General features: G+C 43.4%; 1 protein-coding gene across 1 annotated transcript; it reads right to left on the bottom strand.

Moving 5' to 3' along the window:
* Positions 1-1,534: 1,534 nt before the first annotated feature.
* Positions 1,535-45,382, bottom strand: LOC135524909 (lutropin-choriogonadotropic hormone receptor-like). Its single transcript, XM_064952753.1, has 14 exons — positions 45,177-45,382; positions 44,130-44,201; positions 29,842-29,916; positions 29,274-29,348; positions 29,001-29,081; positions 23,512-23,589; positions 23,134-23,202; positions 21,967-22,041; positions 13,573-13,761; positions 5,715-5,780; positions 5,334-5,558; positions 4,902-5,013; positions 3,834-4,091; positions 1,535-2,095 (listed from the first exon to the last, which is right to left on the bottom strand). The coding sequence occupies exons 1-14, from the start codon at positions 45,380-45,382 to the stop codon at positions 1,535-1,537; spliced, it is 2,142 nt and encodes a 713-aa protein (XP_064808825.1).
* Positions 45,383-60,948: the final 15,566 nt, after the last annotated feature.

Here is a 60,948-nt window from a genome sequence, read left to right as displayed (position 1 = left end):
TAAACAGAATATAACCCTATTTGGTAAGACTAGAGTCTATATTATGGCAAGAACAGCTCAAACAAGCAAAGAGAAATGACAGTCCATCATTACTTGAAGACATGAAGGTCAGCCAATATAGAACAGTTCAAGAACTTTGAAAGTTTCTTCAGAGGATAAGAGGATAAGTTCATTAGAGTTACCAGCCTCAGAAATTGCAGCCCAATTAAATGCTTCAGAGTTCAAGTAACAGACACATGTCAACATCAACTGTTCAGAGGAGACTGTGTGAATCAGGCCTTCATGGTCGAATTGCTGAAAAGAAACCACTACTAAAGGACACCAAAAAGAAGAAGAGAATTGCTTGGGCCAAGAAACACGAGCAATGGACATTAGACCGGTGGAAATCTGTCCTTTGGTCTGATCAGTCCAAATTTTAGATTTTTAGTTCCATCCAAAATCAAATCAAATCAAATCAAATTTATTTATATAGCCCTTCGTACATCAGCTGATATCTCAAAGTGCTGTACAGAAACCCAGCCTAAAACCCCAAACAGCAAGCAATGCAGGTGTAGAAGCACGGTGGCTAGGAAAAACTCCCTAGAAAAGCCAAAACCTAGGAAGAAACCTAGAGAGGAACCAGGCTATGTGGGGTGGCCAGTCCTCTTCTGGCTGTGCCGGGTAGAGATTATAACAGAACATGGCCAAGATGTTCAAATGTTCATAAATGACCAGCATGGTCGAATAATAATAAGGCAGAACAGTTGAAACTGGAGCAGCAGCACGGCCAGGTGGACTGGGGACAGCAAGTGTCTTTGTGAGACGCAGAGTAGGTGAAAGGATTATCTCTGCATGTGTGGTTCCCACCGTGAAGCAGTGCGGAGGGGGTGTGATGGTGTGGAGGTGCTTTGCTGCTGACACTGTCAGTGATTTATTTAGAATTCAAGGCACACTTAACCAGCATAGTTACCACAGCATTCTGCAGCGATACGCCATCCCATCTGGTTTGCACTTAGTGGGACTATCATTTGTTTTCAACAAGACAATGATCCAAAACACACCTCCAGGCAGTGTAAGGGCTATTTTACCAAGAAGGAGAGTGATGGAGTGCTGTATCAGATGACTTGACCTCAACCCAATTGAGAAGGTTGGGGATAAGTTGGACCGCAAAAGGAAAAGTAGCCAACAAATGCTCTGCATATATGGGAACTCCTTCAAGACTGTTGGAAAAGCATTCCGGGTTACTACCTCATGAAGCTGGTTAAGAGAATGCCAAGAGTGTGCAAAGCTGTCATCAAGGCAAAGGGCGGCTACTTTGAAGAAAAACATTTTTTGGGGTTACTAAGTGTTATTTAATTGTTTTGATGTCTTCACTATTATTCTACAATGTGGAAAATAGAAAAAATAAAGAAAAACCCTTCAATGAGTAGGTTTGTCCAAACTTTTGACTGGTTCTGGATATATATATTTTTTACAGACAATTGTTTTCGTTGTCATTCAGCCATTGGCTTAAAATGTGATTTTACCCACAGTTCCGATTTACTGAGACTCGTCATTATGCTCTGCCTCCCTCGCAGAGAAAGCATCCTTGCATCTTGATGTGGTAGGTGTAGAACCTGAAAGACTGATGTTTTCTGGGGGACGTAGTACTACCCTTAGGTGGTATAGTGTTTGCTTCCAGGTTCTGTGCCCTGTAGAACTCAGCTCTGGCATGGCAAAAACTACAGCGACTCAACAACAAACGTATATCCTTCTGAAACGATCGAGTAAAGATGGTGTAGAGGAAGGGGTTACAGAGGGAGTTGATTGGGTAGAAGAGGACGAGCAGGATCTTGGAGTGGGAGACGGTGATGAGGGGCATGCGGAGAGCCGCCGAGATGCCGAAGAAGGAGATGGGTGCCATGCAGATGAAGTCGGTGAAGATTAGAACGGCCATGCGCTTGGCAATCTTGGAGTCACCGTGGCGGATTGCTAGGTCGGGGTTGTGGATGGACAGGTAGATGCGTACGTAGCAGCAGCAGATGATGAAGAAGGCAGTGACGTTGAGGAGGAGGAGGGCTACAACATACACCTGGGAGGCTAGGGACTCGATGTCCATGGGCAGGCAGATTGACACCTGGAGGATAAAATATCAAAGAAAGTCAATCAATCAGGTAAATGTGTAAAGCCCGTTTTACATCAGCAATTGTCATGAAGTTATTTTACTGCAGAAATAAAAAGTCTGTGAATGTTCAAAACAATATATATATATATATACAGTGGGGCAAAAAAGTATTTAGTCAGCCACCAATTGTGCAAGTTCTCCCACTTAAAAAGATGAGAGGCCTGTAATTGTCATCATAGGTACACTTCAACTATGATAGACAAAATGAGAAAAAAAATCCAGAAAATCACATTGTAGGATTTTTAATGAATTTATTTGCAAATGATGATGGAAAATAAGTATTTGGTCAATAACAAAAGTTTATCTCAATACTTTGTTATATACCCTTTGTTGGCAATGACAGAAGTCAAACATTTTCTGTAAGTCTTCACAAGGTTTTCACACACTGTTGCTGGTATTTTGGCCCATTCCTCCATGCAGATCTCCTCTAGAGCAGTGATGTTTTGGGGCTGTTGCTGGGCAACATTGGACTTTCAACTCCCTCCAAAGATTTTCTATGGGGTTGAGATCTGGAGACTGGCTAGGCCACTCCAGGACCTTGAAATGAGTCTTACGAAGCCACTCCTTCGTTGCCCGGGCGGTGTGTTTGGGATCATTGTCATGCTGAAAGACCCAGACACATTTCATCTTCAATGCCCTTGCTGATGGAAGGAGGTTTTCACTCAAAATCTCACGATACATGGCACCATTCATTCTTTCCTTTACACGGATCAGTCGTCCTGGTCCCTTTGCAGAAAAACAGCCCCAAAGCATGATATTTCCACCCCCATGCTTCACAGTAGGTATGGTGTTATTTGTATGCTCAGCATTCTTTGTCCTCCAAACACGACGAGTTGAGTTTTTACCAAAAAGTTCTATTTTGGTTTCATCTGACCATATGACATTCTCCCAATCTTCTTCTGGATCAACCAAATGCTCTCTAGCAAACTTCAGACGGGCCTGGACATGTACTGTCTTAAGCAGGGGGACACGTCTGGCACTGCAGGATTTGAGTCCCTGGCGGCGTAGTGTGTTACTGATGGTAGGCTTTGTTACTTTGGTCCCAGCTCTCTGCAGGTCATTCACTTGGTCCCCCCGTGTGGTTCTGGGATTTTTGCTCACCGTTCTTGTGATCATTTTGACACCACGGGGTGAGATCTTGGGAGATTATCAGTGGTCTTGTATGTCCTCCATTTCCTAATAATTGCCCCCACAGTTGATTTCTTCAAACCAAGCTGCTTACCTATTGCAGATTCAGTCTTCCCAGCCTGGTGCAGGTCTACAATTTTGTTTCTGGTGTCCTTTGACAGCTCTTTGGTCTTGGCCATAGTGGAGTTTGGAGTGTGACTGTTTGAGGTTGTAGACAGGTGTATTTTATACTGATAACAAGTTCAAACAGGTGCCATTAATACAGGTAACAAGTGGAGGACAGAGGAGCCTTTTAAAGAAGAAGTTACAGGTCTGTGAGAGCCAGACATCTAGCTTGTTTGTAGGTGACCAAATACTTATTTTCCACCATAATTTGCTAATAAATTCATTAAAAATCCTACAATGTGATTTTCTGGATTTTTTTTCTCATTTTGTCTGTCATAGTTGAAGTGTACCTATGATGAAAATGACAGGCCTCTCATCTTTTTAAGTGGGAGAACATGCACAATTGGTGGCTGACTAAATACCTTTTTGCCCCACTGTATTTTCAAATTCTGCTGACCCTAGTGTAGCTGCTGACTCCGAGGACAGGAAGCAGAGCGGCCAATAGGGAGAAGCCCCACCCCCCAGCCATCATGGCTACCACATGCCTCAGCCGCAGCCTTTTGTTCTTGTGCATGGCGTTGGTGATGGTGTGCCACCGCTCTAACGTTATAATGGTCAGCGTGTAGACCGACAGCTCGCTGGCGAACACCGTCAGGAACCCCGCCACGCCACAGCCCGCACCCGTCTGCCAGAACGTGGCGTGGTTGTAGTATTCCTACAATACAATACAACTTTATTATTGGATATGGACTAGAACTCCTACAATACAACTTTATTATTGGATATGGACTAGAACTCCTACAATACAACTTTCTTATTGGATATGGACTAGAACTCCTACAATACAACTTTATTATTGGATATGGACTAGAACTCCTACAATACAACTTTATTATTGGATATGGACTAGAACTCTTACAATACAACTTTATTATTGGATATGGACTAGAACTCCTACAATACAACTTTATTATTGGATATGGACTAGAACTCCTACAATACAACTTTCTTATTGGATATGGACTAGAACTCCTACAATACAACTTTATTATTGGATATGGACTAGACTCCTACAATACAACTCCTTATTATTATTGGATATGGACAAGAACTCCTACAATACAACTTTATTATTGGATATGGACTAGAACTCCTACAATACAACTTTATTATTGGATATGGACTAGAACTCCTACAATACAACTTTATTATTGGATATGGACTAGAACTCCTACAATAAAATACAATACAACTTTAGTGTCCAAATAGGAAAGAGTCATTACAGAAATATAAACATTGAAAAACAAGCATTACAGGGTCAGCCTCAGTGCAGCCCCCCTGGAGAAGTTGAGGGGTTAACTTCTGCCTTGTTCAAGGGTTCAATGGTAGGTGGTTGGTAGTAATGTACTGAACTGGAAAGAGCAGCCCTACAGAAACCAGTTCAGTCCCCACCGTTTCATAGCCCAACTTGAGACTTAAACCAGTGACCTTCTGATATACTTCTCTAAGCCTTTGGGCTATGTACCTTGTGTGAGTGGTAGTCCATGGCTGCAATGAGGAGGAGGTAGACCCCCATGCAGAGGTCTGCGAAGGCCAGGTTACACATCAGGAACCGAGAGACATTGAGCTTCTGGTGGCTGGTGAGCAGAATGATAAAAAATATAATCAATTACTTGAATATAAGTTGCAATTAAAGCATTGTTTTAATTACATTTTTCTTATTCAAGCAACATTTCTAAGTAGACCACACATGGTCAGTTTACGCAAGAGGATAAGAGTTGAGCACATTCTTTCCTATAGAATTAAATTGATTACAAACCATTCATTCCAATTCAATTGGTTTGGAATCTATCCCTGACAAAGATGGTTGGCATTATCAGCACACTTGTCCAGAGACGTGCAGGTCTATGACATTGACCACTCTAGTTAATCCTAAATCTCTTTTCTCTCCCTTTACCTGATGATCAGTACGACCAGGACGGCCATGTTCCCGGCCACAGCAAATACAGTGATGAGCCAGGTGACTGAACGGAGGAAGGAGTATCCCAGCAGATCCTCACAGGGGTTGAAGGCGTCGGACTCCGGGGTGCACTGGAAGGGTCCAGGACACAGGCTCAGCTGCAGGTCTGGGTATTGGAGGTTGATGTCGTACAGGTCTGTCACATTGTCTGCCGAGTGGTCCCTGTAGAAAAGGGGAAGACAACATGGATTTGCTCAACGTTAGGTGTAGGAGGTAGAGACCGCCCCCCAAAAAAGAAAATGGGCAATCAAGGGAAAAACATTTTGAAAGCCTGATAACAGAACTTTCCCCTGATACATGGTGGAAATATTGTCTTACATGATTTCATCATCGTCATCGCACAGCCTTCTGAGGTTCGGAGAGAGTGCAAGGACAACTTTTTCCCTTTGGATGGATAAAGAGAAAAGGTTAGAGTAGACCCTTGAGTGTCAACCTTTTTGTGTACATGTGATGAGCACCTATGTGTATTTGTATTTATTAAGGATCCGCATTAGCTACTGCCACAGCAGGAGCTACTCTTCCTGGGGTCCAGCAACATTAAGGCAGCTATATACAATTTAAAATATTACATGACATTACATTTCCTAACACCCAATACATTTAGTGTGTTCCCTCAGGCCACTACTCCACTATGTGGCGTAGGAATCAGAATTAGTTGGGTAACATACAGTGGGGAAAAAAAATATTTAGTCAGCCACCAATTGTGCAAGTTCTCCCACTTAAAAAGATGAGAGGCCTGTAATTTTCACCATAGGTACACTTCAACTATGACAGACAAAATGAGGAAGAAAATCCATAAAATCACATTGTAGGATTTTTAATGAATTTATTTGCAAATTATGGTGGAAAATAAGTATTTGGTCACCTACAAACAAGCAAGATTTCTGGCTCTCACAGACCTGTAACTTCTTCTTTAAGAAGCTCCTCTGTCCTCCACTCGTTACCTGTATTAATGACACCTGTTTGAACTTGTTTTCAGTATAAAAGACACCTGTCCACAACCTCAAACAGTCACACTCCAAACTCCACTATGGCCAAGACCAAAAAGCTGTCAAAAGACACCAGAAACAAAATTGTAGACCTGCACCAGGCTGGGAAGACTGAATCTGCAATAGGTAAGCAGCTTGGTTTGAAGAAATCAACTGTGGGAGCAATTATTAGGAAATGGAAGACATACAAGACCGCTGATAATCTCCCTCGATCTGGGGCTCTATGCAAGATCTCACCCCGTGGTGTCAAAATGATTACAAGAACGGTGAGCAAAAATCCTAGAACCACACGGGGGGACCTAGTGAATGACCTGCAGAGAGCTGGGACCAAAGTAACAAAGCCTACCATCAGTAACACACTACGCCGCCAGGGACCCAAATCCTGCAGTGCCAGACGTGTCCCCCAGTACATGTCCAGGCCCGTCTGAAGTTTGCAAGAGAGCATTTGGATGATCCAGAAGAAGATTGGGAGAATGTCATATGGTCAGATGAAACCAAAATATAACTTTTTGGTAAAAACTCAACTCGTCGTGTTTGGAGGACAAAGAATGCTGAGTTGCATCCAAATAACACCATACCTACTGTGAAGCATGGGGGTGGAAACATCATGCTTTGGGGCTGTTTTTCTGCAAAGGGACCAGGACGACTGATCCGTGTAAAGGAAAGAATGAAGGGGGCCATGAATTGTGAGATTTTGAGTGAAAACCTCCTTCCATCAGCAAGGGCATGAAAGATGAAACGTGGCTGGGTCTTTCAGCATGACAATGATCCCAAACACACCGCCCGGGCAACGAAGGAGTGGCTTCGTAAGAAGCATTTCAAGGTCCTGGAGTGGCCTAGCCAGTCTCCAGATCTCAACCCCATAGAACATCTTTGGAGGTAGTTGAAAGCCCGTGTTGCCCAGCATCAACCCCAAAACACCACCGCTCTAGAGGAGATCTGCATGGAGGAATGGGCCAAAATACCAGCAACAGTGTGTGAAAACCTTGTGAAGACTTACAGAAAACGTTTGACCTCTGTCATTGCCAACAAAGGGTATATAACAAAGTATTGAGAAACTTTTGTTATTGACCAAATACTTATTTTCCACCATCATTTGCAAATAAATTCATTAAAAATCCTACTGTCACGCCTTGGTCATTGTATTTTGTGTTTTCGTTATATATTTGGTCAGGCCAGGGTGTGACATGGGTTTATATATTGTATTTTCGTATTGGGGTTTGTAGTATTTGGGATTGCGGCTGAGAAGGGGTGTTGTTTAGGTTTGGCTGCCTGAGGCGGTTCTCAATCAGAGTCAGGTGATTCTCGTTGTCTCTGATTGGGAACCGTATTTAGGTAGCCTGGGTTTCACTTTGTATTTCGTGGGTGATTGTTCCTGTCTCTGTGTTAGTGTTCACCAGACAGGCTGTATAGGTTTTTCACGTTCCGTTTGTTGTTTTTGTATTTATAAGTTATTTCATGTATCGTCATTTGTTTCATTAAAGACATGAGTAACCAACACGCTGAATTTCGGTCCGACTTTCTTGCGACAAACGAAGAACGCCGTTACAGAATCACCCACCACACACGGAGCGAGCAGCGTGTTAACAGGCAGCTGGAGCAGCGAAGGGAGGACGTTATGGACAGCAGAGTCTTGGAGTATACGACGTGGGAAGAAATAGACAGGTGGGCGGCCGACCCAGAGAGAGTGCCGGAGCCCGCCTGGGATTCGCTGGAGCAGTGCGAAGAGGGCTATAGGAGAATGGTGTCGAAAAGAAAGACACGGCGGCGCAGATCGAAACCCGAAAATCAGCCCCAAACTTTTTTGGGGGAGGGCTCAGAGGGAGAGTGGCTGAGTCAGGAGACAGACCTGAGCCAACTCTCCCTGTTTATCGTGAGGAGCCAAGGAGGAGACAAGAACCGGTGTTGGAGGTGAGCGAAGCAGAGACTGTAAAGGAGTTAATGGGGAAATTGGAGGAGAGGGTAATGAGGGAGTTGCTAGTTTGGTGCTTTAGGTACAAGATTCGTCCGACGGAGCGTGTCGGGGATTTAATGGCACCTGGGTCAGCGCTCCATACTAGTCCTGAGGTGCGTGTTAGTCGGCTGGTGAAAAATGTGCCAGCCTCACGCACTAGGCCTCCTGTGTACCTACCTAGCCTTGCACGTTCTGTGCCAGTCCTGCTCTCAGGCTCTCCAGTACACCTTCACGGTTCAGTCCATCCTGTGACACCTTCACACACCAGTCCTCCGGTAGCAGCTCCCCGCAGCAGGTTTCCTGTGCATGTCCTCAATCCTGTGGCACCAGTGCCATCACCACGCACCAGGCCTTCAGTGCGCCTCGCCTGTTCAGCGCAGCCAGCGCTTTTCTCCTCTCCTGCACTGCTGGAGTCTCCCGCCTGTTTAGCGCAGCCAGAGCCTTTCTCCTCTACTGCGCTGCCGGAGTCTCCCGCCTGCCCAGCGCCGCCAGCGTCGCCAGTCTGCCCAGCGTCGCCAGTCTGCCCAGCGTCGCCAGTCTGCTCAGCGTCGCCAGTCTGCTCAGCGCTGCCAGTCTGCATAGAGCAGCCAGAGCTGCCAGTCTGCATGGAGCATCCAGAGCTGCCAGTCTGCATGGAGCATCCAGAGCTGCCAGTCTGCATGGAGCATCCAGAGCTGCCAGTCTGCATGGAGCATCCAGAGCTGCCAGTCTGCATGGAGCAGCTAGAGCTGTCAGTCTGCATGGAGCAGCCAGAGCTGCCAGTCTGCAAGGAGCTGCCAGTCTGCATGGAGCAGCCAGAGCTGCCAGTCTGCATGGAGCAGCTAGAGCTGCCAGTCTGCATGGAGCTGCCAGTCTGCATGGAGCTGCCAGTCTGCAAGGAGCTGCCAGTCTGCAAGGAGCTGCCAATCTACATGGAGCAGCTAGAGCTGCCAGTCTGCATGGAGCAGCCAGAGCTGCCAGTCTGCAAGGAGTTGCCAGTCTGCAAGGAGCTGCCAGTCGGCAAGGAGCTGCCAAAGCTGTTAGTCTGCATGGAACAGTCAGAGCTGTCAGTCTACAAGAAGCACCCATAGCTGTCAATCTGCATGGAGCAGCCAGAGCCGCCAGTCAGCATGGAGCAGCCAGAGCCGTCAGTCAGCATGAAGCAGCCAGAGCCGTCAGTCTGCCAGGATCCGCCAGTCAGCCAGACTCTTCCAGATCTGCCAGTCAACCAGACTCTTCCAGATCCGCCAGTCAGCCAGACTCTTCCAGATCCGCCAGTCAGCCAGACTCTTCCAGATCTGCTATTCAGCCAGACTCTTCCAGATCTGCCAGTCAGCCAGACTCTTCCAGACCTGCCATTCAGCCAGACTCTTCCAGAGCTGCTATTCAGCCAGACTCTTCCAGATCTGCTATTCAGCCAGACTCTTCCAGATCTGCTATTCAGCCAGACTCTTCCAGATCTGCTATTCAGCCAGACTCTTCCAGATCTGCCAGTCAACCAGACTCTTCCAGATCTGCCAGTCAGCCAGACTCTTCCAGATCTGCCAGTCAGCCAGACTCTTCCAGATCTGCCAGTCAGCCAGACTCTTCCAGATCTGCCAGTCAGCCAGACTCTTCCAGATCTGCCAGTCAGCCAGGCTCTTCCAGATCTGCCAGTCAGCCAGGCTCTTCCAGATCTGCCAGTCGGCCAGGCTCTTCCAGATCTGCCAGTCAGCCAGGCTCTTCCAGATCTGCCAGTCAGCCAGGCTCTTCCAGATCTGCCAGTCAGCCAGACTCTTCCAGTCAGCCAGACTCTTCCGGATCTGCCAGTCAGCCAGACTCTTCCGGATCTGCCAGTCAGCCAGACTCTTCCGGATCTGCCAGTCAACCAGACTCTTCCAGATCTGCTATTCAGCCAGACTCTTCCAGATCTGCCAGTCAACCAGACTCTTCCAGATCTGCTAGTCAACCAGACTCTTCCAGATCCGCCAGTCAGTCAGGATCTGCCGGATTCAACTGCCTGGCTGGGCTTCATCTCAGTACTGGGCTTCCTCTCAGTACTGGGCTTTCTCTCAGTACTGGGCTTCCTCTCAGTCCCAGGCTGCCCCTCAGTCCCGAGCTGCCCCTCAGTCCCGAGCTGCCCCTCAGTCCCGAGCTGCCCCTCAGTCCCGAGCTTCCCCTCAGTCCCGAGCAGCCTCAGTCCCGAGCTGCCCCTCAGTCACGAGCTGCTCCTCAGTTCAGTGGGGTTCTTAGTGAGGACTATTAGGCCATGGTCGGCGGCGAGGGTGGATCATCCCAGGACGCGAAGGGGAGGAACTATGACATTTATGGAGTGGGGTCCACGTCCCGAGCCGGAACCGCCACCATGGACAGACGCCCACCCGGACCCGCCCTATAGTTTTGAGGTGCGTCCGGGAGTCCGCACCTTAGGGGGGGTTCTGTCACGCCTTGGTCATTGTATTTTGTGTTTTCGTTATATATTTCGTCAGGCCAGGGTGTGACATGGGTTTATATATTGTATTTTCGTATTGGGGTTTGTAGTATTTGGGATTGCGGCTGAGTAGGGGTGTTGTTTAGGTTTGGCTGCCTGAGGCGGTTCTCAATCAGAGTCAGGTGATTCTCGTTGTCTCTGATTGGGAACCGTATTTAGGTAGCCTGGGTTTCACTTTGTATTTCGTGGGTGATTGTTCCTGTCTCTGTGTTAGTGTTCACCAGACAGGCTGTATAGGTTTTTCACGTTCCGTTTGTTGTTTTTGTATTTATAAGTTATTTCATGTATCGTCATTTGTTTCATTAAAGACATGAGTAACAACACGCTGCATTTCGGTCCGACTTTCTTGCGACAAACGAAGAACGCCGTTACACCTACAATGTGATTTTCTGGATTTTCTTTTCTCATTTTCTCCGTCATAGTTGAAGTGTACCTATGATAAATTACAGGCCTCATCTTTTTGGGAGAACGTGGGAGAACTTGCACAATTGGTGGCTGACTAAATACTTTTTTGCCTCACTGTAGATAAATAAGATGTTTTATTCATCTAATATGCTTATGTGAGATACTTGTCATTAGAATGTATCCTTTTGGACTATAGTGTTGGCAGTTGCACTTTTTTCTAAGCTGGGGCTCAGTCATTTGGGGCCCAGAGAGGGGAGAGGTCAGGCTTTTCTTTTTCATGTCTCTGGTGCTATGCAGAATATCAGAAAGGGAAGAGGACAGGATGGAACCTTGCCTTCACATGTGAATGTATCTGTTAAACCACGTGAAGGGATGGCGTGATTAAGGGGGGGACAAATTAATTAAGTCACTCCCCTCAGTGAGCTTGTCCAGGAGTGGGGAGAAGATGGGAGTATATAGAGTTGACAATTGAGTTATGGCTTGGATGAGTTAATGTTTTGGTACTATGAAGTACCAGGAACGAGATTAGAACCTCATTTTAGAGACCAAACTGAGAGATAATTTATAGCGAATGCAATCTGGCTAAGGGATACTCCTTTCTCAAGTAAAAGGCCCTTCGTGAAGAGTTCCTAAGATCTGTGGTTCTTCATGTACAGTGAAGGAAAAAAGTATTTGATCCCCTGCTGATTTTGTACGTTTGCCCACTGACAAAGAAATGATCAGTCTATAATTTTAATGGTAGGTTTATTTCAACAGTGAGAGACAGAATTACAACTCAAAAATGTTATAAAATGATTTGCATTTTAATGAGAGAAATACGTATTTGACCCCTCTGCAAAACATGACTTAGTACTTGATGGCAAAACCCTTGTTGGCAATCAGAGGTCAGACGTTTCTTATAGTTGGCCACCAGGTTTGCACACATCTCAGGAGGCATTTTGTCCCACTCCTCTTTGCAGATCTTCTCCAAGTCATTAAGGTTTCGAGGCTGACGTCTGGAGGCCACTCCAGGACCTTAATTTTCATCTTCTTGAGCCACTCCTTTGTTGCCTTGGTCGTGTGTTTTGGGTCACCCAACTTATTGTGGGAAGCTTGTGGAAGGCTACCCAAAACGTTTTACCCAAGTTAAACCATTTAAAGGCAATGCTACCAAATACTAATTGAGTGTATGTAAACTTCTGACACACTGGGAATGTGACGAAATAAATAATTCTTTCTACTATTATACTGACATTTCACATTCTCAAAAATAATGTGGTGATCCTAACTGGCCTAAGACAGGGAATGTTTACTAGGATTAAATGTCAGGAATAGTGAAAAACTGAGTTTAAATGTATTTGGCTAAGGTGTACGTAAACTTCCGACTTCCCTGTAAATACATTTCAACATCCATGTGTACGTGCGTGTCTTATCATGTGTATGTGTGTCTGAGCCTGTGTGTGTCTCTTCAGTCCCCGCTGTTCCATAATATGTTAAAAAAAATCTGATTCTACTGCTTGCATTAGTTAGCTAATGTGGAACAGAGTTCCATGTAACTATGGCTCTATGTAGTACAATGCACCTCCCATAGTCTGTTCTTGACTTGGGGATTGTGTAGAGGCCTTTGGTGGCATGTCTTGTGGGGTATGCATGGGTGTCTGAGCTGTGTGCTAGTAGTTTAGACAGACACCTCGGTGCATTCAGCATGTCAACACTTCTTACAATAACTGTGTGGCGATATCCTGCACGGAGCCTTCACCATGCGCTGCCACTTTAAGAGCGCATCAGTAGTAAGGAAGGAGGAAATAAAGACAGCTCGTTCAGCTCTTTGGGGAGGGGCTCTTGGGTGGCGCGACAGTTTGATTGTGTGTGCAGTGCTGCAGAAGTTTTGTTTTCAGCGTGTGTAGTTTATAAAGTATTTAACTCGATCATCGGCGTGATCGCTACAACTGGTAGTGATAAACTCAATCCATTCTCCACTTTGAGCCATGAGAGATTTACATGTTTATTATTCATGCTAGCTCTCCGTGTACATTTAAGGGCCAGCCGTGCTGCCCAGTTCTGAACCAATTGTAATTTTTTCCAGGTCTCTCTTTGTGGCACCTGACCATACGACTGAAGAGTAGTGCAGGTGCGACAAAACTAGGGCCTGTGGGACCTGCCTTGTTGATGGTGTTGTTAAAAAGGCTTTATTATGGACAGACTTCTCCTTGTCTTAGCTACTGGTGTATCAACATGTTTTGACCATGACAGTTTACACTCCAAGCAGTTTGGTCACCCCAACTTGCTAAATTTTCACATTATTTATTACAATATTTAGTTGAGGTTTAGGGTTTAGTGAATGATTTGTCCCAAATACAATGCTTTTAGTTTTAGAAATATTTATGGATGTGTACCTACTTGTCTTTGCGTCGCCAGGTGTGAAAGGCACAGCAGTGGCTGGGGTAAGTAATCTCTGCCACCTCCAGCTCTAGGAGGCTTTCTAGAGGAGGTAGAGTCTTCAGGTAGGGGGTAGAACGGGCAATCAGGACCTTTAAATGTTCCAAGCCTCGACGGGGGAGTGTGTCGAGAGCTGTGGAGGAGACGTCACTGGGAAACACACACAAGATACAGGAAACACCCAAGTCAAATGTTGACACCGTTTTTCCTACCTGTTACAATATAACTTTATTGTCCATAGTTACAGCGAACAATGAAAAATTATCTTCTGCTCTCTTCATTTCTCAACCCCTCCCACACATCACACAGACACACAGTTGAGAGTAGCAGAGGGTAAAGCTGCAGTGCAGCACCCCTGGATGGAGAGCATGTTGTGTGGTTAAAGGCCTTGCTCAAAAGCCCAATGGTTGGGGATTATTATTAGGATATGAACCCAGCAGCTCTCCAGTTGCCAGATCAATTTCTCCCTTTTTTTCCAAGCGCCTAGCCCGGGAATCCAGAAGGCGACCTTTCGGCTACAGGCCCAACTCCTTAGCCGCTCGGGCTACCTACCCCCAAGACCTAACCCTAAACTTTCACCGTAACAAATTTTTACACTCTTTTGTTTTTAACAATGTCAAGCAGGGTGCAAACAAACAATACAACAAGACAAGACAACATACCATTACAATCTAACAAATACAGAAGGGGACCTGGCCGCCAAATTGTGTATATACACTGAACAAAAATATAAAACGCAACATGCAACAATTGTAACAAGAGTTACAGTTCATATAAGAAAATCTGTCAATTGAAATAAATTCATTAGGCCCAAACCTATGAATTTCACATGACTGGGAATACAGATATGCATCTGTTGGTCACAGTGAGCATTTGCCCACTGAATTCGGTTACGACGCAGAACTGCAGTCAGGTCAAGATCCCGGTGAGGATGATGAGCATCCCTGAGATGGTTTCTGATTGTTTGTGCAGACATTCTTTGGTTCTGCAAACCACAGTTTCATCAGCTGTCCAGATGGCTGGTCTCAGACAATCCCCACAGGAGAAGAAGCAGGATGTGGAGGTCCTGGGCTGGCGTGGTTACACTTGGTCTGCAGTTGTGAGGCCGGTTGGACGTACTGCCAAACGATGTTAGAGGCGGCTTATGGTAGAGAAATTAACATTCAATTCTCTGGCAACAGCTCTGGTGGACATTCCTGCAGTCAGTATGCCAATTGCACACTTCCTCAACTTGAGACATCTGTGGAATGGTGTTGTGTGCCAAAACTGCACATTTTAGTGGCCTTTTAGTGACCCCATCACAAAGTGCACCTGTGTAATGATCATGCTGTTGAATCAGCTTCTTGATATGCCACACCTGTCAGGTGGATGGATTATCTTGTCAAAGAAGAAATGCTCACTAGCAGGGATGCAAACAAATTTGTGTCAAAGTTTTTTGTGCATATGGAAAATATTCAGGGATCATTTATTTCAGCTCATGAAACATGGGACCAACACTTTACATGTTGCATTTATATATGTGTTCAGTATATCTTCAATATTAAAGCTGATCTGTTCAGGAGTTTGAGTGGTTACATTACCCCAGCGCCATCCCTCAGCTGTGTTCCCTTTGTTATCATTCAAATCAAATCAAAGTTTATTTGTCATGTGCGCCGAATACATTCGGTGTAGACCTTACAGTGAAATGCTTACTTACAGGCTCTAACCAATAGTGCAAAAAAAGGTATTAGGTGAACAATAGGTAGGTAAAAAAATAAAACAACAGTAAAAAGACAGGTTATGTACAGTAGCGAGGCTATAAAAGTAGCGAGGCTACATACCGACACCGGTTAGTCAGGCTGATTGAGGTAGTATGTACATGTAGATATGGTTAAAGTGACTATGCAAATATGATGAACAGAGAGTAGCAGTAGCGTAAAAGAGGGGTTGGCGGGTGGTGGGTGGGACACAATGCAGACAGCCCGGTTAGCCAATGTGCGGGAGCACTAGTTGGTCGGCCCAATTGAGGTAGTATGTACATGAATGTATAGTTAAAGTGACTATGCATATATGACAAACAGAGAGTAGCAGCAACGTATAAAGAGGGGTTGGGTGGGGCACACAATGCAAATAGTCCGGGTAGCCATTTGATTACCTGTTCAGGTATCTTATGGCTTGGGGGTAAAACTGTTGAGAAGCCTTTTTGTCCTAGACTTGGCACTCCGGTACGGCTTGCCATGCGGTAGTAGAGAGAACAGTCTGTGGCTGGGGTCTTTGACAATTTGAAGGGCATTCCTCTGACACCGCCTGGTGTAGAGGTCCTGGACAGCAAGCAGCTTAGCACCAGTGATGTACTGGGCTGTACGCACTACCCTCTGTAGTGCCTTGCGGTCAGAGGCCGAGCAAATGCCGTACCAGGCAGTGATGCAACAAGTCAGGATGCTCTTGATGTTGCAGCTGTAGAACCTTTTGAGGATCTTAGGACCCATGCCAACTATTTTTAGTTTCCGGAGGGGGAATAGGCTTTGTCGTGCCCTTTTCACGACTGTCTTGGTGCGTTTGGACCATTCTAGTTTGTTGTTGATGTGGACACCAAGGAACTTGAAGCCCTCAACCTGCTCCATTACAGACCCATCGATGAGAATGGGGGTGTGCACAGACCTCCTTGTCCTGTAGTCCACAATCATCTCCTTAATCTTGGTTACGTTGAGGGATAGGTTGTTATTCTGGCATCACCCGGCCAGGTCTCTGACCTCCTCCCTATAGGCTGTCTCGTTGTTGTCGGTGATCAGGCCTACCACTGTTGTGTCGTCTGCAAACTTAATGATGGTGTTGGAGTCGTGCCTGGCCATGCAGTCGTGGGTGAACAGCAAGTACAATAGGGGACTGAGCACGCACCCCTGGGGGGCTCCAGTTTGAGGAACAGCATGGCAGATGTGTTGCTACCTACCCTCAACACCTGGGGGCGACCCGCCAGGAAGTCCAGGATCCAGTTGCAGAGGGAGGTGTTTAGTCCCATCCTTAGCTTAGTGATGAGCTTTGAGGGTACTATGGTGTTGAACGCTGAGCTGTATACAATGAATAGCATTCTCACATAAGTGTTCCTTTTGTCCAGGTGGGAAAGAGTAGTGTGGAGTTCAATAGAAATTGCATCATCTGTGGATCTGTTTGGGCGGTATGCAAATTGGAGTGGGTCTAGGGTTTCTGGGATAATGGTGTTGATGTGAGCCACTACACCAAAGCACTTTCAAAGCACTTCATGGCTACGGACAGGAGTGCTACTGGTCTGTAGTCATTTAGGCAGGTTGCCTTTGTGCTCTTGGGCACAAGGACTATGGGGGTCTGCTTGAAACATGTTGGTATTACAGACTCAATCAGGGACACATTGAAAATGTCAGTGAAGACACCTGCCAGTTGGTCAGCACATGCCCGGAGCACACGTCCTGGTAATCCGTCTGGCCCCACAGCCTTGTGTATGTTGACCTGTTTAAAGGTCTTACTCGTCAGCTACGGAGAGCGTGATCACACAGTCATCCGGAACAGCTGATGCTCTCATGCATACCTCAGTGTTGCTTGCCTCGAAGCGAGCATAGAAGTGATTTAGCTCGTCTGGTAGGCGCGTGTCACTGGGCAGCTTGCGGCTGTGCTTCCCTTTGTAGTCTGTAATAGTTTGCAAGCCGTGCCACATAAGACGAGCGTCGGAGCTGGTGTGGTATGATTCAATCTTAGCCCTGTATTGATCCTTTCCCTGTTTGATGGTTCGTCGCAGGGCATAGCAGGATTTCTTGTAAGCTTCCGGGTTAGAGTCACTTTGAAAGAGGCAGCTCAACCCTTTAGCTCAGTGCGAATGTTTCCTGCAATTCATGGTTTTTGGTTGGGGTATGTACGTGCAGTCACTGTGGGGACGATGTCCTCGATGCACTTATTGATAAAGCCAGTGTGTGGAGTACAGGAGATCTAGAATTTTTTCCCCCTGGTTGCACATTTAACATGTTGATAGAAATTTGGTCGAACTGATTTACGTTTCCCTGCATTAACTTCTTCGATAAAGGGGGCGCTCTTTTCATTTTTGGATAAAAAAACATTCCCATTTTAAACAAGATATTTTGTCACGAAAAGATGCTTGACTATGCATATAATTGACAGCTTTGGAAAGAAAACACTCTGGCGTTGTCAAAACTGCAAAGATATTGTCTGTGAGTGCCACAGAACTAATGCTACAGGTGAAACCAAGATGAAATTTCATACAGGAAATGCCCCAGATTTTGAATGCACTGTTCCAATGTCTCCTTATATGGCTGTGAATGCGCCAGGAATGAGCCTACACTTTCTGTCATTTCCCCAAGGTGTCAGCAGCATTGTGACGTATTTGTAGGCATATCATTGGAAGATTGACCATAAGAGACTACATTTACCAGGTGTCCGCTTGGTGTCCTCCGTTGAAATTATTGCGCAATCTCCAGCTGCGTCCACTTTTCCATTTGGTTCAGAGGAGAAAGGCAACTGCCACGAATGATTTATCATCAAATAGATATGTGAAAAACACCTTGTGGATTGATTCTAAACAACGTTTGCCATGTTGCTGTCGATATTATGGAGTTAATTTGGAAAAAAGTTTGCCGTTGTAATGACTGAATTTTCGCTTTTTTTTCTTAGCCAAACGTGATGAACAAAACGGAGCGATTTCTCCTACACAAATAATTTTTGGGGAAAAACTGAACATTTGCTATCTAACTGAGTCTCCTCATTGAAAACATCCGAAGTTCTTCAAAGGTAAATGATTTTATTTGAATGCTTTTCTTGTTTTTGTGAAAATGTTGCCTGCTGAATGCTAGGCTTAATGCTATGCTAGCTATCAATACTTGCTATGCTAGCTATCAAATGCTTGTGTAGCTATGGTTGAAAAGCATATTTTGAAAATCTGAGATGACAGTGTTGTTAACAAAAGGCTAAGCTTGTGAGCCAATATATTTATTTCATTTCATTTGCGATTTTCATGAATAGTTAACGTTGCGTTATGCTAATGAGCTTGAGGCTATGATTATGCTCCCGGATACGGGATTGCTCGACGCTAGAGGTTAAAGTCTCCGGTCACTAGGAGCACCGCCTCTGGGTGAGTGGTTTCCTGTTTGCTTATTTCCTTATACAGCTGACTGAGTGCGGGATTAATGCCAACCTCTGTCTAATGTGGTAAATAAACTGTCATGAAAAGTATAAATGAAAACTCTCTAGGCAAGTAGTTTGGCCTGCAATCACAATATACTCTACTTCAGGGGTGCAAAATCTAGAGAGTTCCTTAGATTTCGTGCACCAACTGTTGTTTACAAATATGCACAGACGTCTTACTGGAGTGTGCTGTTCTATCTTGCCGGTGCAGCGTATATCCCGCTAGTTGTCATTCAGCCACGACTCTGTGAAACATAGGATATTACAGTTTTTGATGTCCCGTTGGTAGGATATTCGTGATCGTACCCCCGTCTTGTTTATTGTCCAATGAATGCACGTTGGCGAGTAGTATCAACAGTAATGGAGGCTTTCCCACTCGCCTTTCCCGGGTCCTGACCAGGCATCCGGCTCTTTGTCCTCTGTACCTGTGTCGCTTCCTCTTGCAAATAACAGGGATGTTGGCCCTGTAGGGTGTTTGGAGAATGTCCTGTGCGTCTTTCTTGTTGAAGAAAAGCTCTTTGTCTAACCCGAGGTGAGTGATCTCTGTCCTGATATCAGAAGCTCTTTGTCTAACCCGAGGTGAGTGATCTCTGTCCTGATATCAGAAGCTCTTTGTCTAACCCGAGGTGAGTGATCGCTGTCCTGATATCAGAAGCTCTTTGTCTAACCCGAGGTGAGTGATCTCTGTCCTGATATCAGAAGCTCTTTGTCTAACCCGAGGTGAGTGATCTCTGTCCTGATATCAGAAGCTCTTTGTCTAACCCGAGGTGAGTGATCTCTGTCCTGATATCAGAAGCTCTTTGTCTAACCCGAGGTGAGTGATCTCTGTCCTGATATCAGAAGCTCTTTGTCTAACCCGAGGTGAGTGATCTCTGTCCTGATATCAGAAGCTCTTTGTCTAACCCGAGGTGAGTGATCTCTGTCCTGATATCAGAAGCTCTTTGTCTAACCCGAGGTGAGTGATCTCTGTCCTGATATCAGAAGCTCTTTGTCTAACCCGAGGTGAGTGATCGCTGTCCTGATATCAGAAGCTCTTTGTCTAACCCGAGGTGAGTGATCGCTGTCCTGATATCAGAAGCTCTTTGTCTAACCCGAGGTGAGTGATCGCTGTCCTGATATCAGAAGCTCTTTGTCTAACCCGAGGTGAGTGATCTCTGTCCTGATATCAGAAGCTCTTTGTCTAACCCGAGGTGAGTGATCTCTGTCCTGATATCAGAAGCTCTTTGTCTAACCCGAGGTGAGTGATCTCTGTCCTGATATCAGAAGCTCTTTGTCTAACCCGAGGTGAGTGATCTCTGTCCTGATATCAGAAGCTCTTTGTCTAACCCGAGGTGAGTGATCTCTGTCCTGATATCAGAAGCTCTTTGTCTAATCCTAGGTGAGTGATCTCTGTCCTGATATCAGAAGCTCTTTGTCTAACCCGAGGTGAGTGATCTCTGTCCTGATATCAGAAGCTCTTTGTCTAACCCGAGGTGAGTGATCTCTGTCCTGATATCAGAAGCTCTTTGTCTAACCCGAGGTGAGTGATCTCTGTCCTGATATCAGAAGCTCTTTGTCTAACCCGAGGTGAGTGATCGCTGTCCTGATATCAGAAGCTCTTTGTCTAACCCGAGGTGAGTGATCTCTGTCCTGATATCAGAAGCTCTTTGTCTAACCCGAGGTGAGTGATCTCTGTCCTGATATCAGAAGCTATTTTTTGCCGTAAGATACGGTTGCAGAAATATTATGTACAAAATAAGTTACAAATAACGTGTGGAAAAACACATAATAGCACAATTGGTTGGGCGCCTGTAAAACTGCTGCCATTTCTTCCGGTGCAATTTTGCGAACTGCAGATTGGCCTTTTCTGGGATCTTTTATTTCATGAAACATGGGAACAACATTTTACGTGTTGCGTTTATATTTTTGGTCAGTATAGATTACAGCATGCCTTTGTCAACAAGCATCAAACATGTTGTATTTAACTTTTTAATGAATAATAATTAAGAAACCTCTCCAATCAGGATTAGACCCACCCGTTGTATAACACACCATAAACCACAAGGTCTCTATGATAACAGGTCTCAGTAGTCAGATTTAGTGTCCATTTAATCTTTACATGTACTGTATAACTAATGTGTATCTTTGACATTTCCAGTTATAGATAGGAAAATACTGGGGCTCCATAGAGGTCAGTGTGGCAGGAAGAATCCCACCGGGCACACAAATAAAATACAGTTTTATTTGTCACATGCTTCGTAAACAACAGGTGTGGACTAACAGTGAAATGCTTACTTACGTGCCATTCCCAACAATGCAGAGTGAAAGAAGATAGAAAAAAGAACACAATAATAATAAAAGTAATAATACTGTAGATACACAATGAGTTGGCTATACGATAACTTGGCTATATGCAAAGGGTACCAGTACAAAGGGTACCAGTACAAATGGTACCAGTGAGTCAAAAAAGGTTTGCTCAAAAAGGGTCAATGCAGAAAGTCCAGGTAGGTTATTTGGTTTTAACTATTTAACTAACTATTTAGCAGTCTCATGGCTTGGGGGTAGAAGCTGTTCAGGGTCCTGTTGGTTCCAGACTAGGTGCATCGGTACCGCTTGCTGTGCGGTAGCAGAGAGAACAGTCTATGACTTGGGTGGCTGGAGTCTGACAATTTTTAGGGCCTTCCTCTGACACCTCCTGGTATCGAGGTCCTGAATTGTAGGGAGCTCGGCCCCAGTGATGTACTACAATGTACACACTACCCTCTAGCACCTTGCAGTTTGATGCCAAGTAGTTGCCATACCAAGCGGTGATACAGCCAGTCAAGATGCTCTCAACGGTGCAGCTTCAAAACTTTTCGTGGATCTGAGGACACATGCCAAATCTTCTCAGCATCTTTAGGGGGAAGAGGCAGTGTCATGCCCTCTTCATGACTGTGTTGGTGTGTGTGGACAATGATAGATCCTTAGTGATGTGGACATTGAGGTATTTGAAGCTCTTGACCCGCTCCACTACAGCCCCGTTGATGTGAATGGGGCCGTGCTCGGCTCTCCGTTTCCTGTAGTCCATGATCAGCTCCTGGTTGAATCACGTTGTTTCCACGTCATTTCAATGAAACTATGTGGAACCAACGTGGGAATAAACGTTGAATTGACATCTGTGCACAGTGGGATGATTATATTATAGGAATGGACTGTATTGAAGGTGAATGTTACCTAAGAGTATTCACTTACAGCACAGTTGGCCCTGATGCTCCCTCAAAGGCATCTTCATGAATGCTCCTCAGATACCTGTTGTCTTTCAGAATCCTACACGAGAAAACCATCACATGATACACATAGTATTAAATCATATTTGTCTGTATCACAATGAAAGTTATATACTTGCAATAAATGAGTGGAATATGGGTGTTTTACTTTTGTATTCTGATGTTTGACCTTTTTGATTTCTCTTCTCTAAAACCTAGTAGTTTTTCTAGGGATGCCCAACAGATCCCTACGTTGCTGTTTGACATAGAGAGTCATGTCCTCATTTGACAATAAAATAGATGGTGAACATTTCTAACCATTATGTCAATGAGACCGGATGAAACACAAACACTGAAACGTAAAACTCCTGGGCACTCACAGACCATATGAAAAAATTGCCAGGAGCCCCCTGAGGGTACAGTGAGCAATTTGGGGATTGTCTGGCTTTCACCTTGAATAGTTTGCATGGTGTGCAGTAAGTTATATGGGCAACATTGTAATGTATAATTTGGTGGTTGGGGTTTCTTGAGGAAAATTATATGTTGGACAAAACCCTTTCCCAATTAGTCACAGTACTACACACAGAGAGGTCTTTCTTCCACGATGCATGGGTAGGGATTGGTTTTTGACTAATTTTCAGAGAATGTAATTTAGAGACAATCCCTAGCTCCCAGTGGGTGGGCTGATGACCGAAATCAATAGATTAGGGCCTAATGAATTTATTTCAATTGACTGATTTCCTTCTATGAACTGTAACTCAGTAAAATCTTCAAAATTTTTGCATGTTGCGTTTCTATTTGTGTTCAGTATATGAATGTTTAGACTCATTGAAAGCGATTCTGGCGAGATCAAGATGTTGCATCCCGCCGCCACAGCGTGGCACAGGGTAAAGTAAACAACATGGCACCCACTCAATGTTGTGTCTTCCAAGATGTTATTTTACTGGCACATCTAGTTTCTTTGATTAACCAAGCCTTTGACACATCTCTGAAATAACAGCAACCAAGGCTTAGCAAAAATCACAAGAGCAGTTCCTGTTTAGATGTTGTGTGAGTGCTTGCACGTGTTTGTGTGTTCAGGCACTTCATTGTAAGAACTGAAACTAAGCAGGAAGCGGAAGAAAAGGTTAATTGTTTGAGAGGAATTACGTACAGTTTATCCAGCTTTGTTCCGTTGAAAGCGTGCGACTTGATTTCCTTGAATCCATTTTTTATAATTTTCCTGAAAGAAACATTTTCACACATTTAATTTCAATTGGTTGTTATCAGCTTGACCGATTTACAATTGCTTACATACAGCAGTAATGGATTGAAATACATAATTCACAAGTGCTGTCCTAAACCCTGGATTTGATGAAAATTATCATGGTTACCGCAATCAATTAGATGAGATTTAATTAAATCAGCAGTGAAACAATTCTTACATTAAACACCCAGATGAGATCTTTTTCTTATCACTGATCTGAACACGTGGTGAGACATGGCTCCAAGTATGGCTCCAAATAAGTAATAGTATTGGACTCATACTCACATGTATACACTCTCCTCTGTGATCCCTTGAAAGGCATTGGCAGGTATACTGTGGAGCTGCATGTTGTCTCCCAGCTCACTGCACACAGAAGAGAGAAGAGGAGAGCAGAGGATAGGAGAGAAGAGGAGAACAGATGATAGGAGAGAAGAGGAGAACATAGGATAGGAGAGCAGAGGATAGGAGAGAAGATGATAGGAGAGAAGAGGAGAGAAGAGGATAGGATAAGACAGAAGAGGAGAGAAGCGGATAGGAGAGAAGAGGATAGGACAGAAGAGGAGAGAAGTGGATAGGAGAGAAGAGGATAGGAGAGAAAAGAAGCGGATAGGAGTGGAGAGGAGAGGAGAGAAAAGAAGAGAAGGTTTAGGTTTAAGGTTTAATTTATTTGCACCAAAGAAAATAAGTGATAAACAACAATACAGATGAAAACAAATACATAAAGATAAACAATGTGCAGGTTGGAAGCCCAAGGGATTACATAACAACCACACCACAAAAAAACAATACACAATACATAAGTAAAAAAATAAAGCTTTGTTAAAACAGGTAACAAAACCCAATAATCATAAATGTACAAATGAACCAATCTGCAATCACAAAAAAACTAAAACAGTATATGCTTTGTTTAAATGTGTGTGCATGTGTAGATAGATGTGAGAGTTGGGCTATATGGAGGAGATTACTGAGTAGTTTGGTTCATCAGGCTGACCCCCAGTCTTCGCTTGAAGTTATTGAGGAATGATGAGGTTTTGGCAATGTGAAGATAAGAATTCCAGAGTATGGTACCTCTGTATCTGATAGAGAATTGACTATGTGAGATGCAGTAGTGGGAAGGGTGAAGGTTATCACAGTGTCTTGTGTTATATAGATGGATTTCAGAATTAACCTGGAAGAATCCATTGAAGGGTTTCGGTAAATGGTCTGGGTGGTATGAGTATTTGTAAAAATTGGCGTACATTAATGTAGACAAGATATTGACTTTCTTAAACAAAGATGCAGATAGAGCCAGGTAATTAGAGGAGGTGGAGGTGGCTAGTCTTGAAAATGTATTTTGTATGATGAGTAATTTGTCCTGGCAATATTACAGTGAATGAGCTATTGGTAAATTGGTAAATAAAGCTATAATAAAGAGTTAGGAAGCAAGCCTGATGAACCAAACAACTAACCAGCAGATTTCATCACTTTGCACTTGGCAGACTTGTTCCATTTCATTCCCACCAATCGAGATTCAGGCTCCTATTTTTTTTTTTTTTTTTTTTTAATTATTATTTATTTTTTTACCCCTTTTTCTCCCCAATTTTGTGGTATCCAATTGTTAGTAGCTACTATCTTGTCTCATCGCTACAACTCCCGTACGGGCTCGGGAGAGACGAAGGTAGAAAGGCATGCGTCCTCTGATACACAACCCAACCGCACTGCTTCTTAACACAGCGTGCATCCAACCCGGAAGCCAGCTGCACCAATGTGTCGGAGGAAACAGTGTACATTTTTTTCAACCTTGGCTAGCGCGCACTGCGCCCGGCCCGCCACAGGAGTCACTGGTGCGCGATGAGACAAGGATATCCCTACCGGCCAAACCCTCCCTAACCCAGACGACGCTAGGCCAATTGTGCATCGCCCCACGGACCTCCATTCATTTGTTTATCTGGAACCGCTCAGAAAAGGTGTCCATGGCTGAGTTGGCTTCATTAATTGGTGAATCAAAATGCTTGTGTGATAAAATCTAATTGCTATCATCAGCAAAGAGAATGGGTATAAGACACAGCAACAAGTCATTGATATACTGTAGATTAGGAATAACAAAGGTCCAATTATCAAAACCTGCGGAACGCCACAGGATATCTTGGCCCTTGTAGATGCACAGCCGTTTGCATAAGCAAATTGTTCTCTATCATGAGCTATATAACCAATTATATGTATAATCATGAAAACTGTATTAATGCAGTTTAGAAAGTAATATTTCATGGTCAACCGTGTCAAACGCTCTGGAGCGGGAGCAGATGTGACAGTAGCCCCTCTAGGGGCGCCACCTGGCGTCCCACCTGGGCGAACCGGCCGAGATATGGGCGCTGGGCAACCTGTTTGGGGTGTGGGAGCCCAACGAACCCGGCAGGAGCGTGAGAGCCATGCGAGCCGGCTGAGGCATGGAAAGCCCTACGATCCGGCTGAGGCAAGACGTCTGTCGATCCCACTGCAGAGAGAGCCCAAAGATCCGGTGGAGTGTGACATGGGATGGGAAGCCACCGAGCCAACCGAGGCTAGGACACCTCTCGAGCCAGGCAGGGAGTGAAAGCCCGATGGGCTGGCTTAGGCACCCCCAGTTCCATCGGCGGCGGAATCCACCCTGACATCACCAACAAAACAAAAAACAAACAAAACTCCTGGACGGTTGGGCGAACAAGAACTGATGATCCGGCTGAGGCCCGACGTGGGATGGGCGCCATCCGTGACAATTGAGGCAAGGAAAACTCTCGAGCCAGCTAGGGCATGGAAGCCCAACGAGCTGGCTAGGCTAAACCCCGGTTCCATCGGTGGCGACCCAGAGCCACCATACCAACTGGAACGCCAGCACTCCCCGATGCTTTGTGTGTTGGCTGCTGCAATCTGTCACATGAGTTGACACTGGAGAGACGAAGCAGGTATGTGGAGTATCACATTTAATAGATAACGGACATGGACCGAGACAGGAACAGCGTCCGCAAACTAATAACACAAACAAAAGACAATCAATGCAGCAGCGGGGAATAGAGCAGGGAACAGAGCAGGGAACAGAGCAGGGAACAGAGCAGGGAACAGAGCAGGGAACAGAGCAGGGGAACTGACAAATATAGGGGAGGTAATGAACAGGTGATTAGTGAGTCCAATATCGCTGATGCGCGTGACGAGGGAAGGTTGGTGTGTGTAATGGATGATAGGAGTGCGTGATACAGGGCAGCCTGGCATCCTCAAACATATTCCACATTAAATGCTACTAATCGTTCACATCTGTTAATTTCCAGCTACCAATGAGAAGTGGACATTTTAAAAGTGGTCAGAAATGTCAGTTTAAAGCATACCTGCATTAGCCACATTATTTAAAGAATTTGTTAAAATATCATCAGTAAGGGTGGCAGATGATCTGGTCAGATAGCTGGAGTATAAAGTATTTCAAATGTCAGATGATAGTGAGTGGTTCTCACTAAATACATTTATGTTGGAATCACCCAATAGAAAACACATTTGTATCTCCATGAATAATCAAATCCAAGGTTGATCCAAAGATATTAATGAAACTACCAATTTCAGAATCGTGTGGCCGATAGATACATCCAATACCACATTTTTATCAACCAAAAAATTAACAGGAGGGAATTTCTATGAAAAGCGATTCAACATCAATGTCATCAGATGCAAGTGCAAGGACAACAATATAAATAAATCAAAATGTTCATGAACAAAAATGGACACCCCCCCCACTCTTGAGGTTCTACAATGGTGAACAGCATTATAAGGAGACATGTCATAATGAGGAGAGCAGGGATAGGAGAGAAGAGGAAAGGAGAGGAGAAGAGACGAGTGAAGAGAGAAGAGCGGAAAAACGCAAAGAGAAGAGAATAGATACTAAATATCATTCCCTGGCCACAGGATGTCATCACAAAGACCAGGGTCAGTTCCTTTTCAGTGAAAATAATTAGAATAGTAGAGTCACATACAACTGGGGTTGAGTGTATATGATCTTAAAATGGGTATAGCAATATTGTCATTGTATATTTAAGCAATAAGCCCCGAGGAGGTGTGGTATATGGCGTGGTATACGGCCTGATATACCATGGCTGTCAGCCAATCAGCATTCAGGGCTTGAACATTAAGAACATACAGCTGGCGGGTTATACACTCTATCAGCAAGACAGAACAGCAGCCTCTGGTAAAACACGGGGCGGGGGCCTATGCATTTATGTAATCAACATATTTCATGGGGGCCTATGCATTTATGTAATCAACAGTTGGTGCGCGATATCTAAGTAAGTCTCAAAGTTTTTCTCACGCTCAATGCTCTGTATTCTGCTATAAGCAAACAGGAAAACGCTCATCCAGAGGCGGCGCTCCTAGTGGCCGGTGGCTTCAATGCAGGGAAATTTGAATCAGTTTTACCGAATTTCCATCAGCATGTTAAGTGTGCAACCTGAGGGGAAAAAAATCTAAACACTTTTACTCCACACACTGAGACGCGTACAAAGCTCTCCCTCGCCCTCCATTTGGCAAATCTGACCATAACGCTATCATCCTGATTACAAGCTAAAATTAAAGCAGGAAGCACCAGTGACTGGTGAGGGTAGGTAGCAACTGCCACGCTGGTCCTCAACACGGGGGCCCCTCAGGGGTGACTGCTCAGTCCCCTCCTGTACTCCCTGTTCACTCATGACTGCACGGCCAGCCACAACTCAAACACCATCATTAAATTTGCTGATGACACAACAGTGGTAGGCCTGATCACTGACAACGATGAGACAGCCTATAGGGAGGACATCAGAGACCTGGCCTTGTGATGCAAGGACAACAACCTCTCCCTCAAAGTGATCAAGACAAAGGATATGATTGTGGACCATAGGAAAAGGAGGACCGAGCACGCCCCCATTCTCATCGACGGGACTGTAGTGGAGCAGGTTGAGAGCTTCCTTGGCATCCACATCATGAACAAACTAACATAGTCTAAGCACACCAAAACAGTTGTGAAGAGCGCACGACAAAACCTATTCCCCTTCAGGAGACTGAAAAGATCTGGCATGTGTCCTCAGATCCTCAAAAGGTTTGACAGCATCCTGACGGGTTGCATCACTGCCTGGTATGGCAACTGCTCGGCCTCCGACCGCAAGGCTCTATAAAGGGTAGTGCGTACGGCCCAGTACAGTACATCACCGTGGCCAAGCTTCCTGCCATCCAGGACCTCTATACCAGGCGGTGTCAAATGAAGGCCCTAAAAATGGTCAAAGACTCCAGCCACCCTTGTCATAGACTGTTCTCTCTGCTACCGCACGGCAAGCAGTACTGGAGCGTCAAGTCTAGGTCCAAGAGGCTTTTAAACAGCTTCTAGCCCCAAGCCATAAGACTCCTGAACAGCTAATCAAATGGCTAACCAGACTATTTGCACCCCCGATACACTGCTGCTACTCTCTGTTATCATCTATGGATAGCCACTTTAATAACCCTACCTGCATTTACATAATTACCTCAACTACCTCGACACCGGCGCCCCCGCACATTGACACATTGACTCTGTACCGGTACCCCCTGTATATAGCACCCGCTATTGTAATTTACTACTGCTCTTTAATGATTTGTTTTTCTTACTTTTTTAAAGGTATTTTCTTAAAACTGCGTTGTTGGTTAAGGGCTTGTAAGTAAGTATTTTCACTGTAATTGTATGTGACAAATAACATTTGATTTGATTTGAACCACACAGTTTATAATATTATGTCATCGAGTTTTAGGTTGGTCAAGTTCTGGATACGTACAGGAAGAAGTACTCTAGTATGACCAGGGAGGAGATGGTGGAGAAGTCTGGAAAGTGTATTATTCCTGTGTTACAGATACTCCTGGAAGAGGGAGAAGAGGAGAAGAGGGGGAAAGATGTTTTTTAAAAAGTAGGTGAAAATGTGTGTTACAAAGCTGTGACATCATTTCATCAAGTAAACAAAATGCCAAAATGGAATATTGACAAACTGAGTTGTTGTAGCTGGAATCACAGTAGTATAGTAACTAACAATAATATCGCCATAAAAGCTTACAGGTATCTCAGCTTGGGCAGATCAGTGAAGGCCCCCTTCTCTATACTGATCAGATTTCTGATGTTCTGTATCTGTCTAAGGAATAAAAGAAAGCATCACAATAAACATTTATTTAGAAAACTTTAACACTGATTTCCAACATCCCAATCAAGTAACATATTTTTACTCATGATAAATGATAAGTGCACTTGTGAATCATACGTGTACATTTTTTTGTTACAGTAATATTCTGTCCAGGAATGAAGATGATTAAGTAAATAAGTAATATTCTGCATGAATTGTTGTTCAATCCAGACAAATGGATTTAGAAAAAAGTTCAAAGACCCACAACAAAATCCTCAAATAAACCACAGTCTATTACAGTAACTTAATAGGGTAGGAGACACAAACTAAGAAAATGTAAACAGTCAAATACAAAACCTTCAATGGAACAAAACATTATCTCACCAATTAAAACCTTCAGAACTGGGAGAGGAAAATTCTGTAATATGGTGTGTGTGTGTGTGTGTGTGCGTGTGTGTGTGCGTGTGCGCGTGTGTGTGTGTGTGTGTGTGTGTGTGACACTTACATCTCAGTCAGGCTGTGGAGAGAGAGGAATGCATGGTTTCTTATGTACCTGGTGCAGTCACTCTGAGATATCTCACTGTAGCAGAAAAAACGACAGCATAATGTAAATTCACATTCTAAAGGACTATTCTCCTTAATAATAAAATAGAGACAGAATATGCAGAGAGTAAAATGCAAATGGATCGCAAAGTGAAATGAGAAGTATTCTGATAAGGCCAAAGGGGATAGGATCAGAGAGGCTCTAGTGACATGCCCTTGACAGTTTCCTGTCTTCATGATGATGCCCTACTACCCTCCAACCCATCCCCCATCCCAAACCAACCTTCCACACCCTCTCAACCCCTTTCTTCTATTGTTAATTATACTTTTTTTATAGACTTCAATACGTTTTACCCTTCCAGTCCACCGTACCACCCACTGATATGTAATTAACCAACACTTTTCTTTAGATAGCCTTTTAGATTCCATCTTAAACCAGATAATTAAACCTAGCGACCCACTCTGCTTATATTTTCCCTCAGCCCCGTGTGAGTGTATGTGTTTGTGTGTGTGTGTACCTCTCTTCTTAAGTTGTTGCATAACATCTTAATTACTGTTACTTTTGTGAAACGATTAAAAAGCCATTTCATTTCAGAGCATCCTCACACATGGAGGAGAGGCTGGGCCATGATTTCCAGCCAATGTGAGTCATCTGTGACAAGACAATACCATCTGAACACCACCACTGCAAATTAGCCAGTGTGACCTAGGACTGGATTAAATCAGATTGACATCGGCATATTGGTTGTTTTGGTGGTGTCGGAGGTGGAACTGAGTTCGAGCTGTCATATCCACAAGTGGCTCGTTGCAACCTACTATGATCCGACAAATCCCATGCAGCTGTGTTAGAAATTCATGCAGCTGTGTTACAAGTTCAAACACTCAAATTAGACTGGTAGGCTATAAATCACACATCCAAATGAACATGAAAATTTGCAATGGCTTAACATCAATGGTTTGACATTTTAGAGTCATTATTTGTCACATAGATGCAGCCGACACTTTCTAGCATCGTTTTGAACTTCTAACACAGTAGGGATAATAAGAAAGTGAGTGGTTTGTGACACAAGAGCAGCAGCTTACCGATGTGTCAGTTTTAACCACGGTAACACCTCAAACGACGTCAAAACATCTGTGGTGTTGGCCAATGCTGGTTAACACTGGTAAACACTCGATGTGATTGAATCTATGCCCTAGTGTTGATTTTTCAGTGTGACATTTCTAGAGTTGCAAAGTCTTGATTCAGGAGTTGATTTAACACTGCATCAGATAACATTGTCCCACTCAAGTGTAAATGTGGAACAATGTGCATAACACTGAAACATGAATGGGGTCAGTCAGGACAGAAACATTTATTGTGTCACCACAAACTTGATAGACATTAGTTACACAGGGGTCATGTATGCTATTTGTTAGGAGGAGATTGAAGTGACAGAGACGTCACAACATAATGGAAACAGAAAACAAAGCCTCCATCGATGCACTACTGCTTGGATTTTAAAAATGATCATAACATGATGAGAACCAGACCTGGCCCACTTCTGGACCGCAATTCCAAGTGGTAACTGGGCTACATAGTAAATGGTAACCTTGCAGATGTGGTGGATACATGTGGTGTCTGGACTGTCCTTAACTTTCTGACCTCATAAGCATGGGGTGAACCTCTCTTGGATCAGTGTATTATGATATTGTTAGCTAGCTATAACACACAATATTTGGTTCAATGCTTAACTGATTAATGGTGTTAAGAATTAACAAAAATTCAGGAGAGAGGACCACACTTGAATGTAACACTTAGCTAGTTGCCAATTTAACAAGCACCAGCTGCTAACCATTGACAATCAGCCTCCACTACTGTTGGCAACACTTAACAAGGTGCCTTGAATGTAGCACCTCAAACAAGCTCTCGCTGCTACTAACTGATAACCAGTCTCCACCTGTTCTCACTCTTCTTAATCACCAATACCACCCTGTTTAAACCTGACCAAACAGTCATTCCTCCTCTTCGTTTTGTGTTGCATGCTCTCTGTGCTGCATTTCAAGACACTGAGTTACCCGCCTCCAAATCATTGCCACCTTCTATCTCATATTACTTACATTCCTTCAAGGATCTCCTTAGGGGATTGCCATCCTTACAGAAGCCCAACTACCACGGCCTGATGGTGATGTCTACCTGAAACTCTTGGCCAAAACCTACAGAGTAAATCCCTAAGGATCCTTCATCTGCAGTCCATGGCTTCATCCAGTCTATTCTCATTCCACTCCTGAATCCTTATTCTTACATCCATTCCATTTCTGCAATAAATATTCTAAACCCATTTCAATTGCTGGTCCTTAAACTCATATAAAGAGATAATGATAGCTAAGGGGGCTGCAATAAACCTCAACCAAAATCTCAATCGGACACTAATTGAGTTATCAGTAAAAACACCGCTGCATCCTGATCAGATCAGGGGAAGCTTGTTCCCCTGGCCATAGGAGTTGGCAAGTCAGTACAAACAGATCTGGAACCAGGCTACAGTAAGCCATCCCCCCTGATGGAATACCATAATATGGGTCTTGCCAATTGACTTGTGAGTGGTGAGGGGTCCTTGACTCAAATGCCAAGCTGGGGTAAAGCTGTCAGCCCAGATGAGGGATTCACCCAGCTATACATGCAATGCATTAGTTAGATGGGATCTGGATGTACAGTTGTGGCCAAAAGTTTGAGAATTACACAAATATTAATTTCCACAAAGTTTGCTGCTTCAGTGTCTTTAGGTATTTTTGTCAGATGTTAATATGGAATACTGAAGTATAATTACAAGCATTTCATAAGTGTCAAAGGCTTTTATTGACAATTACATGTAGTTGATGCAAAGATTCAATATTTGTAGTGTTGACCCTTCTTTTTCAAGACCTCTGCAATCTGCCCTGGCATGCTGTCAATTAACTTCTGGGCCACATCCTGACTGATGGCAGCCCATTCTTGCATAATCAATGCTTGGAGTTTGTCAGAATTTGTGGGTTTTTGTTTGTCCACCCGCCTCTTGAGGATTGACCACAAATTCACAATGGGATAAAGGTCTGGGGAGTTTCCTGGCCATGGACCCAAAATATCGATGTTTTGTTCCCCGAGCCACTTAGTTATCATTTTTGAATTATGGCAAGGTGCTCTGTCATGCTGGAAAATACATTGTCACCCCCAAAAAATTGTAGACCTCCACAATTCTGGTTCATCCTTGGGAGCAATTTCCAAATGCCTGAAGGTACCGCGTTCATCTGTACAAACAATAGTACGCAAGTATAACCACCATGGGACCTCGCAGCCGTCATACCGCTGAGGAAGGAAACGCGTTCTGTCTCCTAGAGATGAACCCAAAACTGCAATAAAAAAGCCAGACTACAGTTTGCAACTGCACATGAGGACAAAGATCGTACTTTTTGGAGAAATGTCCTCTGGTCTGATGAAACAAAAATAGAACTGTTTGGCCATAATGACCATTGATATGTTTGGAGGAAAAAGGGTGAGGCTTGCAAACCGAAGAACACCATCCCTGTGTTGTAGGGGTGCTTTGCTGCAGGTGGGACTGGTGCATTTCACAAAATAGATGGCATCATGAGGGAGGAAAATTATGGATATATTGAAGCAACATCTCAAGACATCAGTCAGGAAGTTAAAGCTTGGTCGCAAATGGGTCTTCCAAATGGACAATGACCCTAAGTATACTTCCAAAGTTGTGGCAAAATGGCTTATGGACAGCAACGTCAAGGTAATGGAAAGCCCTGTCCTCAATCCCATATAAAATTTGTGGGCAGAACTGAAAAAGCATGTGCGAGCAAGGAGGCCTACAAACCTGACTCAGTTACACCATCTCTGTCAGGAGGGATGGGCCAAAATTCACCCAACTTTTTGTGGGAAGCTTGTGGAAGGCTACCCGAAACATTTGACCCAAGTTAAACTATTTAAAGGCAATGCTACCAAATATTAATTTAGTGTATGTAAACTTCTGACCCACTGGGAATGTGATGAAAGAAATAAAAGCTGAAATAAACCATTCTCTCTACTATTCTTCTGACATTTCACATTGTTAAAATAATGTGGTGATCCTAACTGGCCTAAAACAGGGAATTTTTACTCGGATTAAATGTCAGGAATTGTGAAAAGTTTAAATGTATTTGGCTAAGATGTAGACTTCCGACTTCAACTGCAGCTTAACATGAGTTGACAAGTACTAAGTGTTCTTTGTGGTGAGGATACTTGGGATTCAGCCTCACCTGGCCTCAACCTCTTGGTTGACAGCAAACGGACCTTCCTGCCACACCATCAGGTCAGTAAGAGTAACAGAGATGAGCCAAAGTAAGTTACTGTGTATTTTACAATAACTACTTGCAGCAAGCTGACCATAAATTTTAATAAAATAAGCATGAACTAGGCTGGGCGATATGGCCAGAATATCAAATCACAATATTTTTCAAGATGTTGATGGTATTTAATGTTTTGGAATAATTAAAGTTCTAAATATGCTTTATGAGTAGTTCATGACCCTAGAGTGGCAACACAAATTATAAGTGATTTCAATGGGGCATTCTACATTCTGATTGTTTTATACTGTTCAATCCAACTTCAACCCCAAAAATGTTTCAGCATTTTCCAAAATATTCTGCATTTCCTGCACTCATGTTACAATTTCCACACTTTGTCACGTAGGGCTGCATGATATGAACCAACAATCTAGGCCTAATTATTTGGTGAACTGTTGGAATCATAGAAATATAATGATTATTCAAATTCTACATTTGGATAGCAGGAAGCACTTTAAATACATCGTTTTTTTTGGGAACTCAGTCTGGGTCTCAACTTTTGCAAGGTAGAATTGTCGAATACACAAGATGCAATATCGAAATGTGGTTGTGCACCAACAGTTTTTCTCTTGTTATGTCAGTCACTAATAGTCACTCAATTATCCCACGTCAGCGAAAATGTTTTAGATTGGTAAATTAGTGTAGCATCCAGCTATCTAAATTTACAGTAATCAAGGTCAGATGATTTCCCTACAAAACCATCAACTCCTATTAAACCATCAACTCCTATTAAACCATCAACTCCCTACTACATCATCAACTCCCAATTACACCATCAACTCCTTACTACATCATCAACTCCATATTAAACCATCAAATGCCTACTAAACCATCAACTCCTACTAAACCATCAACTCCCTACTAAACCATCAACTCCCTACTACATCATCAACTCCCTGCTACACCATCAACTCCCTACTAAACCATCAACTCCCTACTACATCATCAACTCCCTGCTACACCATCAACTCCCTACTAAACCATCAACTCCCTACTAAACCATCTACTCCCTACTAAACCATCGACTCCCTATTAAACCATCGACTCCCTGCTACACCATCAACTCCCTACTACACCATCAACTCCCTGCTACACCATCAACTCCCTATTAAACCATCAACTCCCTGCTACACCATCAACTCCCTGCTACACCATCAACTCCCTGCTACACCATCGACTCCCTACTACACCATCGACTCCCTACTACACCATCGACTCCCTATTAAACCATCAACTCCCTGCTACACCATCAACTCCCTGCTACACCATCAACTCCCTGCTACACCATCAACTCACTGCTACACCATCAACTCCCTATTAAACCATCAACTCCCTGCTACACCATCAACTCCCTGCTACACCATCAACTCCCTGCTACACCATCGACTCCCTGCTACACCATCGACTCCCTACTACACCATCGACTCCCTACTACACCATCGACTCCCTATTAAACCATCAACTCCCTGCTACACCATCAACAATAAGCACCCATCTGGTTCCACCCACCTTGTGTAAGAAAGATGGCTTAGTAAAACACGTTTGCGGCTTTTGTTCAGTATGCTAACACAGTCTTGTGTCTCACAAGAAACCAGGGTTTGATACCCAATCAGTCACATTGAGACTTTATTATGTGTCTATGAGACTGAAAAACAAAAATGATTAATGAAATTCATAATGAAAACTGTGATGCTATTTCTATCCACACAATGCCTATCAACTCCCTATTACACAATCGACTCCTATTAAAACCATCAACTCCCTATTACACCATCAACTCCCTACTAAACCATCAACTCCCTACTACACCATCAACTCCCTACTAAACCATCAACTCCCTACTAAACTATCAACTCCCTATTAAACCATCAACTCCCGACTACATCATCAACTCCCTACTAAACCATCAACTCCCTACTAAACCATCAACTCCCTACTAAACCATCAACTCCCTACTAAACCATCAACTCCCTATTAAACCATCAACTCCCGACTACATCATCAACTCCCTACTAAACCATCAACTCCCTACTAAACCATCAACTCCCTACTAAACCATCAACTCCCTACTACACCATCAACTCCCTACTAAACCATCAACTCCCTACTAAACCATCAACTCCCTATTAAACCATCAACTCCCGACTACATCATCAACTCCCTACTAAACCATCAACTCCCTACTAAACCATCAACTCCCTACTAAACCATCAACTCCCTACTAAACCATCAACTCCCTACTAAACCATCAACTCCCTACTAAACCATCAACTCCCTACTAAACCATCAACTCCCTACTAAACCATCAACTCCCTACTAAACCATCAACTCCCTACTAAACCATCAACTCCCTACTACACCATCAACTCCCTACTAAACCATCAACTCCCTACTAAACTATCAACTCCCTATTAAACCATCAACTCCCGACTACATCATCAACTCCCTACTAAACCATCAACTCCCTACTAAACCATCAACTCCCTACTAAACCATCAACTCCCTACTAAACCATCAACTCCCTATTAAACCATCAACTCCCGACTACATCATCAACTCCCTACTAAACCATCAACTCCCTACTAAACCATCAACTCCCTACTAAACCATCAACTCCCTACTACACCATCAACTCCCTACTAAACCATCAACTCCCTACTAAACCATCAACTCCCTATTAAACCATCAACTCCCGACTACATCATCAACTCCCTACTAAACCATCAACTCCCTACTAAACCATCAACTCCCTACTAAACCATCAACTCCCTACTAAACCATCAACTCCCTATTACACCATCGACTCCCTATTAAACCATCAACTCCCTACTAAACCATCAACTCCCTACTAAACCATCAACTCCCTACTAAACCATCAACTCCCTACTAAACCATCAACTCCCTACTAAACCATCAACTCCCTACTAAACCATCAACTCCCTAATAAACCATCAACTCCCTAATAAACCATCAACCCCCTACTACACCATCAGCTCCCTACTACACCATCAACTCCCTACTAAACCATCAACTCCCTACTACACCATCAACTCCCTACTACACCATCAACTCCCTACTAAACCATCAACTCCCGACTACATCATCAACTCCCTATTACACCATCAGCTCCCTACTACACCATCAACTCCCTACTACACCATCAACTTCCTAATAAACCATCAACCCCCTAATAAACCATCAACCCCCTACTACACCATCAGCTCCCTACTACACCATCAACTCCCTACTAAACCATCAACTCCCTACTAAACCATCAACTCCCTACTAAACCATCAACTCCCTACTACACCATCAACTCCCTACTAAACCATCAACTCCCTACTAAACCATCAACTCCCTACTACACCATCAACTCCCTACTACACCATCAACTCCCTACTAAACCATCAACTCCCTACTAAACCATCAACTCCCTATTAAACCATCAACTCCCGACTACATCATCAACTCCCTACTAAACCATCAACTCCCTACTAAACCATCAACTCCCTATTAAACCATCAACTCCCTACTAAACCATCAACTCCCTACTAAACCATCAACTCCCTACTAAACCATCAACTCCCTACTAAACCATCAACTCCCTACTAAACCATCGACTCCCTACTAAACCATCGACTCCCTACTAAACCATCAACTCCCTACTAAACCATCGACTCCCTATTACACCATCGACTCCCTATTACACCATCGACTCCCTATTACACCATCGACTCCCTATTACACCATCGACTCCCTATTACACCATCGACTCCCTATTACACCATCAACTCCCTATTAAACCATCGACTCCCTATTACACCATCAACTCCCTGCTACACCATCAACTCCCTGCTACACCATCGACTCCCTACTACACCATCAACTCCCTGCTACACCATCAACTCCCTACTAAACCATCGACTCCCTATTAAACCATCGACTCCCTGCTACACCATCAACTCCCTGCTACACCATCAACTCCCTGCTACACCATCAACTCCCTATTAAACCATCGACTCCCTGCTACACCATCAACTCCCTGCTACACCATCAACTCCCTACTAAACAATAAGCACCCACTTTTCCCATCTGGTTCCACCCACCTTGTGTAAGAAAGATGGCTAATGAAAAATGATTAATGAAATTCATAATGAAAACTGTGATGCTATTTCTATCCACACAATGCCTAATTGTTGTGCCCTGAACTTAGAGAGCCTTTTTATGTCTCTATTTGGTTTGGTCAGGGTGTGATTTGAGTGGGCATTCTATGTTCAGATTTCTACGTTTTGTTTTTCTATGTTTTGGCCGGGTATGGTTCTCAATCAGGGACAGCTGCCTATCGTTGTCTCTGATTGGGAATCATACTCAGGCAGCCTTTTCCCTTTTGTTATTGTGGGAAGTTATCTTTGTTAGTGGCACTATAGCCCTTGTAAGTGTCACGGTCGTTTCTTTGTTTCTTGTTTTGTTGGCGACATTTATATAAATAAACGCAATTGTACGCTCACAACGCTGCGCTTTGGTCCACTTCTTCAGACGATCGTGACAGTTATATTCAGACCAAGACCCTCTATGCTGTTCACTGTGTGTGTTTGTATGTACAAATAGTATCTTTGGGCTGCATTGTGTGCGTCCCAAGTGGCGCTCTATTCCCTAATTATGACCGATGAAGTCTACTTTATCTAACTACACTGAACATAAATATAAATGCAACATGCAACAATTTCAAAGATTTTACTGAGATACAGTTCATATAAGGAAACCAGTCAATTGAAATAAAGGAATTAGGCCCTAACCTATGGATTTCACATGACTGGGAATACAGATATACATCTGTTGGTCACAGATACCTTAAAGGTAGGGGTTTGAATCAGAAAACCAGTCAGTATCTGGTGTGACCACCATTTGCCTTATGTGGCGCGACACATCTCCTTCGCATTGAGTTGATCAGGCTGTTGATTGTGGCCTGTGAAATGTTGTCCCACTCCACTTCAATGGCTGTGCGAAGTTGCGGGAACTGGAACAAGCTGTTGTACACGTCAATCCAGAGCATCCCAAACATACTCAATGGGTGACATGTCTGGTGATTATGCAGGCCATGGAAGAACTGGGAAAGTTTCAGCTTCCTGGAATTGTGCACAGATCCTTGCGACATGAGGCTGTGTATTATCATACTGAAACATGGGGTGATGGAGGCGAATGAATGGCATGACAATAGGCCTCAGGATGTCATCACGGTATCTCTGTGCATTCAAATTGCCTTTTATAAAACGCATTTGTGTTCATTATCCGTAGCTTATTCCTGCGCATTACGGAGGTAAAGAAGCCGGATGTGACGGTCCTGGGCTGGCGTGGTTACACGTGATCTGAGGTTGTGAGGCCGGTTTGACGTACTGCCAAATTCTCTAAAACAACGTTGGAGGTGGCTTATGGTAGAGAAATTAACATTCAATTCTCTGGCAACAGCTATGGTGGACATTCCTGCAGTCAGCATACCAACTGCACACTCCCTCAAAACTTGAGACATCTGTTTAATTGTGTTGTGTGACAAAACATTTGAGTGGCCTTTTGTAGTCCCCAGCTCAAGGTACAGCTGTGTAATGATCATGTTGTTTAATCAGCTTCTTGATATGCCACACCTGTCATGAAACATGGGACCAACACTTTACATTGCGCTTATATTTTTGTTCAGTATAGACAAAACAGACACATTTTATACGGAGATAGTGTGGTGCCTTATCTTTGAAAATTTATGCAATATCAGATTATTTTAACCTCTTACATCTATGGGGGCGCTATTTCATTTTTGGATGAAAAACGTTCCCGTTTTAAACAAGATATTTTGTCACAAAAAGATGCTCGACTATGCATATAATTGATACCATTCGAAAGAAAACACTCTGACGTGTCCAGAAATACCAAGATATTCTCTGTGCGTGCCCTAGAACGTGAGCTTCAGGCAAAACCAAGATGAGATGGCATCCAGGAAATGAGCAGGATTTTTGAGGCTCTGTTTTCCATTGTCTCCTTATATGGCTGTGAATGCGAGAGGAATGAGCCTGCCCTTTCTGTCGTTTCCCCAAGGTGTCTGCAGCATTGTGACGTATTTGTAGGCAGATCATTGGAAGATTGACCATAAGAGACCACATTTACCAGGTGTCCGCCCGGTGTCCTGCGCCGAAATTGGTGCGCAAAAGTCACCTGCCAGTATTTTTTCCATGCGATACAGAGAGGAAAGCAAGCTTCCACAAACTGCATATCAATGAAGAGATATGTGAAAAAACACCTTGAGGATTGATTCCAAACAACGTTGCCATGTTTCGGTCGATATTATGTAGTTAATCCGGAAAAAGTTTTACGTTGTAGGTGACTGAATTTTCGGTTCGTTTCGGTAGCCAGACGCAATGTAGAAAACGGAACGATTTCTCCTACACACAGACGCTTTCAGGAAAAACTGCGCATTTGGTATGTAACTGAGAGTCTCCTCATTGAAAACATCAGAAGCTCTTCAAAGGTAAATGATTTTATTTATTTGGTTATCTGGTTTTTGTGAAAATGTTGCGTGCTAAATGCTACTCAGAATGCTATGCTAGCTTTGCATACTCTTACACAAATTAGTCAATTTCTATGGTTCAAAAGCATATTTTGAAAATCTGAGATGACAGTGTTGTTAAGAAAAGGCTAAGCTTAAGAGCAGACGCATAATTTTCATTTTATTTGCGATTTTCAGAAATCGTTAACGTTGCGTTATGCTAATGAGCCTGAGGCTTTAGTCACAAACCCGGATCCGGGATGGGGAGTTTCAAGAAGTTAAACAGCAACCCCCACTATCTACAGTTTTTTTTTGTCTTCAGAAATAGACCGTGGAAGAACATCAGCCATGAGTAGACCTAAGTATAGCCTTGCACGAGCCTTGGCTCATAGTTTAAAGTTTTATTAGTTGTATGTGGGGATAGACATGGCATACACCGCCCAATGAAATGCTTACGTGCAGGTTCCTTATCGACAATACACCAACAATAAGAAATAATACAAGATAAGAATACTCATAGGAGCAGGAGACTATTTCCTGTTTTTGTAGCATGAGGCAGCTTGATGTACAAGTAATCCCTCAGAACAGGTTGCTCGTCTATCACAGGGCCTTACCCCCACTTCATCTCCTAAATGCTGAGTGTCAAGCAGAGACGCATCGGGTCCCATTTTCAGTCTTTGGTATGACTCGGCTGGGGAACAAACTCCCAACCTTCCGGCTGTCATAACTCTCCTGTGACGATCTGAAGGATCAGGTTACAAGGGGGTCCGATCTACAGCGTGCTCTCTCTCAGAGGGGGAGAGTGGGAAGTAGACTGTTTTATGGTCAGTCATAAAATGCCCCTATGCTCTGTAGTGTTCGAGGTTGGAATGTAAACTGTGGAATACAGAGACACCCTTGGACATCAAACGTTTGAATAATTAAACAATGTTTCTATTTTGAATGAGAATGATCCATGGACACTTAAAGGACAGTCATGTCGAGTGTGTTTCATTTGGTGATCTCGTGAAGGACAAGAAACATACATAACTGTATCTCTGTTAGGTTTACATCTAAATATTGTGAAACATATGTGATTAAACATTAAACTATTTGTGAAAAGATGTAATGTGATGTTAACCTTCTAAATGAGAGTATGGATTTTGTAACTAGTCAGTGGCCACACCCCCGTGAGCCCAGACATCACATTAGGCGTCATAGAACTACCGCTTCTTCCAGAGTATAAAACCTAGTTCCTATGAAATGTACATTAGACCAGAAAATATGGAGCAAAGCTAAATGTTGAAACGCTATAGACCACGCAAACCACGGTGTAAGCTAAGGTCGCAAATGGTTGAATTTACAAGACCAAAACGTGCTGGGTGACGCTGGACGCTGGTGTGTGAAGCAGTTTAAACTACAACTCTACCAAAGGACAAGACCAGAGGATGTGGAGATCATTCCCATGTTGAAATGGTGAAGAAATCTAGAAAAGTAAGAATAATTATTCAGACTGCAGCTGTTTAAATCATTTAGTCTGGTAAACGCATCCTATTCTAATAAGATTTCCGAATGGTTCTCTGAAGTATCCATTATAACAACTACGACAGACTGTGACTTCCGGGGAACGCAACCAGAGACTTTTCTGTTGACTCTCTCCAGCAGATGGACCGGCAACCACAGAGAGAGACAGCAAGACATACACTCGTAAATATGTCAATTGCAATTTCTTTTCAAATGAGCGGTCGTTCATGCAAAGTATTAGCACTTTCTATGAGTGTAGTTATCAGCTATGAGTTTCCGCTATTGAGCGGTCCCTACCCCCTTTCCTTTGTCTACCAAGCCATCATAACAGTTTCGTCCTCAATGGACTTTCTTTGTATCATGTATGAACTAATTGTGTGTGTTTTCATGTATTTCGGTGATTTGATTAGTTAGTTAGTAAATAAATAAATAAATAAGCCAATTTGTATATCACTGATTCATAATTTATGCTAGGGTTCGTGCAGACATCCAAGGGTTTGCGATGTTCAGTAATGAGAACTGATGAGGTACAAATCATTAATAAGTGACTGTTTTGATAACATATGAAAATATCTGAAGAGGTGATTCGGGAAATAGAGACTATATAAACTTTTTCCCGTGGTGCCCCGACTTCCTAGTTAATTAAAGTTTACATGATTAGTTTAATAACGTAATAATAATTGTACATAGAGAATTGATTTGATAAAATAAGTCTTCACATTTAATGGTAGTCACAGACACAACACAGTGGACACTCTAACCATAAGGTCAGTGAGTTGGTTCATCAACCACGCTTATCATTATTTCACAAATAGTAACCAACAATTTGTTCATATGAATTGACATGCTTTTGATCTCCTAAATAGTGGGTGAAAGGTAATACATCATAAATAAATGTAGGTCAAACTACTTCCTCTAAAAGGATGTGTGTATGTAGGCAACTCATCTGTAGTGTCTTAGCTCTTATTACTTATTTATATAATAAGAAAGACTCCGAATACAAGGAAATGAACTGGAGCCTCACATTTCCTAAAATGAGTTAGTACCAGAATAACAGAACAACACCGTGCATGATCAAGGGTGCTCCATTCTTAAAGGAGACATCAGTAATTAACAGAACATAACATCATCCAACGATACCCATCCAAAGTGGACATCTCCTTTCCTCTTCTTAAAGTCCCCAGACAGTCTTTCACTGCATGTCTATTGAATCACAGTGTGTGTTTATTTAATGAAAATAACTCCAAATATATTTTTTATATTTCCCTGAGCCTCCTTTTGCCATTGAAATGCTCAGTCTGACAGTGTGGGTGTGTTGATAAAAATGTAAATATTTAAATACACAGCCCTGGTGGATAAAATCATTTCTAGACTCTAGAGCCTACTCGCTTCCAAAAGTCATTGGTCAGACTAATTAGGTCTGATTGCGATGTCATGCTTTGGGCCAAAAACACCATCCCACCTGAACAAGCTGAAATTCCAGTACGCCCCCTCACACAAAAAACCCCACCTCTTACACTAAAAGGCCATTATCTGAGTGTTACTTTGACCTCATAATGTGGAAATATTATAAAAATGACGACTGTACTGCCACTTTAACATCCATTTAGATACATGTTTCATACAATATAATGTTAGATTATCACACCTTTCATAAAAGCTACCAGCAGTATGTCTTCCACAAAACAAATCCGTTTATATCTGGGCACTAGTCAAGTTTTAAACAGCCTCATGAAGCTTTGCAGATCTATAACATTGAAAAGGTAAACCCAGAGTTAAACTGAAAATGTGTAATAGGGCTAAAGGAATACTGACAATGCTATATGTCACAGGTGAAAAGGGCTTAATAAATGCATTTAATTGAAACTTACATTCTGGACACGTTGATCAGTCCTCTGAAGGCATTGCTTGGAACTTCATTCAACGGCAGATGAGTTAGTCTTCTAAAGATTATACACAAGGAAAAACTTGTTTTAAAAACATGTAGTCTAAGGTAATGCTGGCAACCAGATCACAGAGCATTTCATATGATTCTGTATGTAAATCTGTGACAGTCCATTTATTATGATATGTTATGTTTCGTATGGTATGTATAAATTTGTATGTGTCCATCACCCATTTTGTATGATATGTTTTACATTACAAAGCGGAAAATTCATTTGCAAAGCGGACAATATGTTACAAATTTGTAAAACGTGATATGTTATGAATTCTAGGTGGCTAACAAGTATTAGGGTTAAGTTTAGGAGTTACGTTAAAAGTTTAAGGTTATAGTTAATTAAGGTTAGGGGAAGGGTTACCTAAAAGGGTTAAGGTTAGGGTTTGGGGGAAAGTTTAGCTAACATGCTAAGTAGTTGAAAAGCAGCTAAAAATTAGTAAGTAGTTCAAAAGTAGATAATAAGCTAAAATACAAAAGTTGTCTGTAATGAGATTTAAACTCGCAACCTATGGGTTGCTAGATGTTCGTGTTAGACATACATTTTTGCCTTATGTAAGCATCTGTACTATGTAACCATACCAAAGATAACATATCATACCAATTTGATTGGATTTACATTTACTATGTTATGTCTAGTCTATGAGACCAGGCTGAGTATTAGGCTCCTATGGTGGCCTGAATTTGAATAAACTGAAGTGAAGAGGGTAAAGCACAATCTGTAGCTAGGCACTGTACTACAGACAGTACTGTCCTGATAAAAGGCCATCATTGTATCTACTGTAAATTGGATTGTGTTTCCTAATTGACTGGTTGAATTCAAAGGTTAAATAAATAATCAAATAATAAATAATCAAATAATAAATAATCAACGACAAAAGTGTCGGGCAATTAAAACAAAAACATGGGTAGATGTTGACGCTATAATGTAATATATGCACAATCCCTCCACCAAAACGGAATGACATTTTAGGGTACTTACAAGTTTCGAATAAACGCTGGAGCGGCTTTGGACCCCAGTTGCGTTTCCCTCGTGCAACTGAGTTTCTCTCCCGTGTCTTTGTAACATGTATCGCTCTTCAATGAACATTTACAAATGGACGGACAAGTGAAAGTCCAGCAGGAGCGCAAATTCAGAACACCCGACAGCGCGAGAAGAACCCACACCGTCCGCCTTGCTGGTGCCATCCTGTAGGCTACCTGGGCATTGATCAACCGCTTCCCCAATCGTCACTTTCTAAAGAGAACTCAAATAAAACCGACCTCAGGTAGACGAACCTAGGTAGCCAACATAACAAAGCACATTGAAGCCGAGGAGAAGAGAGAACCATTATCATTTCCACCTGCCCTGCGCTAATGCAAAGTCCTGTATTTTCCTGGGGTGCTTCACTCAGCAAGTCAGCAATCAACAAGGTTACAGTTGGAGCCCAGCCCTGACAGGATCACAACATAACCGCTCTACTCTCTCCACATTAAAAAGACAAATTATACAAGACAAAAATGCTGGGTTAAAAACAACTCAATTTGGGTAAATGTTTGGTTATTTGGGTTATTTTGACCCAGCTAGATCACAAACAGATTGTTTTCCTTAAATTGGGTTGTTGATGCTGGGTTATTGAGCTATGATCCAGTGGGTCAGAGCAGAAGACTGGAGGCGTGGCTTAGTAGGGGGGTGGCTTTTAGATAATATTTTTTCGGGTCACTTTTGAGAGTAAATGTAATTCCGGTTAATCTGTTCTGTTGCATTGTCAATGCATGTTATGGTTGAGCACTGACACTTTTGTAGCTTAAATAGGCCTTACACAACAGTATGAGTTCCTTAAGAGCCTATGCACATCCCAATGTAGGGATAGTTACTACTTTCTTATAATATTTAAATATATATTTTATATTAAAATATGTCATTTCAAAAATATTGAATGAAAATTGAAATTTGTAGAGTACACACTTAAAATGATGAACATGAGTGACATTTACTCTCATGGGTGGCCAAAAAAGAGCTGAAAGTCAGGCCCCTACTAAGCCACGCCTCCAGTCTTCTGATCTGACCCAGTGGATCATGACTCAATAACCCAAGTAAGTGACCCAACTGGCTCGGTCAAAAATAACCAAACGTGTGTTCTGTCCACTATTTACCCAGCACTGGGTTGTTTTTAAAGCAGTATTTGTTTTGTGTAGGCAGCAATGTAGGTTAGGCTGCACGTCACTCAGTTTATTTTGTAATAGCCTGGTTAAATGTCATTTAGTGGTTCCTATAGGCCACTGCTTTGTGCAGTTTTGAGTTGTTTCCTTAGCTACTACTTTGTAATACACATTAAGTTAATTTATTCTTCAAAAGTATGCTTTTTAAGCCTATTCGACATGGTGTACCCCCCAATCCCAATTCATGGCACTGGCCTACAATAAATAAAATAATGTGAACATGAATGACATTTTACGAGGGGTGCAGGAAACCTTGGAGAGGCAGCTATATAACCCTCACTGGTGAATGGATTTAGCCTTCAGTCCTGTCAAGCAGGACTTCTTCCTTAATTGGTCATCTCTGGTCACCTCCTCTGCAATAGTGAGTGGATTGTTGAGCATTGACTATCTAGACCCAGCATGTTTTAAGCATTTCATTGTACGGTGTACACCATGTGTATCCTGTGCATATGGCAAATACACTTGACTTGATATGGAGTGGCGGGAAGAGACACACTTAGTAAAAAAATAGTATTCTTAATTTACACGGATAATTAAGAGAGCAGTTTTATTGTGCAATACAACAGTTTACTGGTTTGGAACAGATGTGCAAGCCAGATATATAAATGACAAAACAAAGATTTAATAAGGCAAACATTCACAGGTTAAACCAAGCTTAAGGGCACTTGTTATATAAATAATAGTATATATAAATAACATTTATATTATCTTATTTATCTTCACACACATTACCATATTAACTTAAACAATCATTTTTTTTACAGAAGGAAAAATAAGGAAGTAGTGAGAAATAGAAATGAGAGAATAAACAGAATGAGCTGCAGGAAAGAGGGATGGTGCCATCGTGAACATCTTTAGTGGCTTGTGAAAGTCCTTTGGCATTTTTCCTATTTTGCCTTACAACCTGGAATTAAAATTGATTTTTGGGAGGTTTGTATCATTTGATTTACACAACATGCCTACCACTTTGAAGATGCAATATATATATATATATATATATATATATATATATATATATTTTGTGAAATAAACAAGAAATAAGACAAAAAACTGATAACTTGAGCGTGCATAACTATTCACATCTCCAAAGTCAATACACCCCCAAAGTCAATACTTTAGAGCCACCCTTTAAAGCAATTACAGCTGCAAGTCTCTTGGGGTATGTTTCTATAAGCTTGGCATATCTAGCCACTGGGATTTTTGCCCATTCTTCAAGGCAAAACTGCTCCAGCTCTTTCAAGTTGGATGGGTTCCGCTGGTGTACAGCAATCTTTAAATCATACCACAGATTCTCAATTAGATTGAGGTCTGGGCTTTGACCAGGCCAAACCAAGACATTTAAATGTTTCCCCTTAAACCACTCAAGTTTTGCTTTAGCAGTATGCTTAGGGTCATTGTCCTGCTGGAATGTGAACCTCCATCCCAGTCTCAAATCTCTGGAAGACTGAAACAGGTTTCCCTCAAGAATTTCCCAGTATTTAGCACCATCCATAATTCCTTCTATTTTGAACAGTTTCCCAGTCCCTGCCGATGAAAAACATCCCCACAGCATGATGCTGCCACCACCATGCTTCACTGTGAGGATGGTGTTCTCGGGGTGATGAGAGGTGTTGGGTTTGTGCCAGACATAGCGTTTTCCTTGATGGCCAAAAAGCTCAAATTTAGTCTCATCTGACCAGAGTACCTTCTTCCATATGTTTGGGGAGTCTCCCACATGCCTTTTAGTGAACACCAAATGTGTTTGCTCATTTTTTTCTTTAAGCAATGGCTTTTTTTCTGGCCACTCTTCCATAAAGCCCAGCTCTGTGGAGTGTACGGCTTAAAGTGGTCCTATGGACAGATACTCCAATCTCTGCTGTGGAGCTTTGCAGCTACTTCAGGGTTATCTTTGGTCTCTTTGTTGCCTCTCTGATTAATGCCCTCCTTGCCTGGTCCGTGAGTTTTGGTGGGCGGCCCTCTCTTGGCAGGTTTGTTGTGGTGCCATTCCATTTTTTTAATAATTAATTTAATTGTGCTCTGTGGCATGATAAAAGTTTCAAATATTTTTGTATAACCCAGAAGCTTACAAGAAATTCTGCTATGCCCTGCGACGAACCATCAAACAGGCAAAGCGTCAATACAGGGCTAAGATTGAATCATACTACACCTCCTCCGACGCTCATCTTATGTGGCAGGAATTCTAAACTATTACAGACTACAAATGGACAGCCACGAGCTGCCCAGTGACACGAGCCTACCAGATTCCTGTGCCCAAGAACAGATTCCAGATTCCTGTGCCCAAGAACACAAAGGCAACCTGCCTAAATGTCTACAGACCCGTAGCAGTCACGTCCGTAGCCATGAAGTGCTTTGAAAGGCTGGTAATGGCTCACAACCCACACCATTATCCCAGAAACCCTAGACCCACTCCAATTCGCATACCGCCCAAACAAATCCGCAGTTCTCACATAAGTGTTCCTTTTGTCCAGGTGGGAAAGGGCGGTGTGGAGTGCTATTCATTGACTACAGCTTAGCATTCAACACCATAGTGCCCTCAAAGCTCATCACTAAGCTAAGATTCCTGGGACTAAACACCTCCCTCTTCAACTGGATCCTGGACTTCCTGACGGGCGCCCCCAGGTGGTGAGGGTAGGTAGCAACACATTTGCCACGCTGATCCTCAACACTGGAGCCCTCCAGGGATGCGTGCTCAGTCCCCTCTTGTACTCCCTGTTCACCCACAACTGCATGGCCAGGCACGACTCCAACACCATCATTAAGTTTGCAGATGACACAACAGTGATAGGCCTGATCACTGATAACGGCGAGTCAGCCTATAGGGAGGAGGTCAGAGACCTGGGCGGGTGGTGCCAGAGTAACAACCTATCCCTCAACGTAACCAAGACTAAAGAGATAATTGTGGACTACAGGAAAAGGAGGACCGACTACGCCCCCATCCTCATTGACGGGGCTTTGGTGGAGCAGGTTGAGAGCTCCTTGGTGTCCACATCAACAACAAACTAGAATGGTCCAAACACACCAAGACAGTTGTGAAGAGGACACGACAAAGTCTATTCCCCCTCAGGAAACTAAAAGATCCTCAAAAGGTTCTACAGCTGCAACATCGAGAGCATCCTAACTGGTTGCATCACTGCCTGGTATGGCAATTGCTTTGCCCCCGCCTCCGACAGCAAGGCACTACAGAGGGTAGTGCGTACGGCCCAGTACAACACTGGGGCTAAGCCGCCTGCTATCCAGGACCTCTACACCAGGCGGTGTCAGAGGAAGGCCCTAAAAATGTCACTTTAACCACTTTAACCATTGTCACTTTAACCATATCTACATGTACACACTACCTCAATCAGCCTGGTGTCTGTATGTAGCCTCACTACTTTTATAGCCTCCCTACTGTTTTTCAGTCTTTTTACTGTTATTTATATTGTTCACCTAATACCATTTTTTGCACTATTGGTTAGAGCCTGTAAGTAAGCGCACGTGACAAATAAACTTTGATTTGATTTGATCTGTACTTCTCCACAACTTTGTCCCTGACCTGTAAGGAGAGCTCCTTGGTCTTCATGGTGCTGCTTGCTTGGTGGTGCCTCTTGCTTAGTGGTGTTGCAGACTCTGGGGCCTTTCAGAACAGGTGTATTTCTACTGAGATCATGTGACAGATCATGTGACACTTAGATTGCAAACAGGTGGACTTTATTTAACTAATTATGTGACTTCTGAAGGTAATTGGTTGCACAAGATCTTATTTAGGGGCTTAATAGCAAAGGGGGTGAACACATATGCATGCACCACTTTTCTGTTTTTTATTTTTTAGAATTTTATTAAACTATTTTTTTTCTTCATTTCACTTCACTAATTTGGACTATTTTGTTTATGTCCATTACATGAAATAAAAATAAAAATACATTTAAGAGAGGGAGTGGAGAGGAAGGGGAGGGGAGGGAGGAGAGGGGTGGAGAGAAAGAGAGAGGGATGGAGAGAGAGAGACAGAGAAGAAGGGAGAGAGAGGGATGGAGGTGGAGAGGGAGGGAAGGGAGGAGAGAGGTGTAGGGAAAGAGAGAAACAGAGAAGAAGGGGGAAAGAGAGGGATGGAGAAAGAGAGCAGGTTCACCTAGTTCTTCTGAGAGGTTCATTTAAAATTACTGACCAATAATGCATGCCAGTTCTCATTATCCAGTTATAGTGCCTTGAGTCGCTACACACCAAGGTTGTTATAGTAAACTGAAACTAATCATAAGAAAACAATTTAGTGAACTTTAATATACAAATAACTATTCAAACAATTTGAAAAACTAAAACTATACTGAAAATATTATCTTTCACTCTAAAACAAATTGAGATTTACTTCATAATTTAAAGGTAGGCTCAGCGTGTCACGTTCTGACCTTAGTTCTTTTGTTATGTCTTTGTTTTAGTATGGTCAGGGCGTGAGTTGGGTGGGTTGTCTATGTTCCTTTTTCTATGTGGTGTTTTTGTGTTTGGCCTGGTATGGTTCTCAATCAGAGGCAGGTGTCGTTAGTTGTCTCTGATTGAAAATCATACATAGGTAGTCTTTTCCCACCTGTGTGGTGTGGGTGATTGTTTTCTGTTTTGTGTATTCACCGTACAGGACTGTTTCATTTAGTTTGTTCTCATTATCTTGTTTTTATGTTCATGGTAATAAATGATCAATATGGACACTTACCACGCTGCGCATTGGTCCTCCTCTTCCTCCACCACAGACGAGCGTTACACAGCGAGATGACGTTGCCACGAGCATCACTGCAGATATTGGTCACATTTGAGTGGTAAGGCTAATGCAACTGACTGTAGATGAAAGTCAAGGAGCAAAGTAGAGGTAGGTGCATCCAGAAGTAGGAAAGAAGAGGTTTTCCAACAGCAAGGCTGGGATCAACATGGCAGTGTTGCCATTGTTTATAAAAGGCTTTCTTTCTAAAGTTGAAATAAACATGTTTCTAACCCCAATTTCCAAATGCCTGGAGGTACCACGTTCATCTGTACAAACAATAGTACGCAAGGATAAACTCCATGGGACAACGCAGCCATCATACCGCTCAGGAAGGAAACGCGTTCTGTCTCCTAGAGATGAACATACTTTGGTGTGAAAAGTGCAAATCAATCCCAGAACAACAGCAAAGGCCCTTGTGAAGATGCTGGAGGAAACAGGTACAAAAGTATCCATATCCACAGTAAAACGAGTCTTATATCGACATAACCTGAAAGGCTGCTCAGCAAGGAAGAAGCCACTGCTCCAAAACCGCCATAAAAAAGTCAGACTACAGTTTGCAACACCACATGGGGACAAAGATCTTAGTTTTTGGAGAAATGTCCACTGTTCTGATGAAAAAAAATAGAACTGTTTGGCCATAATGACCATCGTTATGTTTGGAGGAAAAAGGAGGATGCTTGCAAGCTCAAAAACACCATCCCAACTGTGACGCAAGGGGGTGGCAGCATCATGTTGTGGGGGCTCTTTGCTGCAGGAGGGAGTGATGCACTTCACAAAATAGATGGCATCATGAAGCAAGAAAATTATGTGGATATATTGAAGCAACGTCTCAAGATATCAGTCAGGAAGTTAAAGCTTGGTCACAAATGGGTCTTCCAAATGGACAATGACCCCAAGCAAACTTCCGAAGTTGTGGCAAAATGGCTAAAGAACAGCAAAGTCAAGGTATTGGAGTGGCCATCACAAAGCCCTGACCTCAAGCCAATTGAAAATTTGTTGGCAGAACTGAAAAAGTGTGTGCGAGCAAGGAGGCCTACAAACCTGTTTCAGTTACACCATCTCTGTCAGGAGGAATGGGCCAAAATTCACCCAACTTATTTTGGGAAGCTTGTGGAAGGCTTCCGGCCCGAAATGTTTGACCCAAGTTAAACTATTTAAAGGCAATGCTACCAAATACTATTTGAGTGTATGTAAACTTCTGACCCATTGGGAATGTGATGAAATAAATAAAAGCTGAAATAATTTTTTTCTACTCATATTCTGACATTTCACATTCTTAAAATAGTGGTGATCCTAACTAACTTGATACAGGGAATTTTTACTCAGATTAAATGTCAGGAATTGTGAAAAACTGAGTTTAAATGTATTTGGCTAAGGTGTATGTAAACTTCAGACTTCAACTGTACATTTTGAATCTGCGCTAAATCAGCTTGCCAGTACTTTTTAAGGTCATGTTCATTTTGCACCGTAGATTGAATCTGTATCTCACACAAAGAGAGCTAGAGAGAACATGACTTTAGGAGGAGCTCTCCTGTTGCTGTTCTGCTTGTCCTGTCTAGATTGTTGATTGTGCATTTCCTCCCTCCTCTCCTGCTTACCCAGCTGCTCGCTCTCTCTCTTGTTAGTGTCATTCAGTGTGTGATTGTGATTCTGTTGTTGCACTGCCTCAGTAGACGTCATGACATCCCCAAGCAGACCCAGATCGTTAGCAGCCGTCTTCATTATGTTCCACAGGCCGTGTCTCTGACTGGGGCTCTCTCCCATAAAGATCTGTGTTCAAATACTATTCGAAATCTTCCTCAACACGGGGGCTCCACAAGGGTGCATGCTCAGCACCCTCCTGTACACCCTGTTCACCCATGACTGCATGGCCACGCATGTCTCCAACTAAATCATCAAGTTTGCTTACAACACAACAGTGTTAGTCCTGATTACAAACATCGATGAGACAACCCCCAGGGAGGAGGTGGTGCCAGGAAAATAACTTCTCCCTTAATGTCAACAAAGTGAAGGAGCTGATCATGGACTTCAGGAGACAGCAGAGAGAGCACACCCCCACCCACATCAACGGACCGCAGTGGAGAGGGTGAAAAGCTTCAAGTTCCTCGGCGTGCACATCACTGACAACCTAAAATAGTCCACCCACACAGACAGTGTGGTGAAGAAGGTGCAACAGAAACCTCAGCAGGCTGAAGAAATTAGGCTTGGCCCCTAAGACCCTTACGAACTTCTACAGATGTACCATTGAGAGCATCCTGTTGGGCTGTATCACCGCCTGGTACAGCAATTGCACCATCCGCAACAGCAGGGCTCTCCAGAGGGTGGTGCAGTCAGCCCTACAAATAACCAGGGGCACACTGCCTGCCCTGCAGGACATCTACAGCACCCGGTGTCACAGGAAGGCCAAAAAAGATCATCAAGGACCTCAGCCACCCGAACAATGGTCTGTTCGCCCTATTACCATCTACAAGGTGGAGACAGTACAGGTGCATCAAGCTGGGACCGAGAGACTGAAAAACATCTTTCTCCAGGCCATCAGACTGTTAAATAGTCACCTCTAGCCAGCCCAGTACCCTGCCCTGAACCTTAGTCACTGTTACTAACCGGCCCAGTACCCTGGCCTGAACCTTAGTCACTGTTACTAACCGGCACAGTACCCTGCTCTGAACCTTAGTCACTGTTACTTACCGGCCCAGTACCCTGCCCTGAACCTTAGTCACTGTTACTAGCCGGCCCAGTACCCTGCTCTGAACCTTAGTCACTGTTACTAGCCGGCCCAGTACCCTGCTCTGAACCTTAGTCACTGTTACTAGCCGGCCCAGTACCCTGCTCTGAACCTTAGTCACTGTTACTAGCCGGCCCAGTACCCTCCTCTGAACCTTAGTCACTGTTACTAGCCGGCCCAGTACCCTGCTCTGAACCTTAGTCACTGTTACTAACCGGCCCAGTACCCTGCCCTGAACCTTAGTCACTGTTACTAACCGGCCCAGTACCCTGCTCTGAACCTTAGTCACTGTTACTAGCCGGCCCAGTACCCTGCTCTGAACCTTAGTCACTGTTACTAGCCGGCCCAGTACCCTGCTCTGAACCTTAGTCACTGTTACTAGCCGGCCCAGTACCCTCCTCTTGGTCACTGTTACTAGCCGGCCCAGTACCCTGCTCTGAACCTTAGTCACTGTTACTAGCCGGCCCAGTACCCTCCTCTGAACCTTAGTCACTGTTACTAGCCGGCCCAGTACCCTGCTCCGAACCTTAGTCACTGTTACTAGCCGGCCCAGTACCCTGCTCTGAACCTTAGTCACTGTTACTAACCGGCCCAGTACCCTGCTCTGAACCTTAGTCACTGTTACTAACTGGCCCAGTACCCTGCTCTGAACCTTAGTCACTGTTACTAACCGGCCCAGTACCCTGCTCTGAACCTTAGTCACTGTTACTAACCAGCCCAGTACCCTGCCCTGAACCTTAGTCACTGTTACTAGCCGGCCCAGTACCCTGCTCTGAACCTTTAGTCACTGTTACTAACCGGCCCAGTACCCTGCTCTGAACCTTAGTCACTGTTACTAACTGGCCCAGTACCCTGCTCTGAACCTTAGTCACTGTTACTAACCGGCCCAGTACCCTGCTCTGAACCCTAGTTCTTTCTTTTTGAGGATTGTGTGTCTTGTTTTGTATTGTTAGGTATACTGCACTGTTGTAGCTAGAAACATAAGCATTTCGTGTGTATGTGACCAATAACATTTGATTTGATTATTTTTTGTTGTTGATACTGTCATGACGTTGGCCTGGGGATAGGTTTATGATAGTCATAAATACCTCTTTCCCCCTTTTTCCTCTCTCTACCCTACTGATGTTACATTTGCAAAACACTTGGTTAACATAGAGATTCTGGGAACATCAGAAGATGGGGGGAAATTAACTATATTCTGATAATCCGACCATGTCACGCCCTGGCCATAGAGAGGCTTTTTATTCTAGATTTTGGTTAGGCCAGGGTGTGACGAGGGTGGGCGTTCTATGTTCTTTTTTCTATGTTTTTGTTCTATGTTTTGTATTTCTTGTTTTGGCCTGGTATGGTTCCCTATCAGAGGCAGCTGTCAATCGTTGTCTCTGAGAACCATACTTAGGCAGCCTGTTATCCCACTATGGGTTGTGGGTAGTTGTTTTCTGTTGTGTGTCTGCACCAGCCAGAACTGTTTCGGTCGTTTGCTTTGTTATTTCTGTGTTAAATGAATAAATATGGACATATACCACGCTGCACCTTGGTCCTCTCCTTCCAACAGCCGTTACAGAACTACCCAGCACAACTAGACCAAGCAGTGTGGTAACCAGGAGCAGAGGGTTCTGGACTCCTGGATATGGGAGGAGATTTTGGATGGTAAGGGACCAAGGGCACAGGCTTGGGAATATCGCCGCCTCAGGGAAGAGCTGGAGGCAGCCAAAGCCGAGCGGCGGAGATATGAGGAGTTAGCACGGCAGCGCAACAGGGACGAGAGGCAGCCCCAAAAATGTATTGGGGAGGGGGGAGGCACACGGGGAGTGGGGCTAAGTCAGGTAGGAGACCTGAGCCAACTCCCCGTGCTTACCGTGGCGAGAGGTGGACCGAGCCGGCACCGTGTTATGCTGTGAGGCGCACAGTGTCCCCAGTGCGCAGGCATAGCCTGGTGCGCTACATCGCAGCTCCTTGTATCGGCCCGGGCTAGAGTGGGCATCGAGCCAGGAGCAATGAAGCCGGCTCAGCGCATCTGGTCTCCAGTGCGTCTCCTAGGCCCGGGTTATATGGCACCAGCCCTACGCACGGTGTGCCCGGTTCGCCAGCACAGCCCAGTGCGGTCTGTTCCACCCCGCCACACTTGCCGGGCTACGGGGTGTATCCAGCCAGGACAGGTTGTGCAGGCTCGGTGCTCGAGACCTCCAGTGCGCCTCCACGGTCCGGTCCATCATAAATGTGATTTTAGCTTCTTAAATGTGAGATTTTGGTTTTCACAAGATAGGGCTCTGCTCAATCAGTGGCCCGCCCTTGTGAAGGGACATGGGCTATAAAACTTTTCAAACACACCCTCCTCTCCCTTCCTATATAAGCCCTTACAGTCCGGGTGTTCTATGTTCTTTTTTCTATGTTTTTTTTGGGGACGGTCCGATGTCAGAATGGTTCAGATAATAACTACAGAACGAAGCCAACATCAGCGTGAGCTTTGGTTGCGAATGGTATGAACTTTGAAATCTTATTCACTACAGAAGTGATACCTCCTAGCCGTTGAGTTAGCAACAGCCGCTGCAAACGAGGGTTAGGAAGGAACAGACAGAGTATCCCGTCTACCACACAAAGACGTTACTACAACGTATTCAATTTACCAGCAGAGACATTCTTCAAAGGACTCGGTTGGGCAACACGGCCTTCCATCTACGACCAACCTACCGAAGCGCAGCTCAGAGTAAATATTTATTGCATTTCCCTTTTCCAAATGAGCGGTAATTTAGAATGCATAAGATACTGTATTTACAATAGCACAGCTTCGCCCTTTGTTCTTCAGTCTTCCCGCTCTTTCACTCAAACCCAGCCCCTTTTCTTTTGTGTAACCAGCTGTCATATCTGTTCCACCCGCTAGAGACGTCTTCCTTTATGATGTCATTTGTAATCAAGTTATGATTTAATTATGTGTACGCGTAATTCTGTGTGATTAGTTAGGTATTTAGTAAATCAATAATTAAACCCAATTTTGTATTGCTGATTCAAATTGTTTGCCAGGGTTTGTGCAGATAACCAAGAATTTACAACTTTCAGATGAGACTGAATTAAGATGATTAATATTGACTGCTATTGATGTAAAATATTACTAGGTCTTTAAGAGTTTATTCAGAAGAAAACAGCTCTATACATATTATTTCGTGGTGCCCTGACTCTCTAGTTAATTACATTTACATGATTAGCTCAATCAGGTAATATTAATTACAGAGAAATTATTTTATAGAATAGCATGTCATATCACTTAATCCGGCATAGCCAAAGACACAACAATACATTTTAAATGATTTCAAGTAGTAATTGAACCCAGGTCTGCTCTCTCATGCCACTCACTCTTTAATGCCACTAAAGGTAGCTTTTTAGGGAGCTTTCTGGCACCTCTCGCTGGATGGCTGTTGACATGTCAGTATCCTGCTGTTTGATAATCAGAGGACACCAGAGGTGTTACACAAGGTGGTTTGTGTGTGTGTGTGTGTGCATGTGTGTTTGGAAGACTGAGATGTGCTCATGTGGAAAGCAGGGAGACCATTTTTAGTGCTTGGTCCTGTGTGGCTCAGTTTTTAGGAGTGTGGCATAAGCAACACCATGGTTGTGGGTTCAATTCATGGAGACTGGGGAGGTGTGTTCAATTGGTGAGACTGCAATCCACCTGTAACTTGCTTATAATACTTACTCAATATCAGGGACAGGGAGATTCAAATACTGTCACGTCTAATCAAGGTGGGTGGAATCAGGCGCAGAGAGCAGATAGTGATATAAAGTTTTATTCTCCGGTGAACAAAATAAACAACGGTCAACCCAAATACACACAGGGTGAATTTATCCAACACAGGATAAAGACTAACCGGAGAATAAGAAACAATAAACACCGACAGACAAAACGAATGACAAAATAAACAATCCCGCACAAAACAAGGGCGTGACAACCTACATTAAATACAGACACTAATTAACTAAACAACACACAGGTGAAACCAATTAGACAAAACCAACAGATACACGAAAAAGGGATCAGTAGTGGCTAATAGGACGGTGACGACGACCGCCGAGCACCGCCCGAACGGGCAGGAGAGCCAACTTCGGCGGAAGTCGTGACAAACACGTACATACTGTGTCAGAGATTGATAGGAGAGAGGGGTAAGTTGAGCCATATTTTACATTCAGCATTACTACTTCAATGGAAATATAGTATTCTTTCTAACAAAGATATCTAAATAATATTTCAGGGTGCTGTGTATCACTGGAAATAATCAGAATGAGCATAGGGTCAGGGTCCGTTGAGCCGCCTTATGGTAAGTGGGTGATGGTGTCTTGTGACAGTGGGTGATAGTGCTTGTCGGCAGTGTTGGGGAAGCTACTTTGAAAGGATAGTTTACTAAGCTACCAATTACTTCACACTGAAAGAAGTCAAGCTACACTAAAGCTGCCCCTACGAAAAATATAGTTTACCATAACTAAAGTTACATTGAAAAAGTAGTTAACTACAGTGGTGCAAAAAAGTATTTTGTCAGCCACCAATTGTGCAAGTTCTCCCACTTAAAAATATGAGAGAGGCCTGTAATTTTCATCATAGGTACACTTCAACTATGACAGACAAAATGAAAAAAAAATCCAGAAAATCACATTGTAGGATTTTTAATGATTTTATTTGCAAATTATGGTGGAAAATAAGTATTTGGTCAATAACAAAAGTTTATGTCAATACTTTGCTATATGCCCTTTGTTGGCAATGACAGAGGTCAAATGTTTTCTGTAAGTCTTCACAAGGTTTGCACACACTGTTGCTGGTATTTTGACCAATTCCTCCTTGCAGATCTCCTCTAGAGCAGTGATGTTTTGGGGCTGTTGCTGGGCAACACGGACTTTCAACTCCCTTCAAAAATTTTCTATGGGGGTGAGTTCTGGAGACTGGCTAGGCCACTCCAGGACCTTGAAATGCTTCTTACGAAGCCACTCCTTCCCGGGCGGTGTGTTTGGGATCATTGTCATGCTGAAAGACCCAGCCACGTTTCATCTTCAATGCCCTTGCTGATGGAAGGAGGTTTTCACTCAAAATCTCATGATACATGGCCCCATTCATTCTTTCCTTTACACGGATCAGTCGTCCTGGTCCCTTTGCAGAAAAACAGGCATGATGTTTCCACCCCCATGCTTCACAGTAGGGTATGGTGTTCTTTGGATGCAACTCAGCATTCTTTGTCCTCAAAACACTACGAGTTTAGTTTTTACCGAAAAGTTCTATTTTGGTTTCATCTGACCATATGACATTCTCCCAATCTTCTTCTGGATCATCCAAATGCTCTCTAGCAAACTTCAGACGGGCCTGGACATGTACTGTCTTAAGCAGGGGGACACGTCTGGCACTGCAGGATTTGAGTCCCTGGCGGCGTAGTGTGTTACTGATGTTAGGCTTTGTTACTTTGGTCCCAGCTCTCTGCAGGTCATTCACTAGGTCCCCCCGTGTGGTTCTGGGATTTTTTCTCACCATTCTTGTGATAATTTTGACCCCACGGGGTGAGATCTTGCGTGGAGCCCCAGATCGAGGGAGATTATCAGTGGTATTTTATGTCTTCCATTTCCTAATAATTGCTCCCACAGTTGATTTCTTCAAACCAAGCTGCTTGCCTATTGCAGATTCAGTCGTGCACACCAAAGACTCCATCCAAACAAGCCATAGACTGTTCACTCTGCTACTGTCCGGCAAATGGTACCAGACCAACAGACAGCTAGTACCCCAAGCCATAACACTATTAAATAGGCATAAGACTTCTAAATAGTTCATTAAATGATTAACTGGACTATCTGCACTGGCCCTATCTTGCACTGACTCTATGTGCACTCATAAGACTATATATGCACACTACAGTATGCACTGGGACCGTTTCTACTTGTATTTAGCTCATAGGAGTGGACGTCTGCTGCAATAGCCCATCCGTGACAAGGACCAACTAGTTGTTGCTTTCCGGGACACCACTGTTGTACTGCGCTGTTATTTGCCTGTTTGTGACCCGCCTGTTAGCTTGCATGATTTTTGTCATTTTCTTTCGACCTCTCATCATACCACGCTCAAAGTCGCTTAGGTCACTTGTTCTGCCCATTCTCACGTTCAATTGAACAGTAACTGAATGCCTTGATGCCTGTCTGCCAGTTTTATATAGCAAGTTGTATATGGCAAGTCATGAAAACGTGACTCACTGTTTTTAGGAGAGAACCATTTTTGTTGAACGGGTGTATACACTGCTGCTGCCTTGCTCTCCCTGACCATCTGAGATCTGCTCCATCAATCAGAACTTTTAAAACAGGCCTTAAAACACATTTCTACAGACTCTTATAGTCCTAATCTGAAAAAAACCTTTAACGCCTAGCCTACAATTACTATTTCCTTGACTATAAATGTTTTTATTGTATAATTATTTATTGTATAATCGTTTTCTCGTTTTCTCCTATATAGAGTTTTGAGATAACGCTGCAATGAAAAGTGCTATTCAAATTAAATGTATTATAATTTTTTTATTATTATATACACACTCACATACACTACACTGACACGCTCACACAAAACCCACACACTCACACACACTACACAGACACGCTCACACAAAACCCACAGACATTCACATACACTAAATTTGCACACACACAACACACACATGCATGTCGACACCACGCACACATACACACACATACTCTTTTACACTCATCATTTGCTGCTGCTACTCTGTTCTATATTTAACTATTATTATCTATCCTGATGCCGAGTCACTTTACCTTGTCTTCATGTACAAATCTACATCAAAAGCCTCGTACCACTGCACATTGATCTGGTGCTGGTACTCTCTGTATACGTCTCCATTCTTGTGTATTTTATTCCTCGTGTTACTATTTTACTATTACACTGCATCGTTGGGAAGGGCTCGTAAGCAAGCAATTTGCTGTGAAGTGTACACCCATTGATTACACACACACACACACACACACACACTTTAAACCCACTACGCTCTTTTGAGATCCCTTTTTCAAAGTCCTTTAGATCTCTTCCTCTAGCCATTGGAGGCAAAATAATCACCCTAAGCATGATGGGATTTT

The sequence above is a fragment of the Oncorhynchus masou genome, chromosome 31 (genome assembly GCF_036934945.1).
Source record: "Oncorhynchus masou masou isolate Uvic2021 chromosome 31, UVic_Omas_1.1, whole genome shotgun sequence".
Lineage (NCBI taxonomy): Eukaryota > Metazoa > Chordata > Actinopteri > Salmoniformes > Salmonidae > Oncorhynchus > Oncorhynchus masou.
The sequence above is the reverse complement of the archived record's forward strand: the minus strand, read 5'-3'. Positions and strand labels throughout refer to the sequence as shown.

Bases quoted from the DNA above. Each gene is read 5' to 3' on its own strand.
- LOC135524909 (XM_064952753.1), bottom strand. From the start codon at position 45,382: ATGGCACCAGCAAGGCGGACGGTGTGGGTTCTTCTCGCGCTGTCGGGT. The intron at 44,202-45,176 runs GTAAGTACCCTA...TATAATCTTTAG, and splicing joins CCAGCGTTTATTCGAAACTT to AAGACTAACTCATCTGCCGT. The intron at 29,917-44,129 runs GTAAGTTTCAAT...TTTCTGCTACAG, and splicing joins CTGATCAACGTGTCCAGAAT to TGAGATATCTCAGAGTGACT.